At 40.3% G+C, this 72089-nt stretch overlaps 2 long non-coding RNA genes across 2 annotated transcripts; one reads left to right on the top strand and one right to left on the bottom strand.

Annotated features, from left to right (window-relative positions):
* Positions 1-42038: 42038 nt before the first annotated feature.
* LOC129752464 (uncharacterized) lies at positions 42039-42761 on the bottom strand. The gene is made up of 3 exons (XR_008738880.1): positions 42659-42761; positions 42505-42562; positions 42039-42383 (listed from the first exon to the last, which is right to left on the bottom strand). It is a non-coding gene; the product is annotated as an uncharacterized LOC129752464 (long non-coding RNA).
* An 11338-nt stretch (positions 42762-54099) lies between these two features.
* On the top strand, positions 54100-55265 carry LOC129752456 (uncharacterized). Its single transcript, XR_008738879.1, has 4 exons — positions 54100-54293; positions 54360-54638; positions 54800-55039; positions 55105-55265. It is a non-coding gene; the product is annotated as an uncharacterized LOC129752456 (long non-coding RNA).
* Positions 55266-72089: the final 16824 nt, after the last annotated feature.

Here is a 72089-nt window from a genome sequence, read left to right as displayed (position 1 = left end):
CTCCTTACAGAGGGCACGCACCTCAGCCTTGTCGCCAAGAGCTTCGGCTGCCTTAGCCGTAAGGGTCCCGCTGGAGTTTCCCGCACCACGCTTTAGTTCGAGGATCATCTCGCCGGTTCGTGTCCGACGGATCCTCCGAACTTTCTCGCCTAGATCGGCGAGATCTTCGTTCGTACGCATCTGTCGCAAGACATCTGCGTACGTGCCCTCAGGTGCTTTGACGACAATCGCCTCGCCCCTCTCCCTGACGCGACGTTTGCGTCGTTGGGGTTGGGGTTTGGTTTTTCCCGTCTCCGTACCTTTGGGCCTTCCCCTTTTGCGCGATACCGTCTGCCACCCGGTATTCGCGCTTGTCGGCTCATCTGCCTTTTCGGCAGGGCCTTCCGCCCGCTTGGAAGCGCTGGCCGCAGGATCCTGCTGGACAGACGGATCCTCCGCTCTTTTCTTAGGGTCACCGGGTCTGGGTTCCCCGGGAGACCCTCTCTTTAGTTTGCTGTTGCCAGCAAACGCAAGGCTGCCCTCTGTTTGAGCATAGGCATTGACCTTCTTCGGGCGGATGGTGTCCGCCCTCAGAGGGGTCACTGCCGGCCCTCGCTCTTTTGGTCTAACGGCCTCGGGCTCCGCAAGACGTTCCACCACAGCTTTGTTGGCTGCGATGAAAAGCTGCATCATCCTGGCTAGCTTCTCGCGTATTTCCTTGTGGATGTTGGACTTCCCCTTCACATATTCCACAAGGTCAGCGATGCCGGCCATGGCCGTGACCAACTCTACTGGAGCTCCCGGATCTTGGAGTTCCGGGGAGCTCAGTAGGTCCTCCAGCGCTTCCTGTACTTGTTCGTACGGGTCCGCTCGAACATCGCTCGGTGTTTCCACCGACGTTGCCGTCGGGTCCACCGGGTTGGCAGATTGCCTAACCGGCGAACGCCTAAGGCTACTCCCGCCGAACGGATTCGGGCTCTCGCCTTTGTCCCTTTTGTCTTTATTTAAGTATTTCTTCATCTTGAGTCCCACGAATAGCAAGGTAACAAGCGGTCCACTGCGCCAGTGACCTGCTTAGCGCAGCAAGGACTGGGATACTGTGGGGTGTGTCCCGGTGCCCCACAGGCAACCGTTAGAGACTGGCGTGACTTAACGACCCGCCAGCCTTCCAGGTACATCGGCACGGTTAAGCTTTACACCTTCACCAATGGAGTCGGTTTCCGATAGTAATTCCATTGCCGTGATCAAAATTCGATAGCGGGGGTCTTCATATGGGGGGGGGGGGGGGGGGGGGAGTGCAGTTCCTCTCGGCCGTACATCTGCATAAAGCAGACACGTTTCCACTCTGCACCACGGGGAGGTGGAATCACGTCGCAGAGCAGACTTGAAGGATGCGTTTTGGCAACTACCCTTGCACAGCGATTCAAGACCCTTGACAGCCTTCACAATCCCATCAAGAGGCCACTTTCAATTCAAGGTGGTTCCATTCGGCCTCTGTACGGCCAGTCAAGCTCTCTCACGTCTCATGACACACCTTTTTTCGGACATGGAACCATTCGTATTCCACTACTTAGATGACATCATAATATGTTCTAGAACGTTTGATCAGCACATCCAGTTACTTACCGAAGTAGCACAAAGGCTACAGAAAGCACAGCTGACAATATCGGCCGAAAAATCCAAGTTCTGTCGCCAAAAAATAAAGTACCTGGGGTTCATTTTGAATGAAAATGGATGGCACGTAGATGAAGAGAAAACCGAATGCATAGCCAAGTTCCCGATCCCGCAAAGCCGTAAGGAGGTCCAACGTTTCATGGGTCTTTGCAATTGGTACAGAAGATTTATTAGCAATTTTTCAAAACTGGCAGCACCCATTACAGAACTAACCAAGACCAAAAAGAAGTTTGTTTGGACAAGAGAAGCAGAAGACGCTTTTTGGAAATTGAAGTCGGCCTTAGTTTCAGCACCAGTCTTAGCAATGCCGGACTACACGCAGCCATTTGCTATAGCATGCGATGCAAGCGACGTAGCAATCGGAGCTGTTTTAACACAGGAGTTTAATGGTGAGGAGCACCCCATTGGCTACTTTTCTCAAAAGCTCTCAACATCAGAGAGAAAGTATTCAGTAACGGAAAGAGAATGCCTAGCAGTAATTCGAGCGATCGAACACTTTAGACGCGGAGCGAGTTAATCGGGTTTTGATAACGTGCATAAGGGCCCTGCTAGAAGAAGATCATCGCGAATGGGACAAACATCTGCCGGAAATTGTTGCAGCGATAAATAGCGCCAAACACGAGGTGACAGCAGTAAGTCCACATTACGCCAACTTTGGCAGAGATTTGCTGCTGCAAACAGACCTTTATAACCAAGAAGATCTAAACACGTCGGAAGATCCCAAAGTTGCTCAAAACACGCGGTTATCTAAAATCCATCGCATCCATGAATTCGTTAAGCAACGTTTAAAAAGAAACCACGAGAAGAACCAGCAGCGTTATAACCTTCGAACAAGAACAATCAACTTCAAGGTGGGTGATTTGGTTTGGAGAAGGACATTCTTCCAGTCATCAAAGATAGACCACATAAACCGGAAACTGTACCCAAAGTTCATACCAGCGATCATAAAAGAGATTCTTGGCACCAATATATACAGGGTTATGGACGTGACAAGTGGCAAGGAAGGACGTTATCACGCCAAAGATCTGAAAGCTGATTAGTATCATTAAAGCTATGTAAGCAATACGCCGACCACCAGCAGAAGGAAAACACGAAATTGAGATGGCTGACGGACCCACATGATTGTTGAAACCTCGCCTCCAATCCTATCGGATTAAACAATCAAGCTAGTGTCCAGATGTCCAATTACGGAACCGATACAGCGTTGAAGGGCGCTTGGGCTATTGGAATGCGGGAAATCCAAGTACAGCAGCTCCAAACACCACGTCGCTACAGCCGAAAAGGACTTTCAGGACACCACGCACACCCCACGGATCACAGTTTGCGCAGAAGTTGTGAGGAGTAGACATCATGTTCGTCGCTTCTACCATATCGACTCTCTGACGTATACTGCCAGCTATGACCACAGAGCCTCATCTGTCAACTAAAGCGTACACCGCTAGCGAAACACCGTTTGCCGATCGGGACAAATCGTGCCAACAACAAGCACAGCGAGCAGGAACAACTCCCAACCTCCTCGCTGGCCTTCTTCACAGCCCAAGCCTGCGAACTACCGCGTCAGCGCTCAAAACACCGTTAGCCGATCGGGAAAAATCGAGCCCTTGGAAAGCGCAGCGAGCAACAGCTTCAATTACCTCCTCGCGAGTACAACCACTTCAAGCTACGTCCACTATCAATGATGGTCAACAAGAACAGACCAATGGTCACCAAAACACGCACTGCGGAAACTAGAACCAACCATCCAAAAAGACACCGAACCGAATAAGAGCTACTCAGCGTCCCCGAAGATTGGGTGAGGCCAGCCCATCGCGGGAGCACGCGTCATTCGCTGCTCAACATCTCCACGAGTCTACGCAGCATTAGAACCCCGACAACGCAGGAGAAATCCGAGAGCTGAAAGGTGTTTACCGAAGACACGGAGACAGACTCCTCAGTAAAAGGAGGTCAAAGTTTGGACAACGCAAACCCACATCCGATCTAGTCCATCACGGCGACATCTCGCCGCTCATCGTTTGAGCGTCAACAAGTGCACAGTTGCACACTCAACGACCACTTGATTCGACAACAATGCCACCATGGGCCTCCCTAAAGGCTTGCCGTTAGTAGACCGAGAGAAACTTACCGTGCTCAAGCGCGCTAGCACGCCGTTACTGGATCGTGACAAACCAGACAAATCAGCACAGCCCACAGGCTCTCCCGTTTACCAGAGCGAGAGAAACTGGTCGTATTATGCCACGCGCTAAAACGCCGTTGCCAGATCGAGATAAACTGCGCAAAACAGCTATGAACATCCAGTGAAACTCCAATCCTGTTGACATCCTCCAAAACTATTGAAATCCGTTAGCCGATCGTGAACAATCGAGCCAAGCTGGTGAGCATACCGTACTAGTGTCTTCGTACCCATTCGTGTCATTTTAAACCTAATCTATGTCGTATTGTCAATATGTTACAGTGTAATCTGGGGATCGCCATGAAATCACCAATCAAAAGCAACGCGAATTGGGAGTGCGGTAAAACTCCTACACTGGGCTCATGGCGAGGTTGGTTGGTAATGCTTCCTTACTCAGCGCACTGTAACGATAAACATCCAAAACAAGTTCAATGTTAGTCATAAGTTGAACGTACAACCTGCTCGTTATTTATTATTCTTTTTGATTTGTTAGATCTAAGCCCTTTGTTTTTAACAGTTTTTTATCTTATTTTAATGTACCATTGTCACGTGATTTAGATTTAGAGATTAAGCGCACTTAGAGACCTGCTGTCTGCCAAACCTGGTTGGCGTATTGTGATGTTTTGCTGTGTAGTGTTGGAGTAACAATGTATTGAAGATCTGGCGGGCTATAGGCCTGCGTAATTACTGATTTGTGGTGCACGTTGTTTTCCGTGCGGAGGTCTGCTCCATCTTCGTCTCCATGTGCGTCTCTAGTCAGCTTCCTGTAATGCTAGAAGTTTTTTTTTTATAAATTTTTAGAAATTTTTCCATGACAATGGGGTTGTGTAACATATGTATATTTTGTTATTTGTTTCGATCGTTTTTTCTCAGAGCATGTGCAATATCGCCTAGCTCTTGAAACTAGGCCTTCGACTAGCTCAGGACTCCAGCCAATCTCAGGGTCGCTCGTCGTAGCTAGGAAACACTTACCAACCTGTTCGACCTTGATTCCTCCCACCCAGTCATAACCCGTATTTTGATCCTTGGTTGCTGCTACGCTGCTTGCCGCTGACACTTCGTTACTGGGACGTTCGCTGCCGTGGTACCACGTGTATTGTCATTGAAGTTGAAATCCGAAGTTTTCGCGCTGGTGATCGGCAACCTTGCCAACTAGCGACGTTGTGAAATATCATTACTGGGAACGCTTTTGTAAAGTAATAACCAGCGTGCCTATACAGCTACGGGTGGTTGCAAATTGAGCAACAGTAGGCAAGGAGTACCAAACGTTTCACATTGGTGGGGGGTGGAGACGGAGCGCTTTTTGACAGCGAATTGTTCGCCTACCATGCCTATGATTACGATTGCCTGTCACAAGATGGACGATTCCGTGTATTCACGCAGAGTAAACTTGAATTTTGGAACGAATTAAATCTGACTTTGTTTCAAAACATTCATTTTTTTGAATCCAGCTCCTGTTTTTTTTTTTGAATCAATGAATTATAGTTTTGATTGAAAATAATAATTTTTGAAAGAAAGAATAAATTTTTTGAATTGAATAACTTTGGACTTTGATTTCAAACAAATTCTTTGATTCAAAAGAAATTTGTTCAATTGCATATTTCTTTAGAAACAAAGTAAATTTGCTTTCAACCGAAGAAAAATGTTTTAAACTGAAAAGAATAATTTTTTGAAACAAAAACTTCAAACTTAGAAGATATTTTGCATTGACTTGCAAGAAGAACAGAAAACCGAAAAATCGAATAAAGTTCGGCCGCTCGTTTTAAAAATCAAACCAGTGAATCGGAGTAAGCTATAAATAAGGAGGATTCAGGGTGCCAAATTGTAAGTGTAAGTTGATAAATACTGAATATTTAAGTGAATTCAAGATTTTCTAAAACGCTTGTATAGTTACAGGACCACGGCCGACGGATTTCCAAGTCTCTCGAACATGGAGAAAGCTGCGCAAAGTAACACCTCCCCAAATCCCGCGGTCGTATTTTTTCGGCCCAATCTTCAACGGCAATCACCAGTCAGACCAGCCAGCAGCTGGAGTGGCTTTCGGAAGTTTATTAACCGGGCCACGGAGAATGCGAAACTTTGTCAACGATATCAAGGACCCTACTCGGTTATAGTGAACCAGTGTTTTATGTGTTGGTGAATAAAAAAGAATTTAAGAACTAAAATTGTATCTTTTTATTATTCAAACTCCTAATAGGAACTTCGAAACAACAGGGTAAAAATCTTCCAATTGGAATAAATGGAAAATGGTTCAATGAATAAACGCTTTTAAATCTATATCTAAATTACCTTTGAGCAAAGATAATAACTTTAAATCAAATGAAACTGGTTTTTGTATAAAAGCATTAATATTTTGAATCTAAGATTTTTCAAAAGAAAAAATCTTTGAAACAGAGGAAAATGCATTTGAACCAAAAGATTTTTTATTTAAACCAAAACCAAAGGAAAAAATCCTTTGTTTTTGCGGCACTTTCCTTTGAAATAAAAAATCTTTGATATAAGAACACACCCGAAGTTGTACACGTCCTGATAATAACTTGTCGCCAGTGAGTGTCGCCAGTAAATGTCGCCAGTGCTCATTGACGAAAACTCCGGTTTGGGGATTCAGCGACAATACTATTTCCGGAACCTAGCCGGATTCACCGACCTTCTGGTGCGTCCTTCGGGTAGTTAGCCAGCCTAGGGTGGCACTCGGGATGATCGCCTCGGGATGGGCGGATTTGCGTCGGGCCTGGATTTATTGCCAAGGCCTACAGTGAAAACCGTAGTTCTCACCAGATGAGTCCTGGCCGTATGTTGACGGACGGCCGTGTTCTGAGCCGTATGGTGACGGAGGGCTGTTCGACCTTCCTCGGGGACACGGGCACTTATTAACGAGAAACTTTAGCCTTTATCGGATAAAACAACAGGCACTGTGCCAAACTTTTTTAGTCACAACCAAGGTCCAAATTTGTGACCGACACTTGGTTGGCGGAAATGCGGGTTATAATACGCGCACTTTTTGTCGAACGACACTGACGGACTTCGCGTTCCCCAAGGGATAAGAGAGCTGCCCATTGGTGCGCCAGCCTTTTATAACCTCCTCCGGTACGGCCAATCAGTGATCTCGACGCTCCTGATTGGGCCACGTCATCTTCTTGGTGGTTCCGCATGTGGCGCAGATTTCATGTGTCGCGGTTGGTGTCTCGGCTAGATGGGTTGGCATAACAGTGGAGTCAACCTGTTCTGCTACACGGAAAATAAACTGCTATCCTTCTATTTTAAAAAACTAAACTCAACAGCCCAACTGATTATGACTTATTAATTTTAATTATATAACCCAATATATTTTATTGCGTAAAAATTTACATTTACCTACATTTTATATTTATCATGGCAAAACTTGCACCGAAATTCATAAAATGCAGGTTGTAACCGAGTAGGAGGTTACAATATCCACCTCTCCGGGAGAAAAAGGGGCATAAATTATTATGAACCCTTTTTCTGTTCATCAGTGATTACACAAGAACTCAAAAATAATTCGTTTGTTTCCAAAGCCATAGATATCTGGAATTGCGAAACGTAGTTTTCCGTTTATCCTGATTTTAAAGTTTGAAGCTCGTGATGTGGCTACATCTTTGCCCTCTTTTATTTACTTTTCAAATACGCTCATTACATTTCATTGATGCACTTAATTTTTTTTTTGTTTTTTTTTTTGTTTTTGTTTGCTTTAGGACAAATTTGAGTTAGACAAGACTTCAGTAATTCGGGGTCATATAAGTTCATCGTCATTTCTGACTCCATATCTATTTAGAGGGTCAAAACCAAGTTTAATACCTTTACTGACCATCAGCGGCACTGGGCCTCCGGTCTCCAGCGAACACGTCGGTCAAGTCAACTTCATTTGTCTAGAGCTAGGACAATTATTAGTCAGTGTGAACTAGCGGCAATTTAGAAGAGTGAAAACAGTTATAACCAGGATATACATGATGTGGAAGGCGGGTTGTTTACTCTCTCTCTAAAAATTACTCGAGTTACCCTTAAATCTACAAAGTTGTCCTTATCCTATCCTACGACTATTTGTTTTTCCTATTCTATCAATATTTACAAAAGAAGTTGCAGTATCGAATAAATTTTGCAACAAAATTCTTAGATTTCAATTTCGAAAAAAATATGAAAAAGTAACGAACTATGTACAGCTTAAAATAAATAAGCGAAAAAAATGTTAAATCTAAAAAATAAAAAATTAATTAAAAAAAATAAACAAAATGTAATAATTATATTAAAGCTCCAAATTCAATCCAGCTTTAAATAATAATAAAAATGAGACTATTTACAAAGATATGTACAAACAAATTTGGTGGTTTTTCGGATTCTTCTGACCCTACCTTGTGATCTGACCCTGTAACGAACATTTCGTGTCCGTGAGTGACGAAAAAGGGAGTGAATTTTGTCACCGTGTGAACGGAATTATTGATGATTGTTTCAATCTCTGCTAACCTGGTGTCCCAGAGTTTCTGGTCATCCTTGACATACGTCCTAATAGCCGCATTCACAGTGCGATTCACTCGCTCGACAGGATTTGCCTGCGAGTGGTACTTGGAATTCAACCAGTGTCTTATTTCAAAGCGATCAAGTAGAGTTTTAAATTCCTTCGATAAAAAGCATGAGCCATTATCTGTGATAATGACTTCGGGAGTAGAATTGCGGAAGAACCATTGGTTCTGAATGATCTCGCAAAGTGAGCTACTGTCAGTTCTACGCATGGGGCTTAACATAATCCACTTGCTAAAAAGATCCAACACTACCAATATATATTGGTAACCCTTTTTACTACGAGGGAGTGGTCCTATAAAATCTTTTTTTTTTTTTTTTTTTTTTTTTTTTTGTTTCGATTATAGTCGTTTTACCATCTTTATGGCATTCGCGACTTTATCAACGTTACAGTTGGCGGATCGTTATTGAGAAACTATCCGATACAACTGTGTTCGATGTTTACTCTTGGGCTCGAACTCGCGGACATCGGCTCAGGAGACAACAGACTTGCCAACTGAGCTATATCACAAGCCCAATCCTATAAAATCGATTGCTATAATCTGCCACGGATGCGTAGTTATCCTTTGCTCACCCATCAGCGGAACTACCGGTACACATGCTGCCTTGACCTCTTTACAAGTGGTGCAGCGACTGACATAGTCTTTGACTTCGATTGCTAATCGTGGCCAGAAAAACCGTTGTTTGATGCGTTCCATAGTTTTATCTACGCCTAAGTGCATCGCTTCGTCATGATTCTGACGAATAATTTGCTCACGATCATCGAGGAGGGAACAAGTTTCCACTCGAATCGGTGGTCGAAGGGTAAGTTAGGGGTAGATACGAATTTGAGTAGCTGACCGTTTTCTACGCGAAAGTCTACGTAGTCATCTGGTGACTCCGAAACCTTCTGCAACATTTCCGTGTACCACTGAGAAGTTTTTCGAGTAGACACTACTGCGACGCTTCTCGACAAAGCGTCGGCCACAACGTTCTCTTTTCCCTTTCGATGGCGTATGGTAACGTCGTATTGTTGTAGCGTCAAACACCAACGACTACAACGCGACGCAGTTTTTCACTTAGTGGTCATTATGTGTGAAAGAGCTGACGAGTCAGTTATTAAGGTGAAATGAATTCCCTCGATATAGCATCTAAATGCTTCTATTGCGAGAAGAGCAGCTAACTGTGAGATATAAGAGAACGAATCATGGTAAATGTTTAATAAAATCAACCAATGCAACTGGCACCACTATTTGCCAGCATTGTTAGATCTGTCATGGTTGATATCTCCCTCGCTTGAATCCTCTCCCTCCCTCCAAAGGCCATTCGCCAATCGTCAGAGGCCCAGTCAGTTCGTCAGTTCGTTCGTCCGTCGTGCCTCAGAACAGTCGTGCGCTTTTGCCGCACTGCGAGAAGTTGAAGAGTCGTCGATCGGGCAAAGGGAATCCGGACCTACGTGCCGGTTCTCCGGTAGACTCCGGAACGAGCCCCACATTTTGGCGACCGTGACAGGACAGGGAATTCACAGTTTTGATTCCCTTAATCCTTGGAGTGAAGAAAATGAAAATGAGTGTAGGACGCCAAAAGTGAATTTCTTCGAAATGGCGGTCGATGGAAAGAAAAAAACTACATGTGATGAGACAGTTCAGGTGATTCTTTTTTGATAAATTCACAGTTTTGTCTAAGTTCAGCGGATACTGACTTAGGCTTGGATCACCGGCGGATACCGGTATACAAATTTTCATAGTTCGGCGGATACCGAATATGAATTGGAGAAAAAACCGGCGGATACCGGTATATAAATTTCCATAGCTCGGCGGAAACCGACTATGGATCGAAAACCGGCGGATACCGGTATACAAATTATCATAGTTCGGCGGATACCGGCTATGGATTGGAGAAAAGAACCGGCGGATACCGGTGAATAAAACCAAACAGTTTTGCGGATACCGACTGCGAAAATATTTGGCGGATACCGGTTGATGAGCTTCGAAAGTTCGGCGAAAACCGACTTTTGGAAGGAACAAAAAAAGGCTGATACCTGAATGTTTGTTTCTATGGTTTGATGAATATACAATTTGAATAAAAAAATCTGGGATGCCGGTTGGGTCTAAAAAAAAATGCAATATGCTAGTTAGCGGATACTAACTACGAATTTGAAGCTTTCCGGCGGATACCGGATGATTCGTTCAACAGGTTGAGCTCGGTCGAAACCGACTAAGACTTAGGTTTACTCCGGGAGATGCCGGACGAAGGGATGAGTTCAAGTTTGACAATTACCGTTTTTGAGTTTGAATTTGATGTAGTTGTGGTTGTTGAAAATGCATAATATTTTGAAAATTGATGAAACGAGTTATAACCTAGAACATTTCAGCGAAAATCGGATTTCAGATGGAGTAGGAATTCACGATGATCTTTGTTTGTGTTAATTAGGTTGATTTGAATAAAAAGAAATGGAAAATATGGAGTTAAGTGGAAACTTATCATCCTCATTCTTCCGAAAAACACGAAAGCTCACGAGACAGATGATGAATGATGAATGAAAAAGATATTGGTCGTGATTTAATCTATTTGTTTGATAGAGCTGTTGGATTGGAAAGTTATTGGATTTGATAGATCACTGTCAAATGTAAATGTAAATACAAGAAGAAATCAGTTTCGATCCAGCATTTTGTTTTCGGAGCGAAGTTGAAAACGTTAGTTAACAAATGTTAGTACTGGCGAAATCGGAGGTTATAAAATGTATTTGAAAAAGTGAGTTTTCCTGTAGAGTTAGCTTCTATGCAAAATCACTCGGTACAAAAAAAATCCGTTTGGATTTATATTAATTTAATTTTACCAGTAGAATCTGGAACATGTGTGTAAATTTGAGCCAACCTGAAGATTGTAAAATGTGGCTCTGGGGTCTAAGATGCAAAAAAAAAAGAATTTGAAGTCTTAATTTTAGAGAAAAAAAAGAACTATAGCATGTCATACACACTGGAATGGTCTGGTATGGTGAAAAGTGATTTTCAATTACCTTTATTCATGTAATGAGGTGAGCAGAAGAGTTGGAAAACAAGAGAAATCAAATGAGAAGTTGCCTTATAGTCAATTTTTGTTTGTGTAAACCGCCTATTTCGACTACCGCTGAAAACTCAGGTGGAAATAAAGAAATGCACAATTTGCCTTGGACCTGATGGCGGATAAGTATGGTTGAAGCAATCCCATGGATCTACACGGAAAAAAATTGCATGGGGTTTTCAAATACAGAGTCATGATAATTTTACTATATCCATCATTTAGTATTTTCGACCATGATTTAGTATTTTCTACAAAAAATCTAGACGATACTACTACGACATTGTATTTTTACTATGCGATCTTTGACAGCTCATAGTAATTTCCTCGTGTCTAAATTACCATGAGCATGATATTTTGATTTCACACAATTCGTGTTCTTGAAATAACTATGCCCATGGTAATGTTGAAACATCGTCATTTGTGTTGTCGAAAATACTATGCCCTTTAAAATTCATAGTAATTTTACCTATGTGCTTAGTTTGAGTGTTTGTTTCAGCCGGTCACGATTTTCGGAATGCGGACAAAAATGTTTCGCGGGTACGTAAATGTGGTGATTACTGTTCCAACCAACCAGGTGACCGGCACACTGGGTGTGTCAAATAGAATCAGCAGTTTCGTCGGGTCGGTCCGTCGGTCGCAATCTCTCAGGTAAGCAATATAGTGTTTTTTTCGCCGATTGCACATTACTCAGATCCGTTTTTTCGATCTTTCTTTTGATTTTATTTTAAGCTGTTCCATCGATGCATCCCGAATTTCCCGGCCATGGAGACCTCCCTTCTACCCAGCCACGGAAAATTGTCGGAAGAATCGCAGTTTCCAGAAGATTAACCTTGCACCCTTTCTGGATCGTTGGCCTCAAGATGACTGCCAATACATCCAAATCGATTCCAGCGTAAGTAGAACATTTACTAAATTTGATCTGCTCATTAACTAATTTTTGTTTTTTAATTTTTTTCAGAGACTTTAACGACAGTTTTGAGAAGACCATTATTTTGTGTCTTGAATATAGAGTGAAGTTTTGTGATACTTGTAATTTTAAAAATTAAAATGTAATTAATTTAAAAATAAATTATTTCTAGATCTCGGAGAAATCACGAAGAGTTTTAATTCTATCGTACTTCAATATAGTTTTTACCATGGTGCATGGTAATTTGATTGTCAAATCAAGCAATATGTACTCATTTATATCATAACATATCATAGTTTTATCATGAAACATGTCCATTTTACTATGCACAATGAAAAATAAACCCATGATTTCATTGACAATTTTACTATGAACGTAGTCGAAATTACTATGCGCGGCCAAAATAAACACAAAGTAAAACTACTATGCGCATGGTAATATCAAGAAGAAAACATTATTGACTCAAAAATATGGTTGCGTGTTGTTCATTTAAACCACGGATTTAGTAATTTTACTATGGTTTTTTTTGTGTGTATATACATGGATTTTGTTCTGGTCAAATCATTTGGTAGTAGAAACTTCGGTCAGTTGAGGCTGCATACAGTTGTGTAAGGTGCTTATGGATGAACTTCGAAGCGATGGTTAAACAGAAAGTTACTGAAGCCGAGAAGTTGAAATCGATTAGAAAGATAAGACAATTTCAAACTTGAATGGATGAAAGTTGATGAGGAAATTCTCAATGAAAACTCTATAAACGAGTTGATTCCATGCTATGATAAATTGAAGTCTTTTGGTCTGTCTGAAGAACACTTGAATGTTAAAGCATTAGGTAATGAAACGAAAGCCATAATTGCCATAATTGCCAAACATTTTGAGAGTAACGGATTATGAGGCCGTTGGATATCGTAGAATAATTAAAAAAAATTGAACATTTTATACAAATTTTGGGCAGTAGCACCAACAAAATATTTGAAAAGGAAAAATAAACTAATATGACGTTAAATGGAGTTTTGGTCTGCATGGCTTAATTGGAATCTCAAATCTGAATGTGGTTTGCAACTGATGACTCAGGCCTGCATTTAAAATTACATCAAATCCGAGATTTAAAAGACTTTAGTTTGAAATTGAAATCTGACATTCCATTTAGAAACTTGAGTTTAATTTTCTAATATGAATTTATTTATTTATTTATTGTACATCAACAGATCACATATTGATCCTAATGATAAAATTAAAAATTAAAATTAAAGACACTACAAATACAATGGTCTACACAAAACTTAAAGCCTTAAGGATTTTTCTTCGGAATGCATCCCTTGAAACGTCAAAATCAAAATGTTCGGAGTAGCGGTTGAATGTCTTGATTACACCTATAAGTGCTGTGTTAGCCCCATAATTATTCAAACGAAGAGGGACGTAGAGCTGGAAATCACGATTTCTCAAACCACGTGGTCGTATGTTGAGTTGAAGACCTTCCAACAGTGCGGGACAATCAGTTCTGGATGTAAGCAAATCAGCCACGACAGAGGCTCGTGCGGCGGTCCTGCGGGCTTGCAGCGTGTCGATGTCGATTAAACGACAGCGGCTCTCGTAGCTGGGAAGTCGGAACGGGTCTTGCCAGCTCAGGTGACGAAGGGCGAATCTCATAAAGCGCCGTTGGATAGCCTCAATACGCTCAGAGCCGTTTTGGTAATAAGGGCACCAGATAGCAGAGGCGTATTCGAGGATCGAACGAACCAAACTGCAATAAAGACTCTTCAAGCAGTAAATATCTTTGAAGTCTTTCGCCATGCGAAACAATAGACCTAGGCTTCTAGAAGCTTTATCGACGATGTAATTGGTGTGAATCTTGAAATCCATCCGTCTGTCAAGAATGACACCAAGATCTTTCACGTGCTCAACTCGAGCAATAGCCTCGCCGCCGAGAAAATACGCTGCATTTGATGGAAGCCGCTTACGGGAAAAAGAAATTGCTGCGCATTTACTACGATTCAAAGGCAGACAATTGACATCGCACCAGGAGGCGAAGAGGTTGAACTGGTCCTGCAGGAACTTGGCATCGTCAGGGCCGGAGATGGGATGAAACAACTTCAGGTCGTCTGCGTAAGCTAATTTTGGTCCATCGAGGAGTAACAGCACGTCGTTGAAATAAATCAAGAACAGTATTGGTCCTAAATGGCTCCCTTGAGGCACTCCAGAGGTGGCGAAAAACTGGTTGGAGAAGGATTCTCCCGTTCGGACAGTAAGTTTCCGACCTACCAGGTAGCTGCGAAACCATTCCAGTAGAGACCCACAAAAACCAATACGATCGAGTTTGGCGATAGCAATTTCATGGTTCACTTTGTCGAAAGCGGCTGACAGGTCGGTGTAGATGACGTCTGTTTGGAATCCTGAAGCAAAACTGTCTTGCACCTTAGACGTAAACGCCAGCAGGTTTGTGGTCGTAGAGTGCTTAGGCATAAAGCCATGTTGATCATTAGAAAAATATGGTTTGCAGTACGAGAAGATAGGGTCTAAAACAACCAGCTCAAATAACTTGGCAATAGCGCATAAGGCAGAAATACCGCGGTAGTTGTTGACATTCCTCCTGTCGCCTTTCTTGTAGACCGGAAACATGTAGGCTTCTTTCCATATAGAGGGGAACGTAGACGTGTTGAGCGATGCTTGGAAGATTCGTTTTATAGGTGTTAGCATATGTGATATGCAGCGCTTCAAAAAAGTGGCTGGTATACCGTCCGGTCCTGCAGAATAGCTGTGTTTCAGCTTCACGGAAGCCTTCAAGATGGTATCTTCGTCGACTGCAAAATTATCAAATGAAGTGCTCAAATGAGGGACGTTGCTTGTTGCACTATTTAACTGCTCCGAGGATATTGAGCCAGAGTCGAAAATACTACGGAATTTCTGTGCAAAGAGATCACAGATTTCACGGTCCGAAGTCGCCGACGTATCATCCAGGAACATGTGTGATGGTAAGCCGGATTCCTTCCGTTGATCCTTGATGTACTGCCAGAATGATTTAGGTTTTGTTTGAAGGTCAAAATCTTCTATAAGAGAATTAAATCTAGATCCTGAATTTAATGATACTTAATTTAGACATTCAAGCTGTAAGAAAAAAAACATATTTGCCTAAAATTGTAATGGTGAACTTTATCTCAAATGCGAATAGGAAGTAATCATATACAAATTTCAAACTATCAGTGAAGCAAAATTGATTGCCAATTGGTTTTTGAAGCTGTTGTATGAAACTGAAGATGGAAAAAGTTCAAAAAAAAAAATTGATAATTTTGAAGCGTTTTCTTTAATTAGCTAAATTTTAATTTCGTAAACCGGATTGGAAAAAAGTCTTACTGGTCTGAATGAAATCAAACTCAAAGGCAATCTAATCGCGAATTCGTTTATGGACTGTTTTGCACGAGGTCACCAGTGGTGCACTTTTTACTATCAACATGTTCGTTTATGCACTTAGTTTTGCACCAGTAATGATTTGAAAGTGGTTAGTGGTGCACTGAATAAAAGAAAGAATGAGAGAATGAGAGAGATATGGGAAAGTCATAAGTCACAAGGAAAAAAAGCATACACTGAAAATCGAAAATACCCAAACTTGAGAACTGCCACCCGCCAAGCCGAAGTTCTAGATTGACAACTTAAGTTTGTGAAAAAATCACAGCTTGCCAATACGCCAAACTTGTCCTTCAAGCGGAGAACTGTTTTTTTGGGGGGTTTTGTTGTAAGCGCATCTGATTCTGTTACCTCCATCGTGGCAGATTTAGGTTTGGGGGGTAAGTTCAAAGCGAAGAACTGTTTTTTTGGGGGATAACTTTTATTCCCGCTTCGTTCGCAGAACGTCTCGCTTATATACGATGATGTAGCTGCCTCTCTCAACAAATCTTCGGTGGTCGAGCGGTTAGCATCCTGAGATGGTAACCGCAGAGCCATTGCAGGTATGGGTGTGATTCCCGTACCTGCAGTAATTTTTTTATTTTGATTCTCATTTTATTGCGGTACCAGATTTTGGGGGATGAGTTCTCCTTTAAGAGCTTAACTTTGGGTTATGCCTCCAATAGCCAAACCTGTAGGGAGGGAGTTTCATTCGGGTTGGCGGAGAAAGTTCTCAAGTTTGGGTATTTTCAAGGTTCAGTGTACACGTATTAGCTTTTGTAGAACTAGGTAAAACATACTGAAAGTCGGAATAAACATTTAAGATTTTTATTATTCATGCTAGTAATGTGACTTTTTTTTTCTCTTGCGTCATGAATCTATCTTGTAACATCGCTTGGCTTTAAGATACGTAGCTTTTCTGATTTTCATGTGATGGTATTTTTAACGGAAAGCATTTGGCATGAAGATAATTGTTTTGTTTGTTTTTTTTTTACGGAGAAGAGGGAAGATGTTAGATATAAGAGAACGAATCATGGTAAATGTTTAATAAAATCAACCAATGCAACTGGCACCACTATTTGCCAGCATTGTTAGATCTGTCATGGTTGATATCTCCCTCGCTTGAATCCTCTCCCTCCCTCCAAAGGCCATTCGCCAATCGTCAGAGGCCCAGTCAGTTCGTCAGTTCGTTCGTCCGTCGTGCCTCAGAACAGTCGTGCGCTTTTGCCGCACTGCGAGAAGTTGAAGAGTAGTCGATCGGGCAAAGGGAATCCGGACCTACGTGCCGGTTCTCCGGTAGACTCCGGAACGAGCCCCACACTAACGTCTCTTTCTCGCACGCGTGGTAGTTACGTTGAGGCGTAGTCAACTTATGGGAAAAGTAAGCCACGACGCGTTCTGTACCGTCGTGCTCTTGGGTGAGTATCCCTGCAACAGCGACGTCGCTGGCGTCGGTCTGTATACAAAATTCTCGAGAGAAGTCGGGGCTGACAAGGATTGGGGCGGAAATGAGTTTCTCTTTAATTGAGCTGAAAGCTTCTTCTGCGCTTTCGTTCCACGTTAGTGTTTTACTTTTGGTTTTTAGCAAATCTGTGAGGGATGAAGTAATACCCCTAAAATCGTCTATAACACGGCGATAATAATTACACATGCCAAGAAAACGGCGCAATTTGGTAAGTGTGGTTGGTCGTTCATATTCTACGATCGCTCTAACCTTTTCGGGGTTGGGACGTAGACCATGAGTCGACAATAGATAACCAAGAAAAGGCAATTCTTGCGCTCCGAATTTGGATTTTTGAATGTTAATGGCTTAATTTGCTGCTGATAATCTGCGCGCTACTTCTTTGAGTAGCCTCACGTGCTCGTCGAATGTCTCACTAACGATGACTATATCATCTAAGTAGACGAACACGTAAGGTTCTAACTCGCCGTGTCCTAGAATGGTGTCCATAAGATATGATAAAACCATGGGTGAATTTACTAAACCGTAAATAAGGCGTGTAAACCTAAACATTCCAAGACCCTGCACGCAAAACGCGGTATATCGTCGAGACTCGGGGTGTAGTGGTATTTGGAGGAAAGCTTCTGAGAGGTCGATGGTACTCAGAAACTGCGCTCGCGGCAACTGCCCTAATATTCGACCGGGATGCGGTAACGGATACGCGTCGCGAACTATGCGCTCGTTCAATTTTCGCGCGTCGAGACATAGGCGGACCTTACCGCTCGGCTTGATGACGGGGACAATATTTAGAGACCAATCTGAGTGACATCTCTCAATTATTCCGATTTGAAGTAACTGATTAACTTCGTCGTGCACTTTTTGCTGAACTTTCGGCGATAGGGGGTACGGATATTGTCGAATCGCGGGTTTATCTTTCCAAATTTCCTGAATCTCGATTTTATGCTCGAGTACGTGTGTATGCGTAATTTCGTCCGGTACTGCAATTTTGAAATGAGATTTGACCGATTCTAATTCGTTTAATTCAGTTTCCGATAATGTAGACGGTATTTCATTCAACGACGCGGAGTTGGATTCGATAGCAGCGCATTGGTTCACGGTTGGGATAATATTGAACTTTTTCCAAAAGTCCATTCCTAAAATACATTCTAGAAGTAAATCTTCCACAACGAGCGTGGGCAAAATTTTCATTTTCCCGTCGAACGAATACGGTATATAAACTTTTCCTAAAATAGTTAAAGGGGTTCCACCGGCGGTCTTTAATTGAATGGGAGTACTCAAAGGTTGGAGTTTAGGGTGATTCAATTTCTCGTAGATTTTTCTATTGATCAGGGACAAATTACTCCCTGAATCAAGTAAACCTTTGACCGGAAGGTCATAGAGTTTCACGTAACCGTAGGGACGATTATCTTCGGGTTCGGATAACGAGATTTCTGAAACGTTTTCATTTATATACATTTGATCGCGAGTGGGTTCCCAAAATTCGAATGGGGTGGTTAATATTTCGGATGAATTTACGCGCGCGTCGACGATCTGCGGTTTTAAATCGTCTGCAACCCGTTTTTTCGACAGAAAGGACAGTTTTGTGTGTCGAATCCTTTAAATCCGCAAACACGACAAATTAAACCGCGACTCGAACGACACTCTTCTAGAGACTGATTTTTGCTTCGACAATAAAGACATTCATCGGAATCTGGAGGTTGGTGTGCGGAAATAAGGTCGGCGAAAGATCGTGGTTTCTTAGAAGAACCTTCGCGCGGGTTTTCCGAACCAGGTACGGTCTTGGATTGTTTTAGATTACCAGAAATTTCGGTTTTAGGTTTAAAAGGGTTATTTCGATTTGGGTTGTTATTTACAGATCTATTCACAAAATTGTTGTCTTTTTGTTGCCGTTGATTCTGATTATTGTTACTAGGAATATTAATTTTGGGGTTCGATGTGGGTGAACTTTCCGAAATCGCATTGGTGAATTTTTCGGAACCTAACATTTTATTGTAAAGAGAGAAATTTGAAGCATCCATTTTTCTACCTGCTTCAACTAAATCTTCAATTGTATCGATAACTTGCCATAAATTTGCTTTTTATAATCCCCTCGCATATTATGTTTAATAACGTTCAATTTTTCTGGTTCACTCATTTGAAAAGTCATAGACCTAAAAAGTTTTTCCATATCAAAGAAATAATCTTGAAACGTTTCGTTTCGCTGTTGACGTCTTAGATACACCCTAGAACGGACAAAAGAATCCAGTTCGGGGTGGACAAATGCTCTTCGCAATTCATTCACTAAATGTGACCAATCTCTGAGCTGACCTTTTGAGCTTAATGACATGAACCAATTTAGTGCTGGGCCTGTAAAGAGGTGAAAAGCAGAGTCGAATAATTCAGGAATCCCCCCAATAATGCATAATTAGAATTAGAAGATCATCCAGCTACTATAACAGTATAAACCCCTAAACTAGTAACACATAAAAAAAATAACACTCCTAAATTAAAAGAATATAATTTAATTAAATAAGGCATACATATCCAAATTAATAAAGATAAAAATACAGAAAGATCCTCTCCGCAAGCGAAAGCTGCTGAACCAGCACCAAGAACTCATTCAAGTTGCTACCTTGATCGTTCCCTGAGTACTTGTTGATCTTCCATTTAGATACTGGGAGAGATTTGTGGCTATAAACTGGCCTCAGTGCCTGTGATTGCTCCTGAATATTATTCGGGTTCAGAGCAGCGGATGGAAAAACGATGGATACCCGGTGGGATGAACGGTCGAGGTTGTGGGGGCTAAAGATGAGATTTGTTTGTAAGCTGAGTGAGCAGGTGCAAACGGATCATTAGGAGGAAAAATGTTCTGAACAGATCTGCTAGGATAGATTTGACCATGCGGTAGACTATGTGCTGGTAATGCACCTGGATTACTAAAATGAGATATTGGATATGTCGGGTTCGAATACGTTGATGAGGGCCATGCTCCAGTTGAAGTTCGAGTACACGCACTACAACTTGCCGGGTAATTATATGGGAGAGTGGTCTGTCGTATAGGCAAATACTCTCTAGATGTGGGGATAGGCGAAATAGAACTAACAGTGGTCACCACTCGGGGAACTGATACTGAGTTCGAAACCGAGGTAGGTAGTTTCCTGCAGCAGCGCGGATGGGCTTAGCAATGAAGAACTCCAAAGCTTTCTTTCCGAGCAAGGAGTTACAAAAGTTTATCGGTTCCTGAGGAAATCCGAAAAACAAACCATCCCAACAAGCTCGATGGTACTAACGATTAAAGGATCAGTCCCTCCTCCGTTCATCTTTTTTGGTTTTTTGAGAGTGGCCACACGACCGTATTACCCTCGTCCGCTACTCTGCTATCGATGCGGAAAGTATGGTCATTCCAAGAACCGCTGCGCCAGTGATCCCATATGCATCGATTGTGGTTTTCCCAATCAACATGACCCATGCCCAAACCGCCCACTATGTATTAACTGCCGTGGTAATCATTCAGCCATAAACAAACAATGCCCAGTTTACAAACAGGAACAGTCCATCATTCGACTGAAAGTCGACCTGGGCCTAACCCAATCGGAAGCAACCAAAGAAGTTCAACTTCGAAACAACATCAACCTTAGAAACATCGAACAACAAACCGCTGAAACAGACAAAGACAAAAGGATCCACGACCTCGAACTCCTTGTTCTGAAACTCCAAAACGAACTGGAACAATTAAAATGCAGCAACAACAACTCAACACTCGTAGCATATTCTCCCATCTCAGTGGTCCCCGACGACTCCGAATCCGAATCCGAAAAAGAACACCACCCAACGATCCTGAACACCCACAACAACACTTCCACCCCTAAACGAAACCGAAACAACAGCTCCATGGAAAGCCCCCCCGAAATGACAACCAACAACAACAAAAAAACCAAACGACCCATAGCCATGCCCCCCAATATGCAAGGTAAATTTCCTCCGGCCACCCCTGATCCAAGTCCATCCATCCAAACTAAACAAAAACAACAACAACCAGCTCTTACCAAAAAACATAAGCCTCCATACCTTTTGAAATGGCTCACAAAACCCAAAATAGACATACCCAACAATCATCAGACCCCACTACCGCACCATCAATTGGTAAGAGTAACAGTAATCAACCCGCTCCAAAAAAGACTGTTAAACAAACACCCGTGGACTTATTTGTAGACTCCCCGAAATACAAATCATCATCAATAAATATTCCCCCACAATCATAGCCATTCAGGACATACTTAGCAACACAACAATAGCTCCCGATATTATCCGAGGATACCATCTTTACTCCACATCCAACCCAACCTCACGACAAGGCGCTGGACTAGCAGTGAAAAATAATATCCCCCACCATCTAATCAGAACCAACTCCGATCTCAATGCCGTCTGTGTCAGACTCAAGGCTCCGCTCGAAATCACCGCTGTCTCCCTTTACATACCACCACAAATGCCCTACAACGACTTCGTAGACCAAGTAGAAAATCTATTCACTCAAATACCACCGCCTCTAGTCATAATGTCAAATCCAAACGCACACTCCACCCTATGGGGAAGCTCCCACACCTCTAACAAAGGAACATTCCTTGAAAACTTCGCAGCCATTAATGACTTAACCATTCTAAATAACTGCGCCCCCACTCGCATCGATCCTGCTACGGGGGATATGTCAGCTTTAGACATCACCCTCGTTTCATGGGAGTTAGGACCGAAATTCGATTGGAATGTCCTAGAGGATTCACATGGAAGCGACCATTTCCCCATCCTCGTCAAACTACAACATCCTTCCCCCAAAGTAACCACCAGGCCCAGGTGGAAGTATAGTGACACTGAGTGGCACACATACCAACACATCATAGACAAACTTATCGTCCAGAATAAACCAACAACTATGACATCATTTCAACAAATAATCCTCGACGCAGCTAACAAGTCCATCCCCAGAACCAGTGGGATACCTGGAAAATGTTCCGTCCCTTGGTGGTCCGACGAAGTGCGTGATGCACTAAAAAACCGCCGAAAAAAGTTACGTGCCCTCAAAAAGATTCCGAACAATAGCCCACTCAAATTAACAGCTCTCGACGACTTCAAAGCAGCACGATCCCTGGCCCGACGAACAGTCAGGGGAAAGGTTCACTAAAGAAATCCACCCTAGCACTCCATCTTCAATCCTATGGTCCAAATTAAGAACACTTAACGGAGGATCCCGAAACAACGACTTCCACATTCTGCTCAATAGTCAATACATCAACGACCCATCAACGCTAGCTGACTCCTTCTGTGAACATTTTTCATTCGTCTCGGCCCCATCTACTACTACACTTCTACCCTTCCCTACTGATCCAAACTGCAACAATATTGACTGCAACAGCTGCTTCTCTCTGGACGAACTAGAGTTCGTCCTCCGAAAAGTAAACGGAAATTCTGCAGGCCCAGATGATATTGGTTACCCCTGCCTTAAAAATCTATCCATACTGGGCAAACTGACGTTTCTAGACATCATCAACAAAATCTGGTCAGAGGGATCCCTACCTGAGAGTTGGAAGATTGGACTTGTAATCCCCATTAGAAAACCCAAACAGAACACGAACCTTATGGACAACTTCCGCCCCATTACTCTTCTCGATTGTTCCGGGAAAATCGTTGAAAGAATCGTTAACCGCCGCCTTCACACATACATGGAAGAACAACAACTCCTTGACACCCGACAATACGCCTTTAGAGCCGGCAAATCTACAGACGACTACTTCGAAGATCTTGAATTGTTACTAGATACCTGCCTGAACCAGAAGCACCACATCGATTGCCTGTCACTCGATCTTTCGAAAGCCTTCGACCGTGTGGATCGAGTCGCCATCATAAATCAGCTTATCAAATGGAATATTCGAGGCCGTTTGTTGCAATACATAAAAAACTTTTTATCGGATCGATTCATCCACGTTCTCGTCAATGGCGTTCGCTCAAATACCAAACCAGTCCACGGCGGAGTCCCGCAGGGATCAGTCATCGCCCCCACCCTCTTCCTAATAGCCATCAACTCCCTTTTCCAGTCCATCCCTAAAAACATCTCTACCTTCATTTATGCCGACGACATCCTCCTCGTTTCTTCCTCACCTTTTGCCAAGATAGCCCGACGAAGGCTGCAAACTGCGGTCAACCTGGTCGAAGAATGGGCGCCCAACGTAGGCTTCCAGTTTTCCCCCAGCAAATCCAGTCTGCTCCATCTCGGCCCGAACCGAAGACGACTCAGAAAGCTACCTCCACTCATCATGCAAAAAAAAACCATACATCTCGCCCACTCTACCCGGTTACTGGGGGTTTGGCTCGACGACCAACTCAACTTCAAATGTCACCTGAACAACGTAAGAAAGAACACCAATAACAAAATCAACATCCTCCGAATACTTACCAACAAAACAAGTCTAGCACACCGAGACTCCCTTTTCCGTTTCCTGCATGGGTGGCTGATGCCATCCATACTGTATGGAATCGGTTTCGTTAGCAAGGCCTTTGGACAAATGCTCACTAAATTCGAACCATTGTATAATAAATGCGTGCGACTGATCAGCTCCGCTTTCCGCACAAGCCCAATACCTTCGCTAATGGCAGAATGTGGGCAAATGCCCTTTCGATTCCTCGTGGCTAAACATTTATCATCAAAGGCTCTTCGCTCACTAGCAAATGGACGAGTCAACAACTCCCCTACGGTGGAAAGAATCAATAGTTTCTTACAACAAACAACAGGCACCCCTCTACCTACCGTCTGTATAAGACAGGGGCCAAAAATTAAAAATTGGTATGAAACTACGCCAAAAGTCGATCTATCCCTCAAGAGGAATATCAAAGCTGGAGATCCAAGAACCACCATATTACCCAAATTTACTCAACTCGTACAAACAAAATACAGAAACAATCCACATATATACACCGATGGGTCCAAAAGCAACTGTGGAAAAGTTGGTTGTGGAATCTTCGATGGAGTCTCCAGTAGGAGCCTGGGCCTTCCGGAAGCTTGTACAGTCTTCAGTTCTGAAGCTTTTGCCCTGCTCGTAGCTACTGAGGGTTCGAAACCAAATTCCGTCATCTTCTCAGATTCGGCAAGTGTACTAACAGCTATAGCTGCTAACAACATTAAACACCCCTGGATCTATACCATAACGAAAAACGCCCTTCTCAAGAACATCACACTCTGCTGGATACCTGGGCATTCAGGCGTACCAGGTAACGAGGCCGCAGATCGCCTAGCTTCTGCCGGTACCGTCCTTCACCATCGATCAACTCTATTCCTCAATCCGACGCTATGCTCCACATGAAAAACATAATAAGCAATGCCTGGAGCATAGAATGGGCTGAAAACCTGGAAGCAAAACTTCGAGAAGTAAAAAATTCAACCGAGAAATGGAAAGACAGAGACTGCCCCAATGAAAGAAGAGTACTGACCAGACTCCGGATTGGTCATACACGGCTCACTCACCTGTACCTCATAACCAAAGAGGACCAACCTATATGTCCATCCTGCAACGTACCAATCACCATCAAACACATCCTCACCTCTTGCTCCATATACCACTCCCACAGAGTATCCTGTTCCTTGGCTACATCCCTTAGACAAATCCTCTCACCATGCCCTGAAGAAGAAGAAAAACTGATATCTTTCCTCAAAACATCTAAGCTGCTCCACCAACTTTAAACATGAAAAAGGAAAAATGAAGAATTACAGTATCTACACAAATCTTCAAAATATAAATAACGCCAGAAGAATACTTGAAACGCCCAACGTCGGGATGAATAAACCTACTTGGTTTAAAATCCCTGAGAAAAAAGGAAAAAAAAAAAAAAAGGTAGGTGGATGAAAGCTTTCGCTTGAGATACCAAAATACGGCATGCTTGCTGATGTTGATTGGGGTATGGGGACTCTGGGAACCAATTTCTGAGGATTATTCTCGACAGAACTCTTAAATTGTCTGAGAGCGTAAAGTTCTTGTCAAGAGTTAACATGGTTTCTCGAAGTTCTTGTTTGGGATTTTCAAAATACGCGCTAGTGTCACATCCTAATCTCGACAAACACTGGGTTATATCATTCTCGATCTCATCGTCTTCTTCTACTTTAGCTTGTTCTTGTTCGGTGTTTACGTTTAATGTGATATTATCAAGTGAAGTTGTTGGCGTAGCAAAAAGTGAAGTTAGCGTGATTTTTCCGGGTTGTAGTTTCGTGACGTCGTGATCTTTGTAAAAATACAAGTTTAGGAGATCTATTACTTCCGTAAACAATCTTTTCGCGTCGGTTCGAATATGTTCTTCGGGTACTGGAAGTAATCTGGAAAACCTAACGGCCAAATGGAGCAATGATGTTTGGTACCGAGCGAGTTGTGCTGGTTGGCAATTTTTTGCTAAACTGTCTTTTAACAAGGTAAGTTTTTCTGAACATATCTGAAAATCAATTAGTGGATCGTAGTTATATTTGATCGTTACAAGTTTGTTTTGTGATTTTTCTCGTTTCAGGGTTTCTCGTAAGATAGTTTTCTTTCGAGAGGTTTGGGCGTCTTCTTCTATTTGGATTTCCCTAACGTCAAGCTCGTAGTCGAGCTCTTCTTCGCTGAGGAAGTCAACACGAAGATCATAGAATCGTTGGTGAAGTGATTCCATCCTGGTGATAGCCTGTGTATTGCTAGTGGTGCTCATTGTGAGAGCGATATATGAGTGTTTTAAGAATGAAATGGGTTTGTTTTAATAAATATGAATGAAAGAGTTTACACCAAGAAAATAAATGAGCGTTTAAATTATTTAATTTTATCCGAAAATCAATCACTTCAAACAGTAAAACCAAAACAAAAGAAATTAACTTCGAATTAAGAAATCGAATTCAAATAAATATCACATCCGATTCTATTATCACTAATTCGCAGAACAAGCTATTAGCAGTGAAAGTTAGCGAATTATTCTCAAATTAATGGTTAATCACTGTAACGGAAGGAGATCAGTGAGTCTCCCCTAGCTACGAAGAAAATGTGAAGCTAGTTCTCGGCCAGGACTCATCTGGTGAGAACTACGGTTTTCACTGTAGGCCTTGGCAATAAATCCAGGCCCCACGTTGGGCGCCAATTGAAACTAGGCCTTCGACTAGCTCAGGACTCCAGCCAATCTCAGGGTCGGCTCGTCGTAGCTAGGAAACACTTACCAACCTGTTCGACCTTGATTCCTCCCACCCAGTTATAACCCTTATTTTGATCCTTGGTTGCTGCTACGCTGCTTGCCGCTGACACTTCGTTACTGGGACGTTCGCTGCCGTGGTGCCACGTGTACTATTTCCGGAACCTAGCCGGATTCACCGACCTCCTGGTGCGTCCTTCGGGTAGTTAGCCAGCCTAGGGTGGCACTCGGGATGGGCGGATTTGCGTCGGGCCTGGATTTATTGCCAAGGCCTACAGTGAAAACCGTAGTTCTCACCAGATGAGTCCTGGCCGTATGTTGACGGACGGCCGTGTTCTGAGCCGTATGGTGACGGACGGCTGTTCGACCTTCCTCGGGGACACGGGCACTTATTAACGAGAAACTTTAGCCTTTATCGGATAAAACAACAGGCACTGTGCCAAACTTTTTTAGTCACAACCAAGGTCCAAATTTGTGACCGACACTTGGTTGGCGGAAATGGCTCCAACTATGGCCTCTCGTGCGCTCCCCGACATGTTCAAATTATCGCTGCTGTGTCACAAGATTCCAAGTCGATTCTGCTTCGTGAGCTGAAAGCAAAACTAATCCGGACTGCGAATGGGGTAAGTTGATTTTCAATGTGATATTTTCAATATAAAATTTTCTTCCCATGGCTGTTTTAGATTGCACTGTTGGCCACATCGCTTTCCACACATTAACATGACCGGCAACATTTGTGTGTGTGCTGTCTCGGCAGGTGAACTTGGAACATTCCACCCAGAGCTACACCTGATACGAGCCGACCTAGATGAAGGCCATCCGTTCCAGATGTAATTCTTTTCTGCAAATTCGGCACCCTGTTGAGCAGCTCAAACAGCTGGGCCACTCTATGGAAAAGTTCAAAGAGAAAAAGCCGCTGGTAAGTTAGATATGCAAACTTAAATGCTCGGTAATAACTGATAGGCATATTTTTTAGTCACAGAGGCCTTGAGCCACGAGTAGCACTATCAGCGGATGCAGATAGTGGTTGGTTAAATATTCCAGGAACTGCTGAAGGCACATCGTGAAAAATAGAATCGACAAGCTGAAGACCTGGGTCGTTCCAACTATGACCCCTCGAGTGCTCCCCGGTTTGTGACATTATGGCTGCTGTGCCATACGAGGGCAACCCAATCCTACTTTCCAATCCGGACTGCTAGTGGGGTGAGTTATTTTTGAATTAGTTTTAAAAACATTATAAAACCAAGCACTCTTCCCATTACTGTTGTAGATTGCGGTGGTAACCGTTATGCGTAAGCCACATTGGTGCCCGCACATTAACATGACCGGCAACATTGGTGAGTACTGTCCCGGCGGGCCGGACAGTAGCTTCGAATATTCCACCCAGAGCTACACCGGATACGAGGCGCAAAAAAACTGATCCTGATTGAATGCCCAAGATGGCAGAAGGCGTTCAGGGATGGGACATTCCAAAAATTGCTTCATCACATCAGCAGCCAGGTGAAGCATTTCATCAGTTCAAAAGGCATTCAATAAGCGAGCTTAGACATTCAGCGCATAATAAGGAAGATTCCGATTGAAAATATCAACCAATTTGTGGCTCCCGATGGTGCCGAGGGCAAACTTGATTTTCTCTGCAGGTAAGCAGAAATTCCAAATAAATTCCGACAAAATCTAGCTGACATTTTCTGTTTTTATCTTATATCCCATACAGATAAAATCCCTTTTTCACACGCGGCAACTGGAGGAAGCAATCGGAAGTTTAAGGACCATCCCATGCATGAACCAATCAAACCTTGCTTTTCCAGATCGCTGATGATGGCGAACTGCAAGTGAAAATTTTATTTCAAAATTTTGTTAATATAGCAGATATTACATGTATATTCGAAATAATAGAAATAAAATTTGAAACTTTAAATTTTAATATTTATTAATTTTGATTTGAATCCTAAAATTTTTTACTGAAAGAAAAAAAATCTGGTTGGCAACACTGCAACAACCGTCAAAGAAAAATAATTAAACTGGCAACACTGTCCGGGGCCTGCACTCACACTAATGCACTTTGATTCGACAAATTAAAACATGCTTGTGTGCGGAAATGGTCATTCTGAAACGGGAAAATTCATTCCAAGTAGAAACGGTTGGGCCATATTGTACCCCGCTTAATAAAAATTCTACTAGGGCTACTAGAATTCTAGTAGCCATTCTAGTAGAATTTTTGCAGGCACCCAAGTCGAAAATGGCCCACCCGATTCTACTTGAAATGAATTTTCCCGTTTCAAAATGACTTTGTGACACATACAGGCACACATCTTTCATTGTATTAGCATGTGCATGAGTGTTGGTAAATGAGAAATATTCTGTAGCCATGTTTTTTTTTTCAGATACAAAATCAATTTTGAAGATTTTCGGATATTTGTTAAAAATGCTATTCATGTTTATGTAATTTTATTGTCATATTAAGAGAATAAATTTAAACTTAGTTTAATGCACTGGGCAAACTACAATTTATCTCGTTTGTCTTTATATTCATCCTAACGCATCCTGCCCTTTTGGTGAAAAGGACCGCTGAGTTCGAAGTCCTTATCCTAGCAACCGTAAAACACAAAGATGAGGCACTTCACTCATGTCTCGTTTTCTCTTCTGGGCAGCACGACCTATCCAGCGAAATTTGGCCCCTGATTTGAGTGGTTTCATCCGACGCAATTTCTCCTGACAATCACGGGAAAGAATTGTAGACACGTTCTCTCCATAATCGTCTTGAGCTTTCTGGGGCCACTTTTTAGGCAATTTATCGCTGACTGCATGAATAAGGTTTGATGATTCTGCCTCAATAATGTTGAAATGCTCCTGAAACATAGAAAACAACATTATGAAACCTTAAATTTTCAAATCAAACATAATTTTACCATTCCGAGTTCCTCGCTTCTTTCGCTGGACAGAGTAGGCAAACAAATGGCCGACGACGAGAAAAATTCTGCCTGCCGCCTGTATGCTCAGTTCAGGGCTGCCAGGTCTAAAAATTAACTCAAATGTTTAAAAATTATTAAATTTTTAAAATAATTCAATATTATTTAATTTTTTTTTTAATATTTTTATAAATGAAACATTTTTTTTACAGATGAAACAAATGCGCTGTGCACTAGATTGGTTTTCCCACTCCATATTTATCATTTGTGTAATCAGTGTGAAATCTGTCAGTATTATTTATGTCAACTGCTTTTTGGCCGTATGATATGCTCGTTATACACAAATGCAAATAACGTGTTAGATCAAGGGGGGTATATAGAAGGTGATACGATCTCTCAAATTTCAGCATCAGCCATGTTGATTGCTTCGTTGCGTTTGTTTACTTTTAATCCATAGAAAAGTTGAGACCTTAGCTTGCCTTCTCTTTTCAGCACACTGCTAATTTGTAAACAAAGATAACGAGCATCACCCCACTTCACCGCGCACTCTACGCCTACTTACTGTAGAAGTCAGAGAACCTAGTAATGTAATGACCTTGGTGTTAGATAAAATTAATACTTCAAGTATAAATATCAATATTTATACTTAATTAATAACCTTATATCTATTTAATTAATAAAAAAAATGATTCTGTTTAATAAATTGAATGAATCAATTGAGAATTTTGAAGCAATTTGATTGATTGATGTCAAACAATCAAGCCTTTTTTCGATCTTTAAACACAAAGTTGTTCAAGTATTTTAAATAGGCATAAATCAAGTAATCGAAATAGCCTAAAAATGATGAATAATGCGTGTAATTTAAAATTAGCTTTAATTTTTTGTGAAACTGAGTAATATTGAAATATATTATAAAGCTAAATGAATCAAAAGGTTTTTTGAAATAATTTTTATTATTCATGTTTTAAGTTTTTTCTAATCTACGAACATCTGAAGTTACTAGCAACCAAACGTTAACCATTTTTTTCGTACCTCTATAATTTATAACTCAAATGAAGAGCTTTAAATTTAAGAATTTTATCGAAATTAAAATATTGTTAGTAATACAAATTTCAATCCTATTGTGCTATCTTACGTGTTTGTCTTCATAGATGGATTTTCTTTCATAATTTGACTTGCATAAAAACATGTTTTTAAACCATTGAAAATGTAATCCAAATTCAATTTTTTTGTGAATTTGAAAAAAAAAATGATACTGGAGTCACTGCCGCAGCCATGATTTTTTTTTTAATTTGGCAGTACACTGAACCCAAAATCACACTTAAAAAACACTAGAAGATTCACTTAAAAGTGAAAACTCAGTGAATTTCTTCATTTCAAGTGGCTCATGTACATTTCACTTACCTCTCACTTGAATTTTAAGTGACCGAATCAATATACACTAGCTCATCACTTGAGTTTTAAGTGACCGGCATTGAATGTCTTCGATGCTCACTTGAAATCCACTTGACCGGTCACTTAAGCCAATATTCACTTGCCCATCACTTAAAATTCAAGTGATTTTTTACATAGCGAATGTCAACAATGTCAGTATTGATTATTTCATTGTTGTTTGGAAAAGAAACAACAGAGGTTTGTTTGAGTTGGTAGGTGCAGAATTAAAGTAATTTATATGTTATTAAACAATGATATTTTCCATAGGTCGACCGACAGAAACATCGTGTGAACCGGTTAACACGTCGCAGAGACCTTTTTGAAGCAATCAGGTTTCGGATACGTTTTCCGATGATGATTTATTTTGGAAATATTCAAGTGCAATTAAAGTAAGTATCATGCAAAACAATAAATACTAGTTAAATTTAATTTTTTTTATTACTATTTCAGAAAATATCAACCCGAATGTCTCGTCAAAGTGAGGAAGTCAATGATTTTTCGAAGCCGAAAAATCTTTTTGAACCCAAATAAGGAGAAAAAGTGACGTTTTTTACGTTGTATTTTTTTTAAATAAATAATTGTTTTGTAGAAACAAAGTTGATTAATGTTTGATATTCCGAAATTTCACCTAAAAACCTCTACAACGAAAGATATTAATGACCTGAGCAAACATTTTAAATTGACTTTGCCATTCACTTCAAATTCACTTGATCGCTCACTTAAGTGATTTCACTTGACGGTCACTTAAAATTCACATGAATTTACGTATGGCGCAAATTCACTCCAGATGTCACTTACCTTTAAAGTGAAAATTATTTTCGGTGTATGGCCGCCAGGAAGCCACTACACGCTAGAAACTATTAAACCATTTATGATGCAAAAATAACCATTTTTGACCTTTTCCCGGGAAATGTCATTTTATGAGTTCTCCTTGAGAAGTCATAAAATGACTTATAGGGGAGAAGTTCGAATATGGTTATTTTTCAACCGAATGGGATTCTGGAGGAGAAGTTGAAAAATGATTGTTTTTAAATCTTAATGCAAAATGAGGGAGAATGTTAACCTAGAAATATAGTGCAAACTGTGCAAACTGGAATGTTTTCGAAAAAAATAAATAAAATTTAAACATCTTTGTGTTTTTCACATCTTTTCATTTATTTATTATTTTTTTGGATGTTAGATTTAGAAGTTACGCTGGGCACGGAAAAGCAGGAAGATGTTTTGAAGACACGTTCAGATGCTGCTCGGTGCGATGATCGCTGTGCGGATATTTGCGCATCTCCCAAATGGCCACTGGGCCTGCTGGCTCAACATTGTCAGGAAGCGACTCTTGAAGAATCGTTGCCATAGCTGGGGGCAGGCCACCGGAAGCACTAGCAAGGCACAAGTGGCTTCATTTTCTGCCTTGAACAGTTCGTACCAAGGCAAGTCCCAGATGATAAACATCGCCTCATTCTTTGCGATATACTTGCCCCGGTGCCGGAACCCAGAACCAGCAGACCCTGATGGACCAGAACTTTGTTTTGTGATTCTCGGGCAGCGGCTTCCAGGCGGTCTTGTTCGTTTCCCGCTTGATGTGGACCTTTAGCTCTGTCATGATGCTGATTCCTTCCAACGAGAGCTTTTCGAAAAGTTTTATTTCCTCCTTCCGACGGATGTGGCCAAAATTTACCAAAAACTGGCAAATATAATTTTTACAGGCTGAAAAACCAATAATTATGTAAATGAAATATTGAAAAAAAAACGAATAAACGAAAAGTTACCAGTTCAATTTTTCCTGCTTCTGCTGAATGTACCGGGAGTTTCCTGAGACAGCTATATTGACCGCAATTCCAGCAGGGGCGGGCAGACCGACCAGCTCCAGCTCCATCCAAATAACAGAAACAGATTTACCACAGACATTGTTATCAAACATTCTACTCGTGCGGAAAAAATGAAATTTTTACTAAACGCGTTCGGTTTGCTCGCGTATAGATCCAAAATGGCGAAGAAAAGTTTTTCAACCATTTTGTGGTTAATACACGAGAACTATCAAAATGGTTGAAATTTCGCGAAGAAAAAATCTTAAAAAATAACCATATTGATAGTTTTGGAGCAAAAACCAGAAAACGGTTATTCTGTAACCATAAATGACTAAATAAAAATGAGCGTGTAGTACTTGCAGAGAACACATGAACAAGATGAACAATTAGAAGGATGGTTCATCTTATTTGTGTAGCATAAGCATGAACAACATGAAGTGTAGATGTCTGTGTGACAGATTTCAATTTTTCTCACAAATACTAAAAATTTCGGCCGTTGAATTGTCAGTTAGCTGCCATAAATACACGTTTAAAAAAAGTCAGGTAGAATAATAATTGACTGGGACTTGGCTGCCTGCAGAAATTCTACTAGAATTCTACTAGAACTGCTACTAGAATTCTAGTAGCCCTAGTAGAATTTTTATTAAGCGGGTAACAGTGGAGTCAACCTGTTCTGCTACACGGAAAATAAACTGCTATCCTTCTATTTTAAAAAACTAAACTCAACAGCCCAACTGATTATGACTTATTAATTTTAATTATATAACCCAATATATTTTATTGCGTAAAAATTTACATTTACCTACATTTTATATTTATCATGGCAAAACTTGCACCGAAATTCATAAAATGCAGGTTGTAACCGAGTAGGAGGTTACACTCTGTTATGACCAAAATAAGGCAAACAGATCCTAAAGCCTAGTCCACACTAGGCAACATGAACTGCGATTTTTGTTATGAGACGAACTTTGTTGTCTGTTGTTGTTGTTGGAAACCTGAGACGGTCTCAGTGTCTCCCGAAGAAAATAGGAGACGCTGAGACCGTCTCGAGACGAACCGTCTCCTAGTGTGGACTAGGCTTAACGAAAGTGTTGATAAACAGTGCGGAAAATACAACATCACTTTTACTCTGCCGGTCGCCATCGCGTTTTTTTCTTCCCGCGAGTTGTTCCGGTTGGTTCTGCCGTTTGCTGATATTGGCCCCGTTGAGAAGCTGCCACGGGACTCACCAATCAACGAACGCCAGTCGCACGCAGAACGCTGGAAGCGAACCCGGGAAAAGCCGACAGAAAAGTCGGGACAAGATCCGCTGGACGTGAGGGAGCCGACACCTCCCGCCGTCAGAGGCCAATTTGCCAGAGACGGATCTATTCGGAGAGCGGACATCCCTCAACAAAACGTTGCGACGTGAAACCACCCACTGAAATTCAACGGTTCGGACGCAGTCAACAAGAACCGATTGGGACAGCCAAGTTCGGCATCGACCAAGCCGCCCAGAAGTTGCTATTCTCAGGCCCCAGATTGGGGCTTTTCTGAGGAGCTGAGGCCAAGCGTCGAGAGAGCTGAACTGGACCATCGAGACTCGTCAGCGACAGCGCCGATTCCCGGATTGGAAGGCGATCGCCCTCTTCCAGTGGTGCTCAAATCCGCTTTGGTCATCTGATGACGTAGGAGGTCGCTGCAAAGAGTAAGAACGAGAGAATCCAAGTAAGTGGTAGCACTAATAAGCAGGAAAGGAGGAAGAAGAAGAAGCGGCTGTGTAAAAAGAGGCGGAAGAATAAGAAGAGGTCTGATCTGGCGGGAAAGAAGAGGAGCGAGACAGAGAAGAAGAGGAGCGAGGCAGAGAAGAAGAAGAAGAGCGAGGCAGAGAAGAAGAAGAAGAGCGAGGCAGATAAGAAGAAGAAAACGATGAAATTATTGTAGAACAAAGAAGAAGGAGATTTCAGCATGCGATAGAGGAGTAGGCATGCAATAAATTATGAGAATTTAGTTTATAAGCAACATATTTTAATTTGGTTTTGTTTTGTGGCGTAGTTTTATGAATGTTAGTGATTTGTGTTTCTTCCCCCACTGCTAGCCGGGAGTGAAGCAAAAGAACTTCAACAGATGGGATAACGAATTGGTTCACCGAGATCCTCGAGAAGTTTGAATACATATTTGACTTCTTGAAGGCACTCCGCCAGGGCAATATACTCAGCTTCAGTACTGGATAGGGCCACACATGTTTGCTTATGGCATCCCATTCAATAACGCCACCACCAAACTTAAACAGAAATCCCGAGTTTGATTTTCTGTCGCTGACGTCACCTGCCCAATCAGCGTCAACCGAACATTCCAAATTCCGCTCATCGTATCCCAAGCATAATTCGACGTTCAACGTACCCTTGAGGTAACGGAGAATACGTTTTGCTTCACACCAATCAGCCTCTGTCGGATTCCGCACACGCCGCCCCAGAATTGAAGTAGCGATGGAAATATCTGGACGGCTTGTCACGGCTGCATACAACAAAATTCCAACAAGTCGGCGGTACTGATAACCGGATTCTAGCGGCTTGCTTGACTCCTCCTTTTGTTGTAGAAAGCCAACATCCATGGGTACTTTTGCCCGCTGGTTTATACGGAATCGGCCATTCTCGCATCGAATTTGGATACCAAGGAAAAATTTCAAATCACCCATAACTGACAGTTTGAAATGTTTTCCCAGATTGTTGGCCACTGCTGCAAACTCGCCTTCGGTGTTGCAAATCACTATGACGTCATCAACGTAGATGAGTATAAACTCGTACTTGCCATCTACAAAGCGAACATATAAACAAGGATCCGCTTTAGATGGTACAAAACGCATACACTTAAGGACATGGTCGATTTCCTTGTTCCAGATTCTCGCCGCCTGTTTGAGACCGTAAAGGCTCCGTCGTAATCTGCAAACCATTTTGGGATTTTTGCTGCCGAATCCCGGAGGCTGCAGCATGTAAATCTCCTCCTTAAGCTGCCCGTATAGGTAAGCAGTTTTGATGTCTAGATGCTTTGCTAACATTCTCCTGCGGCTCGCTATAGATAAAACCAAACGAAATGTTATTTGACGCACAACGGGAGCAAAAACCAAATCATATTCGGTTCCATATTTTTGGCAAAACCATTGGGCGACCAGACGGGCTTTATATCGCACCAAATTCCCGTTTTCGTTAGTTTTACACTTGTAAATCCACTTGCAGCCGATAGCGCGGTGAGTTTTCGGCAACTCCGTCAACTCCCACGTCCCGTTTTCGTAATGAGATTGCATCTCATCATCCATCGCTACTATCCACTCGGCTCGCTGAAGACTAGACATAGCTTCCTGGTATGACTGCTGTTGATTTTCATTGGATGCTTGCTCACTTTCGATATCATTTTCCCAAATTTCACGCAACCAACCAGCTTCTTCACTATTCCAGAAATCTTCATCCGAGCTTTGTACACTTTCACTGTCCATTATCAGAGGAGAACCGCCCGTTCCCAAACTCACTTCAATTTCTTGGAAATCACTTTTTGTATCACTTATTGTTATTTCTGGACTACCATCATTTTCAATGAATCGAACATCACGACTGATGGTGATAGCTGCACTACGAGGATTCAGCAAACGATACGCTTTGTGTTCGTCTGAGTACCCCACAAACACTAATTTGGTAGCTTTTGCACTCATCTTCTTTCGTTTCGTCGGTGGCACCATGACATACGCACTACATCCAAAAATCCGGAGATGAGCTAAATCAGGCACACGGCCAAACCACCCAAGCAACCAAAAGTCGCGTTTTTACTTAAAGATGGAACTCCGAAGTTCACATTTGGCTGAAAAAATGTTTTACGGGAACTTCAGGTGACTCTTGTCGCGTAAAAGTTACTCAGGAACTTCCATCGCCCTTTGAAAGGTTAAACTATCGATAACAGAACTTCTAGGCGCTTTCAATGGAACTTCTTTCAAGAAGGTCGATAACGTTCGCGTAACATTCCAAAACGCACCATTATGATACTTGAAGGTGTTTTAAAGAACCTATATGGGAAATCTAAGCGACATGTCAAAAATGTTTTTCAAGAAGGTCGATAACGTTCGCGTAACATTCTAAAGCGCACCATTAAGATACTTGAAGGTGTTTTAAAGAACCTATATCGGAATTCTAAGCGACATGTCATAAATGTTTTTCAAGAAGGTCGATAACGTTCGCGTAACATTCTAAGGCGCACCATTAAGATACTTGAAGGTGTTTTAAAGAACCTATATCGGAATTCTAAGCGACATGTCATAAATGTTTTTCAAGAAGCTCGATAACGTTCGCGTAACATTCTAAGGCGCACCATTAAGATACTTGAAGGTGTTTTAAAGAACCTATATGGGAATTCTAAGCGACATGTCAAAAATGTCTGTCAATTTTATGTCATGGTATTTGTTTTGTTTATATCTGTACTGATATTTACAAATGGAATTCAAGATTTTTTCGAATTTTTCTTATAAATGTTAAATAAGATATTCGAATAAATTTTGATGATGCGATTTTTTGTTTTGATTCATATTGTGTACTGAAAGTCCTTTGAACGAAATAAGGTACCTTCTATTGACCAACCCACTCAATCATCTCAAATGACATTAAGTTTAAATACTAATCATTACAGTGGCAATTAGCTATTGATGGATTGGTCGAGAGGCTGGTGAGTTTCATTGCAACCTAGAGAGCAGCGGTTCAATTCTCTAGGCGTGTAAGCAGCTTTTGTAATCAAAACAATATAATAAAAATCAATGAGATTGTAACCATCTGTTACTTCATGTGTATGTGACTCCGCCACAAAATCCGAATATCCCTGTACCATTCAGTAAACCCTACAACAGTCGCCCATCATTGGCGCAGCTGTCATTCCTGCCCGTGAGTTCGCCACTCATTCACGAAACTCTCAGAGATTCTCCAGAGGCGCCGTGTTTATCGGAGAGCAGAGCGGGGAAGTGTGGCCACCCAGAAAAGCAACACACTCTTAAATTAATTTGTAAAGAATGTTGTTAGTGTGTTGGTTGGACAAAATATTCCACTTAGCGCATTGTTAGCGACCCGCTTCCTGTCCTTTCTGTTCGTGACCGCCTGAGGGAAAAGTAGTGCGCGAGTAGTGTTTGTCGAGTAAATTTTGTTATTTGTTTAAAAGTTAAAATAATTTACTTAAAGTCTACTTTTCACAGGGAACATAAAGTGCGACAAAATAAACACGGTGAAAAAAGTTAAAAATTGTGTAAAAAGCCGAAAAAACGGTAATAGTTAAAAGAAAACAAACAGTAAAAGAACAAACATGTGCTTTGTACAGTCAACATATTAAAATAATTTATTTGTTCTTTTTATCGCACTAAAAGCTATCGTAACAAACAAATATTGGTGTTAAAAATACACGGAAACAAACAAACATTGTAAAACACAGAAAAAGGTAAAATTATGTATTAAGTATTATGTATTGTTAAAAATATCAAAACCACGTGTGGGTACAAAACATGCTAAAACCAAATGACAAGTTGTTACAATGCTACAATATGCTAATACCCTTGGGAAGGTCCAAGCGGGCCTTTTTCTTTTCGGTGTTTTGCTGGTTCGTTGGAACCACAATCCCTCTATCCCCAGGCAATCAACAGTTCCGGACAGAAAGATTAAAAGCGTGCCTAGACTCCATCCGAACAAGGCGAGTTGGCACCTAACCTACAATTCGGCTGGTCAGCACCTACATAAACATTCTGCTGTCACACCCGATAATCATCCGCTAAGCAACGAGCACGAGAGGAATTGCTTCGAAACGAAGAATTCAGCATCGTGTCACCATTGTCATTGGACGTGGCGGTGTGTTTCCGCCGAGCAACGAGCTGAGCACGATTGGCATTGCCCCGAAGTCAGCAATCTTCAATCAAGTCATCACTGTCACTGGTCGTGGCGGTGTGGTTCCCGAACATCGGATTCCGTCAATGGTCGTGGCGGGAAACAAAAACGACCGAAGCACCATAGCACCGCTAAAACATACCGCAAGTACCCATATTGTAGCATGTCATGTTAGGGCTAACTAGAATAAAGCCATTTATGTTTATATTTACACCCAAATTAACCGTGTTAAGTGAGTTGTAGACCTCCGTAAATTATTTACTATTTTGAATTTTTCTGCGATTCTCGGACCTGAAAAGGTTACAAATCTTTGCCCTGGGGTGGTCATTGCAGTATCTGGTTGCGTAGTTCTTTGAAAATCAACGTCGTCTGACTCTGGGTGGTAGCATGAGAGGTACCCACCCGTTCCGCCACCTCTGATATGCATGGTCGCTGAGTTTGGAAGTTTCTGTTATGAGAAATTCGTCTCACAGGGAAAGTGTTTAGTGGTGAATTTCGCATACGACCCTGAGTCCCATAATCTCTCCACCCACCTCCCACTGAGTGTAGCTGTCAGGCATAGTTACATTCTGGCGCCCACATAAAAAAAAAATCATCACTTGTTTACATTTCCCATCCCCCGGAGAGGGGCGAAAATCAGTTCCCGATTGTATTTTCATCGTCCTCCAAACGATTTGTAAATAGTTTATGTACAGTTTATTTATTTAATTAATGTTTAAAATATTTATGATAGTGGTGAAAAGTTTATTTATTTATTTTGTGATTGAATGATAATTGTGTTTCAAATTTATAATTTCGTGATAGTATCATAAAGTTGAAAGTGGAAAATCTCTAATTCACATTTATTTTCATATATTTTTAGAAGCTAAATAAAGATAAAATGGATTCTGAAATCAAAAGTATTTACGCTAATTTTTTGGCTCACCATTTATCAATTAAAGAAATGGCTTACGAATTGACGATCAGAGCAGTCCCTTTTGCCGAAAAGGATTCAAGAGCAGCATTACTTCGTCGTCTGAAGGATCGTCTCAAGCTAGAGCAGAACGAAGCAAATCCGGACATTGAATATTCTCGTTGGGATAAAACTGTGGAAGAAGAAATACACATAATCGATTCAGAAGTGAAAAATATCGCGGATATTCTCGAGCACAGGGTTCACTTTGATGGTATTCGAGAAACCTTGAAAACCAGATTGGCGCACTACTTCGACAGGTGCACCAGAGCCCTGGAAGTCGCGGAGCTAGAGCCAGATTTGAAAGACCTGGATCAGTTACAGGCATTGATTCTCCGATATTTTCAGGCTCACTTTTCTCCCATTGGTACCTTACAGAAAGTTCAGTCGGAACTTTTGGTGAACATTGCAAGATCGTTGTCCAATCTAAGTTTGTCGCAGAATACAAAAGTAAGCCACCGGTACGCATAAATCCCTTTCCAGTATCTCCGAAACGACAGGTCCAAATCAATGACGAGTTGGACAGGATGCTGGAATGTGGGATCATAGAAAGATCGTACAGCGATTGGTCGTTAAGATTGGTGCCCGTCGACAAAGCAGACGGCACTGTAAGACTGTGTATCGATGCCCGAAAGCTCAATGAACTAACTGTCAGGGACTCATATCCACTCCCCCACGCCGACAGGATTCTCAGCAGACTCGGCCCGTCTAGATTCATTTCCACAATCGACTTATCGAAGGCTTTTCTCCAGGTCCCTCTACACCCCCGATCGAAGAAGTTCACTGCCTTCGCAGTGCTAGGTCGTGGATTCTTCCAATTCCGAAGAATGCCCTACGGACTTGTCAACAGTCCGGCAACACTGGCTCGGTTGATGGATCGCATACTGGGTGGGGGCGAGCTAGAACCGTTTGTGTTCGTTTACCTTGATGACATCATTGTGGTAAGCGACACATTCGGTGAACATCTAGCCCGCCTTCGCGAAGTTGCATCCAGGTTGAACATGGCTAATCTTTCAATAAATATTTCAAAATCCAAGTTTTGTGTGTCTGAGGTAGGCTATTTGGGGTACATTTTAAGTCCACAGGGATTGCGACCCAACCCGGAAAGGGTCGACTCAATAGTCAACTACGAGAGGCCTAAATCACTCCGTGCCGTGAGAAGGTTCTTAGGGATGTGCAACTACTACCGAAGATTCATTGAGAACTTCAGTGCAGTTGTACAGCCCCTAACGGACCTTCTCAAAGGCAAGCCCACATCGGTTAAGTGGAACGACCTAACTGAAGTAGCGTTTGTTAAAATAAAGGAGCTGTTGATCAGCACACCTATTTTAGCAAACCCTGACTTCAGCAGGCCTTTTTGTATACATTGCGACGCAAGCGACCTGGCCATAGCGGGGGTGCTTACCCAGTTTTATGATACCATTGAAAAACCCGTCGCTTACTTCTCTCAGAAGTTGGGAACTACCCAACAAAGGTATTGCGCGACCGAGAAAGAAGCACTTGCCGTTCTCAAATCCGTTGAGAAATTTCGATGCTACGTGGAAGGGTCGAAATTTACTGTGTACACTGATGCATCCGCTCTCACGTATATCCTACGAAGTAGCTGGCGAACATCTTCCAGATTGTGCAGGTGGAGTATCGAATTACAAAGATACGAATTTGAGATCAAACACCGACGTGGTTCCGACAATATCGTGCCGGACGCGTTGTCTCGAGCAGTTGAGGAACTGCACGTCTCTCCTGGTCAGCCAAATTGGTACCTGTCCATGGTCGCGAAAGTCAGTGAAGATCCTGAAAACTATAAAGATTATAGAATCGAAAACGGCGTACTAAAAAAACTTATGTCCTCCCATGAACCAACTACCGATTATCAATTTTCATGGAAAATTTGCGTGCCACCAGATGTGCAACAGCAAATCATTATCGAAAATCATGACGACTCTTTACATTTAGGATACGAGAAAACCCTCGCAAGAATCAAAAAACTATATTACTGGCCCAAAATGGCACAACATGTTCGGTCCTATATTAAAAAATGTACGATTTGTAAAGAATGTAAACCCTCCAATCAATCTCAACACCCCCCGATGGGCAGCCAAAGGATTGCCACGAAGCCATCCCAAATCATCGGTATTGACTTCATCCAATCACTCCCCAGGAGTAAGCTAGGGAATATTCACCTCCTCGTAATGATGGACATTTTTTCAAAATTCTGCCTCTTATTTCCGGTGAAGAAAATTTCCACTCCACTTGTCTGCAAATTGCTCGAAGAAAATTGGTTTAGACGGTACTCCACACCGGAATGCCTGATTTCCGATAATGCCTCGACTTTCCTGTCGAAAGATTTCAAAGCTTTCCTCGACAAGTTTCATGTTCGACACTGGACCAACTCCCGCTACCACAGCCAATCTAATCCGGTAGAAAGGCTGAATCGAACAATAAACGCCTGCATCAGGACTTACGTGAGGACTGATCAGACGCAGTGGGATTCGCGCATTTCCGAAATTGAACACGCGTTGAATAGTACGCCTCATAGTGCCACGGGATTTTCCCCTTACAAAACTATATTCGGGCACGAAATCGTTAATTCCGGTGAGGAACACCGGGTCGATAGGGATGTTGTTGAAATTTCGGATACGGATCGACACACTCAACATGTCCAAACGAATACATTTATTCAAAATCTTGTCGCTAAAAATATAAAGAAAAATTACAACAAAATGAAAAAAACTTACAATTTACGGTTTAAAACAGCTGCACCGATTTATGAAGTTGGCCAGCAAGTCTTTAAGCGAAATTTTCGCCAATCATCAGCCGTCGAGAGGTATAACGCCAAACTGGGCCCCTGTTACACTCCTTGCACGGTCCTTGCTCGACTCGGAACAAGCTCCTACGAGTTGGCCGATGCATCCGGGAAGTCCATCGGTGTCTTCTCGTCTGCCGACTTGAAACCAGGTACCTAAGAAAAAAAAAACGAAAAAAAAAACACCAAAAATTACCATCCTTATTAAACACGATACGTAAACTCACCTGTTGACTCGTTCTGCGTTGATTTCCTTCCATCTCGGCCGGTACTGCTTGTTGATGCGAAGAGCTGAAACGACACAGAAACTTGATTATTTTCTTCGAATTTTGCACAGCAACCATTTCGGATGTGTTGCGAAACTGTTCTGTCAGAGCAAAGAAAAAAAATCACCAAAACAACTGAAACCTACCTGACGATGTTTCCCAAAGTATTCCACGGTTTCCGGGTATTTTCCACTGCAGTTTTAGCTGAAACGAAAGAGAGATAGAAAAACGCAATCATTATACTAGAATCTGCCAAATTAGCGCTAATTGGAGACTTATACTGTGAAAATTAGGACTTACCTGGGAAAATCGAGCAGCCACTATCAGTTTAATTCCTTTGAAGGCTTTCAAATTTCTAATTTCACCACTTGTATGTTTTGATACTATTCTTCTTGTATTCCTCTTCATTGAGAGTTATTTTTCAATTGACGTTTCTCGTGAGTTACTGTCAATATTGGTTGCTCATAGCGAAATCCACTGAACCGAAATTACGAGCTGTTTCAATCACACGCTGATTCGAAAACATGCAAAATGTGATTATGAATGGTTCAATCGTTAGACTCTTTAGGTGTGTTCAACAGAACTCAATCGAAATCAATTGAAATGGATTGACAGTTGATCAGCTGTTTTTCCAATTGACTTCGATCGATTTCTATCAGGCTGCTGAATGAACAGCCAGACACTAATACTAACGCGCTGTGTTTATTGTCATTTTGTTATTCAGCTATACACTGTGAGGTTTCTGGATTGATTGTCTTATTTAAAAAAAAGCAAAATCGAAATGATCTTTAATTTTATTTTCCAAAACAAAAAAAAAAAAACTGAGTAAAAGTAAAAGAAAATAAAAAAACAACGATGCGTATAAAGTTTTTATTAAAAGCTAGCGTTTTATTTTTATTAAATATTTTATTTCTTATATCAATATACAACTAATATAAATTTATTCTCCGGTTAACTTAAAAAACAAAACTAATTTGCTAACATCGTTTTTTTTTTCACTCCCCGGGCGAGAGCGCCGTATGACGGTTAACATTTAGTCCGCTTAAATCGACATTTGCTTCGGTGCAGCAACTACACTGAAAGATGCTATTAAATACTGCATCTCCGACACAGCACCGCCGACACCACATCGCCCGACATCACTCTCACTGGCACAGCACCATCGAGTCAGAATACCAGGCAGAGTACGACTTTCACAGCAACACCGACCCAGCATGATTGGCACAGCACCACCGACACAGCAGCACCGACCAACACAGCACCACCGACACCGACTTAGCACGGCACAGCACCACCGACTCAGTACACGACAGGGGACACCACACCGAATGACATCACTTTCAAACTTAAAAATTAAAAAACAAACCGAATCAGCTGTTTTTTGACAGTAAAAAACTGCATTTGTGTTAGTGCGATAGAAACCGATAGAAACGAATCCTGCTCTCGAGCTTGATCGATTTCGATTGGTTTCGATCGAATCCGATTGGCTTCATTGAACGTCAATTGGATTAGTTTCGATCACAACATTGGCTGAGTGAACAACAATTTACCAATCGAAATCGATTGAAACCGATTTCAATTGGCTGTTGAACGGGCTTTTTGTTTTGCTTAATCAAAATAAAGTTTAGATACAAAACACGGGTTCATTCATCTCTCTTGGGACAAAATGAATGAATAATCATTCATTTTGAAAAGGGACGATGGGGTAATGTAACCATCTGTTACTTCATGTGTATGTGACTCCGCCACAAAATCCGAATATCCCTGTACCATTCAGTAAACCCTACAACAGTCGCCCATCATTGGCGCAGCTGTCATTCCTGCCCGTGAGTTCGCCACTCATTCACGAAACTCTCAGAGATTCTCCAGAGGCGCCGTGTTTATCGGAGAGCAGAGCGGGGAAGTGTGGCCACCCAGAAAAGCAACACACTCTTAAATTAATTTGTAAAGAATGTTGTTAGTGTGTTGGTTGGACAAAATATTCCACTTAGCGCATTGTTAGCGACCCGCTTCCTGTCCTTTCTGTTCGTGACCGCCTGAGGGAAAAGTAGTGCGCGAGTAGTGTTTGTCGAGTAAATTTTGTTATTTGTTTAAAAGTTAAAATAATTTACTTAAAGTCTACTTTTCACAGGGAACATAAAGTGCGACAAAATAAACACGGTGAAAAAAGTTAAAAATTGTGTAAAAAGCCGAAAAAACGGTAATAGTTAAAAGAAAACAAACAGTAAAAGAACAAACATGTGCTTTGTACAGTCAACATATTAAAATAATTTATTTGTTCTTTTTATCGCACTAAAAGCTATCGTAACAAACAAATATTGGTGTTAAAAATACACGGAAACAAACAAACATTGTAAAACACAGAAAAAGGTAAAATTATGTATTAAGTATTATGTATTGTTAAAAATATCAAAACCACGTGTGGGTACAAAACATGCTAAAACCAAATGACAAGTTGTTACAATGCTACAATATGCTAATACCCTTGGGAAGGTCCAAGCGGGCCTTTTTCTTTTCGGTGTTTTGCTGGTTCGTTGGAACCACAATCCCTCTATCCCCAGGCAATCAACAGTTCCGGACAGAAAGATTAAAAGCGTGCCTAGACTCCATCCGAACAAGGCGAGTTGGCACCTAACCTACAATTCGGCTGGTCAGCACCTACATAAACATTCTGCTGTCACACCCGATAATCATCCGCTAAGCAACGAGCACGAGAGGAATTGCTTCGAAACGAAGAATTCAGCATCGTGTCACCATTGTCATTGGACGTGGCGGTGTGTTTCCGCCGAGCAACGAGCTGAGCACGATTGGCATTGCCCCGAAGTCAGCAATCTTCAATCAAGTCACCACTGTCACTGGTCGTGGCGGTGTGGTTCCCGAACATCGGATTCCGTCAATGGTCGTGGCGGGAAACAAAAACGACCGAAGCACCATAGCACCGCTAAAACATACCGCAAGTACCCATATTGTAGCATGTCATGTTAGGGCTAACTAGAATAAAGCCATTTATGTTTATATTTACACCCAAATTAACCGTGTTAAGTGAGTTGTAGACCTCCGTAAATTATTTACTATTTTGAATTTTTCTGCGATTCTCGGACCTGAAAAGGTTACAAATCTTTGCCCTGGGGTGGTCATTGCAGTATCTGGTTGCGTAGTTCTTTGAAAATCAACGTCGTCTGACTCTGGGTGGTAGCATGAGAGGTACCCACCCGTTCCGCCACCTCTGATATGCATGGTCGCTGAGTTTGGAAGTTTCTGTTATGAGAAATTCGTCTCACAGGGAAAGTGTTTAGTGGTGAATTTCGCATACGACCCTGAGTCCCATAATCTCTCCACCCACCTCCCACTGAGTGTAGCTGTCAGGCATAGTTACAAGATAGACCATGATAGACCGGCAACCTAGCAATCTGACATGTGGTTGTCAGAGCAATCTGTCACTCGGATTTTTTTTTCGGCGCGTAGAAGTTTCTTGACATTCTCTTAGAAGCTGAATAGCGTTCTCTACAGCCACCTAAACGAACTTGAAAGTAGCTTTAAGAACTTAAATTTTGGGCTGATTAGCATTCTCTTCAGACACAAACGAGAGCTGATTAAGCTTCTATGGAACCTTTTTAAGGGAATTCTGGTTGCTTGGGCAGAGCTCAAATGGTGTGCGTGCAGTGGCTGATGTTGGCAAACGGTTTTGCACATAGCAGGCAGTGTTGATCGCTTCTGCCCAAAACTTTTTCGCTAACCCAGACTCTTCCAACATGCATCGTGCCATCTCACACAACGAACGGTTTTTTCGTTCGGACACTCCGTTCTGTTGTGGATAGTATACTGCGGTGAATTGAGGACGAATTCCTTCTGCCAAGTAAAACTGTCGCAGGCACTTTCCGGAATATTCTCCACCTTGGTCCGACCGAATTGCTCGCGGCTTCCGGTCAAACTGATTCTCGGTCATCCTCACATATTCCTGGATTTTCTGAGCCACCTCCGATTTTCGCTTCAAAAAGTAAACAAAGCATAATCGGCTAAAATCGTCGATCAACGTTACATAGTAGCGGCATCCTCCCGGGGAAACTGGGTCAATTGGGCCACATACGTCACTGGGGACAACATCCAGGACAGCACTAGAGGATTTTTCAGCAATCCGATGAAATGACGGCCTGGTCATTTTACCCTTTATGCAACTTTCGCATGTTAAAACTTTTCCACAATTAACAACATCGAATCCAGTTGCTAATTTCTTCTGCTGGATTTCATTTAACACATTCACATCTCTATGCCCCAGACGGCTATGCCAAATATGTTGGCAGTTCTTCTGATGGGCTTTTTCATTCACTTTATTCACTCGATCTTGGCAAATCCTGAGCCAATACATATTGTCAATTTTATCACCGACCGCGATAATCGAGTTCGCGTAAATCATTTTACAACCAGTATTTTTTTTTTTTAACAATTCTTTATTTGAAACGGCTCATACCTTTAGAGCACCTGTATCCGTGGTCTAAACAGCCGGTTTAGACCCAAATTCCGACCCGAGCTTCCGCATTGGTGATCCATTATACCAGTTTCAACTCAACTTTTTTTAGAGCTGGTATAAGGATTGATCCAAAACTGATGAGATTTGGATCCAATTTGACGCAGTTCTAAACCGTTTGACAGTTAGGCCGATGACATAGTGAATACGATGCGATGCGAAGCGGTGAATGCGATTCAATGCGGTGAACCACATTTGATGAAAATGTATGTGAATCGCTTAAACCTGACATACTGAACGCGGCGAAGGAGATGTCAATTTGTTCCGCCGCTCGAGTTCGCATAGGCTGCGTCCGTAAATTTTCCGCCAATTCGCATCGCATCGCACTCACTATGTCATCGGCCTTAATGGAACACGAGTGCAGTTGCCAGTTTTTTCATTGGATCGGATCTTATTTTTTTTGGTTCAATTCTTGTATAAATTAGATCCAAGAATAGACCACTAAGGCCGATGACATAGTGAGTGCGATGCGATGCGAATTGGCGGAAAATTTACGGACGCAGCCTACGCGAACTCGAGCGGCGGAACAAATTGACATCTGCTTCGCCGCGTTGAGTATGTCAGGTTTAAGCGATTCACATACATTTTCATCAAATGTGGTTCACCGCATTGAACCGCATTCACCGCATCGCATCGCATCGTATTCACTATGTCATCGGCCTAATACAGATGCCCTTAGGGTACGAACACAGTGAGCGCGAAGCGAACTGCGAAGCGGAATATTCATTCACCGGATGAATTTCGCAAGTTCGTTTTTGAAGGCCGGCCACAGTGCACGCGAATTGCGAAGCGGTTCAACACTGAAAAAAATCTTCTATGTCTTGCAAAAACTATTCACACGTGAAAAAATCTTTGCAAATTTATTTGCAGAATCAAAACTGTGAGCGGGGATTACGAGCGCGCGCAAAAAAAAAAAACAGTCCACGTTAATTCCGCAAAACCAAGATGGAGGCTTCAGCCTAACATCAAAATGCTTTAAATGACTGAAAATCGTATAAAACACCCATAATGAGGGTATTAGGTGAAAGGAATCAATTTGTAGAAGTCGAATTTTGCAGTCTGACGCTATGAAACGCCATCTTAAAATCCAATTCGGCGGCTTCCGCTCAACTTTAAAATATTTCAAATGACAGAAAATTGCATGAAAAAAAAATCTACACGCAGAAAAAAGATTTTTTATTTCAAAGGAAAGTGCAGCAAAAACAAAGGATTTTTTCCTTTGATTTTGGGATAAATAAAAATTCCATTGGTTCAAGGACATTTTCCTTTGTTTCAAAGAATTTCTCTTTTGAAAAATCTTTGAGTCAAAATCTTAATGCTTTGAAACAAAAAACAGTTTCATTTGATGCAAAGTCTTTTTCGTTTGCTACAATGTAATTTAGATTTAGATTTAAAAGGATTGGTTCATTGAACTATTTCCTTTTATTCCAATTGGAAGAAATATTTTCTGTTGTTCAGAAGTTCCAATTAGGAATTTTGAACAATAAAAAGAAACAATTTACATCTTGAATTCATATTTATTACAAACTTAACACAAACACTGCTTCACTATAATGGAATTAACCGGTCCTAAATTTTGGCCTGAGGGCATTCTTCTTGGACCGCTCAATAAACTTCCGGAAGCAACTCCGGTCATCCAACTGGTGATTGCCGCTGAAAATCGGCCCGAAGATAATCAGACCGCTGGATTTTGGGCGGAATCAGCCGTGGTCCTGTAACAATGCAAAAGTTTATATAAAATCTTAAATATTCACTTTTTGACTAATGGATTAACACGCACTTACCATGGTATGCATTCCTCATCCTGAATCCTCCTAAATAGCTATCTCTGATTCACTAGTTTTGATTTTTAACACGACCGGCCAAACTTTATTCGAAATTCGGTACTTGCTCAATCCAAATTATCTTCTAAGTTTGAAGTTTTAACTTAATGAAATTATTCCTTTCTGTTGAAAACATTTTTCTTTGGTTGAAAGAAAATTTACTTTGTTTCAAAAGACATATGCAATTGAAAAAATGTCTTTTGAATCAAAGAATTGGTTTAAAATCAAATTCCAAAATTATTCAGTTCAAAAAATTAATTCTTTCTTTCAAAAATTATTCATTTGAATCAGAACGAGAATTCATTGATTCAAAGAAAACAGGAGTTTGATTAAAAAAACTGAGTGTTTTGAATCAAAGTCAGTTTTGTTTTGTTTCAAAATCCAAGTTTTCTCTGCGTGTACCAAAACTATGACAAAAATATAACAAAATTATGAGAGAAATTATACAATATTATGACAACATAAATTACGAAACGCTGACAAAACTTTGAGAAAAATATGGCAAAGGTGATAAAAATATTACAAAAATATTAGAAAAATATACCAAAACTTTGATAAATGTGACATTAAAATGGTAAAGCCATGACCAAAATATTAAAAAAAAAAATCTGAAAAAATTTATAGAAATTAACTAAACTAAAAAACAAAAAATAACAAAACACGAAATAAAAATTTTGACAAATATTTGATAACATTATGGAAAATATGACAAATGAAATATAAAAATATGACAAATATAATAACTAATTAAAATTTACAAATATGACAAAATGTTGCTATAAAATAACATAAATCTGCAATTTGTCGTATTTTTTTCATGGTTCTGTCAGATTTTTGTTCATTTGATTGTAAGTTTTTTTATAGTTGTCTTTTTTCGTTCGATTATAGTCGTTTTACCATCTTCTCTTCATACTGAAAGTCTTACCCGGTACAACTGTGTTCAATGATTACTCTTGTATTTGAACTCGCCAATTGCGCTACACATATCACAAGCCCATAGATTTGTCTTTGTCATATTTTGTCATTTTTTCGTCATATTTGCGATATATTTGTAACACATTCTTCATTATATTTTAGGATTTTTGACATTTTTTGTTAAACTTTTGTAATTCTAATTTCGTATTTGTCATCAATTTGTAATTTTTTTTACATATATTTAAAAGTATTTTGTTGTATTTTTATCTCATTCTTCATAATTTTGTCAGTTTTTTGTCATTATTTTGTCAAATTTTGGTCATATTTTTTTCAGGACTTTGTCATATTCTAGCCTGTTTGTCTTATTTTTTCATTTTAATGTCAAATTTTTGCCATATTTTTACCACCTTTGAAATATTTTTTTTTAATAGTTTTATATATGTGTCAGTTTTGTGATTTTATTGTAAATTTTTTTTATTACTTTGTCATTTTTGTAAATTAGTAGTCAAATAGTTATCCTTATCCTAAGTTCTGTCAGGTTATTTTATTGTCAAATTTTGATTATAATTTTGTCATATTTTTTTCACATTTGTCATAGTTTTGCCATTTATGTGAAATTTTTCTCATATTTTTGTCTAATTTTGTAATATTTGTCATATTTTTGGCATAATTTTTTCAGCACATTTTTCGTGTTTTATTCAAAATTTTGTCATTTGTTATTATTTTGTTTGTCATACTTTTGTCATGGTTCTTTCAAATTTTTGTCATTTGTCAAATTTCAGTAATAGTTATTCATATTTTTGCCACAGTTTTGTTATATTTTTGTCAATATTACTTTATTTTTATAACACTTGTCATATTTTTGTTTATTTCTTTCAGTGCTTTTTTGCAGTTTTCTTAAAATTTTTGTTAAATTTTTGTCATTTATTTTTCATCTTCTTTTAGATCCCTTTTACTAATTTCTTATATTGTGGATGGTTCATGCGATTTTCAGTTATTTACTGCATTTTGAATTTAGCGGAAACCGCCATCTTTTATTTCAAGATGGCGTCGGACAGCCAAATTCGACTTCTACTTATTGAGCACTTTCATCCAATACCCTTATTGTGGGAGTTTCATGTGCTTTTCAGTCACTGCCAGCATTTTAAAGTTGAGAGGAAGGGGCCATATTGGATTTCAAGATGACGTCGGACAACGAATTCCAACTTCTATCCGTTCAATCTCTTCACCCTATACACCTATAACGAACGTTTATTGCCAGTTAGAATTAGTTTCAATTAAAAAAGACTGAAACCGCGTTTGTTAAAAAATCCGCGTTAAAAAACCGTGCATTTTTCATAACCAACACAGAAACGGCAATGAAAATTAAATAAATAAACTTTATAAAAAGATTTTTTAATAAATAATCATTTGCGATGAAAAATATTCGAAAGAATATTTTCAGTGTATGTCCGGATGAACAGAATGAATTCACGCGATCGAGCCGGGTCTTCGCACGAAAATTCGCTTGCACTGTGGCCGGTCGATGCTTTTTCAACGTGTTTCAATGAGAAGCGGTTTTTCGCGCGAATTAGAAATTCGCTTCGCACTTCGCTTCGCGCTCACTGTGAATTCGACCAAAAATTATTATATTATTTTTGATTCGACCTTAAAGCCGACCTTACGATTCCTTTTGCTGGCGTAAATTGAGGACAAGATATATAACGGGATAAATATTATTAATCAGTAGGTAAGTAAAAAATCTTACTAACAACCCAAGAAACCAAAAGTCGCATACTTACTTAAACATGCAATTTCCAAGTTCACTTTTGGCTGAGAAAAGGTTTTTTGGGACTTTTACGGACCTATGTTGCATACAAGTTACCTAGAAACTTTCAGAGCCTTCTGAAGGGTAAAAAAGTCGATAACGGAACTTCTAAGCGATTCATATGCGACTTGTCCTCACATACGCATTTCAAAGGAATCGTGCGTCTGCAACGAACTTTCTAATGAACCAACAAGTTCACAACTGTAACCTTTAGGTAATTTTCAGGTGAATTGTCAAATATTTTTGACAACAGCTGTCAATTTTTAAGGGTTGTTTACATCTGTTTACATCACAATCCATAAAATTGAGAAATTTAAATAAATTTTCTGTTCGTGTTAGCCACGGAAGACCCGCAGTTTCTCAAAATGTTTACCATCCAGAGGAGGAAAATAACTATCTTTCAACAGCATCATCGATCGACTGGTCCTGGGTCGGAAAGCCCGTTATGGATGGAGCCGGAAGAAGCTGTAATTTTGGCCAAGACCGGTGCCCTGAAGACATTCCGGCATAGCTTTATGTGGTCCGATCTGCTCGACTAATAACTTTTTGCCGTTAATTATAAAGAATAAATATGTGTAAATTTAATAGGCAGTAAGAAAAGGTACGATTAAATAAATGAATAAAACTTATGATTCCAAGATTTTGTGTTTATTATTTGATCAATTGAAAGTTCTTCAATAGGAAAAAATAATACTTAAACTTCAGCTGTTATCATTTGCCAAAGGTTCTCTAAAAAACGCAACAAAAAGATCGATAGTTTAAATACAGTTTAGAACAGTGTTTTGACATGAGCTGGTATGGTCGTGAGGCAGATGATTTAACTTCCAACCTAGAGAGCAGTGGATCGAATCCTGAGGCGGTGAGCAGCTATTTTTGGATTCCAAGGTGAGTAAACATTTAATTAAGTAAACATGAAAGTCAATGAGATACACCATGATAGACCGGTAATCTAGCAATCTGTCATATGGTTGTCAGAGCAATCTGTCAACCGGATTTTTTTTCAGCGCGTGAAAGTTTTTTGACATTCTCTTAGAAGCTGAATAGCATTCTCTACAGCCACCTAAACGAACTTCAAAGTAGCTTTAAGAACTTAAATTTTGAGCTGATTAGCATTCTCTTCAGACAGAAACGAGAGCTGATTAAGCTTCTATGGAACCTTTTTAAGGGACTTCTGGTTGCTTGGGAATAATACTTTAAAAGAAATTGCTGATTTATTCTTGCTTCGCTGCTTCTCGTTCAATGAAGCAGGCAGGCAAGAAGTTCTAAACGTAAATTAGATATTTTTTCACTTTTCAATTGCTTGAATTTTTAGTTGATATAGTATCACTGATATTTTTGATTGGATTTATAATTTTATTCACGGTTTTCTGTAGGGAATCATCACTGTGAAAGAGATGGCACGTAAACGACAGCAAACAGTAAAGAGACCTATGGAAAGCATTTTGTGATCCGATTGCCGGGCCATTTCGGTATGAAATGATACGGGGAGGAGATGTCGGTATCGTTGGTGATTCTCCTTCCAAAACTGGGGCCGGGGGCACGAAAGAGTTCTGCTGGTTTGAAAAGAACCTACGTAAGTTATATTTTCGTATTTAATCATCATGACTTCTAACTTTGTTTCTTCTACTTCGTTTTAGGTTATTGTAGGATGAACTCTACATGGACAAGCGAAATGAAAGTGCATTGATGTGGCCACCATGGAAACCGGTTTATAAATGCCTCCCCGTGAACCTAGTTATGAAAATCTTTGAAAAAGTGTTTATAAGATGAGTGATTCAATATGTTTAGTTATCCTAGAGGTTTGTGTTATGTGTTGTTACACAAATGTAAACAAATGGCAATAAAAAATACAAATCGGAAGATAAAATAAAAATGCTGGTTTAAAAAAAAATCATTTCTTGTTGGAATAGAAACCCCTATTTCTCATTGGAATAGAAAAAGACCTACAAAAACATTTGTAAAATTACATCACATTTGATGTAACCAAAACGAATCGTGGCGGACAGAATTTTCAATGCAAGTTTAATATTACAGGTTTTTTTTCAAATTACAGAGGTGTAATGTGTAATGTTCAACTCGCACTGAAAATTCCGTCATATATGATGCTTCTTTTTATTTACATTTTATGTAAATTATGTGATTTTACAGAAATTTTTGGTAGTGTGTAGTACATCTCTAATTGGAACATTAGGTGGTTTTCCTCGGGCCCTAAGGGCATCCGCACACACAAAACTTTCGAGGCTCAACTTAGCAAAAAATCACCATTACTTCCAGTTAGCAAAAAAAAATTTTTACTGCAGAGTTAGCACTTCCCCATCCAATCGTGAACTTAGCTCAATCTGAGTAAAAAATACCCATTTACTACTAATTTCAGCATTCAATGTAGTATGGATTCAAACCCCGGCGAGTTTGCCGTTGCGGTCTCTGATTTGTTTTTATTTTCGCGCGGTTAAAAATAAAAATAAACTTTGTGCTTTTTTCCTCGTTTTTGGTTGGTAAGTAAATTTAGTGAAATTTGAAGAAAATCTAATTTGTTTTAATTTTCAGGTTTTGGTTCAATATTCAAACTCAATTGGTCACTTCGATTCCGGATCCCTGCTGGCGGAAAAACCTTCAGTCGGTTTTTAGTTTCATCGATCTCCTCTGCTACCTAACCGGTAGCGGGAACGATCCTAAGTTTCCCATGTTCGAAGTAGATTTCCTGGTTCCATTTGTGAACCAGCTGATCGTCGTCGGTTTTAATAAGAGGTTGACGCCTGTTGGGTTCTATCGGCGGTTTGCTCGCCGGGAAAAGTTCTTTATCTTAACTTTCCGAACCGGTTAGATGATGCCACTTCCTTGGCAATCGTTGGCAAAGTAAATTTGGTAAGTAAATTTAATGACTAATTTTAAGCTTGAAAAAATCTTTTGTTTTTTTTTATTCTCACTTAGGATGCAGATTTTGTTTATTCAAACTAAAGTGACCGCAACAAGTTGGTTGGATGCGGCCTTTTTAAAATAGCTGGCCAACAACAAATAGGAAGCATCCGTAGGATACGGCTTCCGAGGACTTATGTATCTACTTCTTGCAATCCGGGGACGACATTCCGCTTCCTTGGGGCGCTTGTTTAATACTGATAAATCCCTTCGTGCACGAGAACTCGGCACAACTTTTAAGATAGTGCTTGTTTTTGTGCCTCCCCGAAGAAGAAAAAAAGAAAACTGTATTTGGTAAGTTCTTCAAAATTCAATTTAATCGCAAATTTTAATTCCAGGGCCTTTTGTAAACAATCGAAAAGTATTTTGCGTATGTTTCTCAGTTACCTGATTTGTGATTTCTAGCCATCTGATTTAATTTTGAATTTGAAAGAATATTCATTTCTTAATTTTAGGCTTCACCAAACCTTTATCGTCCGGAAAACCTATTAAAGTTTCGCGGATCTCTGCTTATTGGGTCAGGAGGAAGAAAATGGTTGGACTATACAAAGTCTGCAAATAGAACAACTGCATTGGCAGGCACTCATAAACACCAATTTCATTTACCGAAGAGATGCGGAAGGAAAAAATGGATTTGGTCGATAAGATGGAAGAAACCTCAGAAGTTATCGATCAATAAATAACAACCGTACTAGGTAAGGCAAGAAACCTTTTATAGTTTCTTATCCACATGACCATTTAATACTTCCTTTATTTGCAGGTAGCTGCAAATATTGACTCCCAAATCGAATAGAAGGATAGGGGTCCGTCCAAAACCAAACAAACGGACCTTAATCACCATACGCCAAAAGTCTCTTATAGGACGTGGCTGATTTTGGTATTTACTCCATATGAGAAGATGAGCTGTCGTTATAGACAAAGATTGGCAACTGCTTCATTTTTTAATTCTTGTGGATGGATTCCGGTGACGGAATTGATAAAGCTCGGTGAGTACATTTTTATTAGGCATCTGTTTATTCTGTGGATTTTTGGATGATTTAAATAGATTTGTATTCCAGATCAGAATCTGAATCTGAAGATCGCATTACAATAATTCAGAAAAGCGACACATATTGGCTTTTGAACATGATGGAATCGATGGGAAATAGGTGAAAGCTTAATTATTAACAGGTCTTTTAATTAATACTTTAATACTTTTTAGAAATGTTTTTATTTATCTATTTATTTATTCCCTCATTATTGATTCCCTCTGTATGATAAAATTGCCGAGGTGAAAATCGGGGGAATTTAAATTAAAACATTTTCAAGAAGTTCTATCTGATCACTGAGACCAGTTCGAAATTATATTTCCCATCGATTACACCGTGTTACAAAACCAAAGTATATGTTGTGTTTGAGAGTTATTGGCGAAATAAGATTTTTTATTTTTAAACTGATAACGATTTCCACTGATTCTTGAATTTGATTATGAAATGTAGATCTGAATCTAAATATTAAATCGTAATCTTTTTTCACATTTGTAATTCAAACCTGAAATTAACATCTGATTTTCAATCGGATTTTTAAACACTAATTAAAAATCTAAGTCGTGGTATGTTAGATAATTCTGTTTCTTATTCTGATTACACACAAAACTTTCAAGGCCGAAAATTAGCAAAATTTTGCTCAAATTTGACCAGCTAAAATCTTAGCAATCAATTTAGCAATTTTTTCGAACTAAAATTTTAGCAAACGAGAGAAAAATTTAGCCGCCGCAATTTTTGCTCCCTTTTCTAGCAAAAACTGGAGAAAAAGATCGCCGGACCTGAAATTTCAAAATTTATGGGCTTTTCTCTGGAGATTTAGGGGGAATGTTTGATTATTAAATACAACACTCAAATTTCATTCACTTTTAATTTATTGTTCACATTTTTCCAAAAAAATTTAACACTTTGTAGAACAGAAGTTCCGATCCTGGGGACGCACTTTCCGGCGAGCAAAATGCAATGCCATTCTTACCAACGAATGCACTAAGTTGTGTCACAGAGAACAGACGTACAAGCTAGCCCACGAAACTTGTGTAAAATTTCCAGCGGCATTAGTTTAATTATTAGTTCATATATACGATTACGCCTTTTCGAAAACTGTACACTTGAGAATTTGATTTGTAACTTTTGAACGGCGCAATAGGTGCCACTGTTTAAAGTCAATTTTCAACATACTTTTTGGATGTCTGCATTTGAAATTTTACACACTTTTTTGAAGATTTTTTGTTCGAGCTTGTACGTCTGTTCTCTGTGGTTGTGTGTCGGATGGAGCTCGTTGAATTTTCAATCTCGGCCCTTTCCATTTCCAGACCGTTGAGGATTTCTTTTTGAAGTTGTAACCTGGTAGAAAAATAATAAACAGTTTTGAAATTAAAAAGTTGGAAAATCTGTATAATTTATAATTGACCCTACCTGTACGCTTCCGGCGTCGATTAGGCTAGTATATCGTAGTTGACTTAATTAGCCACCTTTAAAACCACCAGAATCGAACTTTCGGAACCGCGCTCAATCGTGTCAGTTTGTTTTTTTCCTCCCAACACGCGGCGGCTGCTGTTGTACACAAAGCGCCTAAACAACCTTCGTTTTACTAAAATCAAGCAAGATAAACTTTAAAACTACTAAAATCAAGTAAATTTAGCTTTTTGCTAAATCGACGGTAAAAAAATATTTTTGCTAACGGAAAGTAACAGTGAAATTTTGCTAAGTGGAGCCCCGAAAGTTTTGTGTGTACTGAGCAGAGATGAAATAAGTTAATTTACAATAAAATGCACATTATTAAATCATTTATTTTTTAATTTTTTTTTTTCAGTATTCATCTGTTACGCAACTCCACTCTACAAGATCGGAGCAAACTTTTCTTTGGATAGAAATGTTTTGGTCATTTTAAGCAGATATGCGGTCAAATACACTCTTTATTTGTTTATATCTACAATCAAATAAAACTACAATTCAAGTACAATTTTACCATTTTCCCTCTTTTAATGACAATGAAACAAACCCAAGCAACATTTTAAACTCCTTTTGGTTTTATAGGAAAATATGGAGGTTTTATAATGAAATTGCATAAGTCTTGATAGCCGTGAAGCGTATTTCGATAAGACCATAACTAGAACGATCTTCAAGATATCTACACAACAATTATAAAACCTATTAAGAAAACCTCAATCCATTTTAATATTTTTTTTATTCTCCGTGTTTATAGCGGTTTTGAAAGTCGCTATAAAGCAATTTCAAAACTTCGCTATAAAACCCTGTCAAAATGCCATGAAACGTCAAATGTCAACGCTGATCGGATTGAAAACAAACAAACCAGCGAGAAGAATTTGTAGGAATAATTATTTGCAAGCAAAATGAAAATTACTTTTCTCTCACCCGCCGGCAGCAATAAAGAAGGTAACATTATCATCATTTGGTCGTCTAATTGCAGTTTTGTTATATTTATTTTGATTTCTGTAGGCACGAAACAACAGGACATTCAGATTAAGGTAAGAAAGTGTCGGCTGCCTTACCCTGAGTACTGTAATTTGGCGATTATGTTCCGGTCAAAACCTACCCTATTCGGATGTTAACCCAGTGTTCCTTTATTACGGTTCCGGAGGAGGATTTTTTCGAAAAACAATCCATTGAAATCGCCAATAAAATACAGTGTTGGGTGCCTTGGGACGAAAGATGATTTCATGTTCGACTGTTTGTGAACTCAGTGTTAAGTGTTGAATTAGTGAATTGATTCGAAAATTATGAAAATAAATGAATGAAAAGTTAAACGAAAACATATTTATTTTTTTATTTATTTATTTAATGGAATCAAAGGAAAATATGCTTTTCTGCGTGTTATCATATCAGCTGTTCTTCAGAGCTGATGGATTAAAAACATACAAATGGATATATAAAAAAAAGCTAATACCTATGTGTGCCGGTTGAACGCCATTTTATTTAAAAAAAAATTGGGACTTCAAATATTTGTATTTTTAGGATATTTTAAAAATTAAGCATTATTTTCCGTAAATTGTGTAACTTGACGATACTATCACATTATATTTTCTCGGATACTGACAGATAGCTCTTATAAAAAAGATTTTAGTACAGACCTGGACGATTTGGCTTTGAAATGTTTGTATTAAACTTATTTGATTCGTAAAATTACGGAGGGGCGTATTTTTTTGGACTCTTTTTCGCAAAATTAATCGACAAAATTTCATGCGCACCAATTTTAGGCAATCAATATTGCGAAAACCGAACATTTTAATACGTCTTATTGACTATATTATTTACAAGCCCATGTTTTGTTGACCAGGTAGCGCGATGATATTTTTTTAACGTTTGAATATTGTGATGACAAATGCAACTTCAAAACCTAAACGAAAAAAACTATAGATTGGCAAAAGATTCTTTTTTGTTTATCTTGAATCACCCCTCGGCAAAGATCTGTCAAGTTCATCTGGTTTTATAAACTACTTGTAATTTTCTCTCCAGAACCTCCTGTAGGTGGGCCTTTTTGCTCTTATAGGTGTTTTAATGCTGTTTTAATGGGGTTTATAAAACTAAACGTTGTTTTATAGCGAAGTTTGCTAGTGCCCTTGCAGATTCTTATAGAACTTAAATTGTTACTTGGGAAAGGGTAACTCAAATTTTAAATTTTACTAAAATTCTAGCAATTTTAATAGAATTTTTCTTTGCTTAGATTTTAGCAAACTATAATTTTTTTACTAAAAAAATAGTAAAAATTTAGTCCGGACACTTTCGATTATTTTGCTGAAATTCTAGTAATTTTTTTTTGCTAAATTGATTGCTAAGTTTTTAGCTGGTCAAATTTGAGCAAAATTTTGCTAATTTTCGGCCTCGAAAATTTTGTGTGCAGCAATCGCGAGCAAAGTGAAAATGCTCACGAGTTTGATCACTTTTATACCGCACCGGGGGTTGGTATATGGGTGAGCAAAATAGGGCCGTTGCCGTCGGGACCGATAAAATCACCAAATTTGCTCACAAGAAAGGGGCGAGAGCAAACAGGCACTGAAAAAATTTTACCGTTTAATGCTGAGTTAAACAAACGACGTTCAGCGTGTAGAGTTTGTTTACATTCCATTTTGCGCATCGGGTCGAACTGGTCCACTGAACACCGGCCGTGGTGGAACCGGCAGACTCGTTTACGGGAAGAGCAGAAATTTTTCCAATCAAGGTGCATCTCCCAGGGTTAACAACAACGGAACTCCGAACCAGAATCATGGCCTTCAATAACTTCAAATCAATCTTCGAAGTAACAGCAACATCAACCACAATCAGTTCAAAAAACAAAGAAATTTTCATTCGTGATTTCATCCGAAGCTCCATGGTTCGCCGATTCGACCCGAAGGATTGCTAAATGTATGTATGTATGTTGGTAATCCACCATGGGTGCACGGATTCACCGCAGTTTCTGCCAAAGTATGGGTTCACATGCATTCCTTAGATTATTAGGTTCGACAAATCTCCAATGCAGCGCGCCACCATACCCGGACCCCATGGCTTCGTATGAACTGTTATGTGGTGAATGTATTGCGTGTGTTGATGTAGGTATATTTTGGAAGAACGAATCAATCAGGTGGGCTAGTTTACTTACAGGTATTCCGGCATCCGTGTATATACCTGGCCAGCTGGCAACTGATTGAACATTCCAATTATATAGTCAGTTAAATAATGAAACACATCTTACCTGTCGGCCCACTTATGGGATTCGAACCCAAAAGTTTTTCTTGCCGATACCGGGAATCGAACCCAGTACGCCTGGCGTACCAATACCAGACTCGCGCCAGCCTATCCACTAGACCACATCGGCGCTCTTCGACCCGAAGGATTGCTAAAAGGAAAAAAGTCTCCGTTCTCGAATTTCAATATTCGCTGGTGGCCTATTCTGATAAACATTGTTCCGGTCGTGTAGCTGTGATTTTATTGGTCTGTGTGCTCTACGCATAGCGAACCAGAATACATACAAAAATAGGAAAAATGAAAATCAGCGCTTCTAAAATATCAGGTAAATATGATAAAATAAAATTGGTTCAGCACATGCCAACTATATTTTTGTATTTTGAAGGTTCGTCTGCAAAATGCTTTCGGGGATACAATTTGATATCGTTTGTTGGCATTGGAAACGTCTTCCGGAAAGTCGAACAACTTAACCCAGTTGAGAGGACTAGGTCAGCTTCAAATTGGCCTTCTAATCAGTGAGCAGCTAATCGATTGAGACAGTGGCTCAAAAACATAATAGGATGGCGTACTGGATGATGATGTATGTGTCGAACAACAGTGCAAACATGTTAAATTTGAAATATTTGTTAAGTGTTGTTTTCTACTATTGAACTGTAATAAATAATGTATCATAAAGTGTTTCGAATATTAATGAAACGTGAAAAGAACTTGATTTTCATCATATAGGTTTATAAATAGTTTATTTCGAAGGTTTTCAATCTGTCCATATTTGTTTTTTTTCTGGAAAACTTCCAATCTGTACATTTTCTAGAAAATCATTATGATCGGAGTTAGAAAGCTTCAGCAAACTGTTCAAAATGAATATTCTTCGTTTTAGGATTTTCCTGTTTTAAGCATCTCGTCCATTACGATTTTCGTGGCGGTTTCGGTGACGTATTAGTCGCTTCCTGATGAGGTGCATCAAATCGAGGATGCATCAGATAGGCTTGAACCGGGGCAATGACGAAAACGGCCCTTCATCTCGCTCCAGGCCGGACGGGTCCAACTCACAGAAACCGAAGCCTCTGACCAGCGGTGGAATACTTTCTACTTGATGATAGAACTCCACAGCACCTGGAATATTTCGCGCAGATTCTGCTGACTTTGATTCCGGCTGCTGCTGCCCGGAAGTTTCGGCTGTATCCGCCACCGGACCCGGTTGCTGGTCGGTCGAAGCTGCTTGGCTGCTGATGCTGAGATGTCGACTATGACTTAACTTTTCGAAAAAGCACCAATCGAAATTTAATCGAAAAAACTCACGGCTAAGAAAATTTACTCGGTCCGTATAATATTATTTGATCAAGATGTTCTGCAAAAAGTTTTCTCAGTGCAATGCTAAATTTGAAATAAATATGCTAACGCCTGGTGCGCGAAAGGGTGTGTATACCAAAACCGGTCCGCTGAAATGAGCAAAACCGGGCCGCGTATACTCCCGTATTGGTGCGTTTGCTCTAAGGGAGTCTATGAAATTCGTTCTGGCGACAAGATGGACCTCACACGACAAAACAATATGCTCGATGTCATGGTAACCTTGGCCGCAACTACACAAATTGCTGCCAGCAATGTCAAAACGATAGAGTACCGCGTCTAAGGAACTATGATTGGACATGAGACGAGAAAATTTACGAATAAAATCCCGACTCAGGTCCAACCTATTAAACCAGGGTTTAAGGCTTACCTTTGGGATAATCGAGTGGAGCCACCGACCCTTGTCATCCTCGTCCCATTTGCGCTGCCAGTTGACAAGAGAGTTCCCTCGTACCAAGAAGTAGAATTCGTTGAAGACGATTTTACGTGGATACGTGTCGCCTTCCGTCGCCCCCACCTTTGCCAGAGAGTCTGCCTTCTCATTGCCCACTATCGAGCAATGCGAGGGAACCCAAACAAAGGTGATGGAAAAGCGGCGTCTTGTTAAAGCACTCAAAATATCCCGTATCTTCTCTAGGAAGAACGGCGAGTGCTTTCCCGGTCGTATTGAGCGTATTGCGTCAACTGAGTTTTGGCTATCCGTTACAATGTAGTAGTGCCCAACAGGCCGTGAGGCGATGCTGTCCAAGGCCCAGTGAATAGCAGCTAACTCTGCTATATATACAGAGCATGGTGACTGGAGGTTATAAGAGGCGCTAGTTGTTTCGTTGAAAACTCCAAATCCCGTTGATTCCTCAATTAGAGACCCATCGGTAAAGTACATTTTGTCAGCATCGCCGTGTCTATATTTAGCTTCGAAAATTCTTGGAATCAGAAGTGGGCGATGCGAATCCGGGATTCCACGAATTTCCTGCTGCATAGACAAATCAAACTGGACAGAAGAATTATCGTAGTCTGGGATGAAAACACGAGTTGAAGAGTACGAAGAAGGGTTTACCTGCATTGACATGAGGACATGGTATATAGACATAAATCTGGTATGAAGATTTTGCTCTAGTAACCTTTCATGACCTCACACCTGATGAGGAACCGAAGTGATAGTAGATTGTATCGATCTTTCAAAGGAAGTATTCCTGCCAAAACTTCAAGACTCATGTTGTGCGTTGTGGACATACAGCCCAAAGCGATGCGGAGACAACGGTATTGGATACGCTCGAGTTTGATGAGGTGAGTTTTGGCAGCCGACTGGAAACAGAAGCTACCATATTCCATCACTGAAAGAATAGTTGTTCGATACAATTTTAAAAGATCTTCTTGATGGGCTCCCCACCAGGTGCCAGTGATTGATCGGAGAAAATTGATTCTCTGTTGGCATTTTCCTTTCAGATACTCAATGTGTGCTCTCCAGGTACATTTGGAATCAAACCAAACCCCAAGATTTTGATTTTGATTTGATTTTGATGTTTTATTTATTCATAAGTTTGCTATTTACATTATTTCTTTAATACTCCACTGGTCAAGCCGCTTAAGGAGTACCTAAATTACATACTACTTATACCTAAACTAATCTTAATATTCTATCAAACTTAAATAACAAAAATGACTATATTACAGATGTCTCTTTTTTTATTAAAAGTAAACTTGAAATTATAATATAAAGATGTTATAAGATTTTAGAAGTGTTGATAAGAAATGAGGTTGCAAAAGATGTTCTTTAATAAGCTTTTTCAGTTGAACGTTATTATTAAAATATCCACATTTGTTTTCAAAATAATTGAAAAATTTAACGCCACTAAAGGCAAGAGAACGTTCACCAATAGAAGAAATAACGGTGGGGCGATCGAGCATGTTTCTATTTCTTGTAAGATACTGGTGGTTAGAACGGTTAAATGTTATATTGCAATGAGTAGTTCTATTAAGACTTTGAAAAATGAAGCTGCAAATACTTAAAACACCTCGATTGAGTGATCGTTCTGCCAAGAAGTTGGAGCTGTGGTTGAGCTGGTCTATGTTTTTTAAAGAAAACTACCAACTCCGTTTTCTCTGGAGAGAACTCGATTCCAAGCCCCAAAGCCCAGGAAGACAATCTGTTTAAAGTATCTTGTAAAGGTCTGTGCAGATGTGACTCATTATCACCTGTTACAGATACTACGCCATCATCTGCAAGTTGTCTTAAAGTGCAGCCTTCAGAGAGACAGCTGTCGATGTCACTTACGTAAAAGTTGTACAAAAGTGGACTCAAACATGAACCCTGCGGGAGGCCCATGTAAGAGGTTCTTCTAACTGCAATATCTCCGTGAGCAAAGTTCAGATGTTTCTCACAAAGCAAGCTGTATAAGATGTTGTTCAATAGACGAGGCAGACCCCGGGAGTGCAACTTGTCTGACAAAACCTCTATTGATACTGCATCAAAAGCTCCCTTTATGTCTAGAAACACCGAAGCCATTTGCTCACGTTTTGCGTACGCCATTTGTATCTCTGAAGACAGCAAAGCAAGACAATCGTTTGTCCCTTTGCCCCTTCGAAACCCAAATTGAGTAAGTATCTGAAAGGAGACCATTTGCTTCTACCCATTTATCCAAACGAAACAAAATCATTTTCTCCATCAATTTGCGTATACAAGACAACATTGCTATTGGACGGTACGAATTCGCATCGGACGCTGGTTTTCCGGGCTTTTTGATAGCGATAACTCTCACTTGTCTCCACTCTTGAAGAACAATGTTGTTCTCCAAAAATTTTTGGGGGTCCAAATTATCGGATATCGATTAACACACGCGTGTTCACTGTTTGATGTCAGCTTTATTAATATTCGTTTTCTATGTACAACTTGTAACCGTTTGGTACAATCTAACTATTTGTGACTTCGCCACAAAATCCTACCACTCCTGTACTCCGTTGAGAGTAATACCACAGTAGATCCAATTCCTCTTTCCTAAACGCCTAAATGCAGGCACTTTTCTCTGAGGGATATCCATGGGCGTCGGGTTTAGGCAGGGTACATGCCGGGGAAGTGTGATCACCCGGAGAGCGAACACACCCGCGTAAAAATTACATTCTCCTTCGTATGTGTGTCGGTCAAATGTAACGTAGATTTTTGCACATACGGGGCTAGTTCTTTCTGCCTGTGACCGTTTCAGAGAACGGAAGTGCGCGTCGTTTTAAGTTCGTTCGAATTGTGAAAATTGTGGTGTAAATGTTTTAAAAGTATTTTTCATATTTACAGATATAAAGTAGCCAAGTAAAAGTGGCTTACATCGGTTAAAAAAAACTAGTTAAAATCTTATAAACTAAATGTTAAAAGTAGTACGGTTAGTAGAAGTTATGTTTGTTAAAAATTGTAAAACTTATTTAATGCATATATTAAATACACAGAAAAAAAATCTGAATCCTAAACAGCACTGAAATAGAAAACCTTTATTATTACATGACGTGGAACGCGATTTATTAATGTAAATTTACAGAATAAAAAAAGTTGAATCCTTAACAGCACTGAATTCTAATGACACGAACATAACTTGACACGGAACACGATTATTTGATGTAAATCTACATCACATATGATGTAAATAAAAAGAAGCATCACATATGACGGAATTTTCAATTCGAATTCAATATTACACGTCTCAAATATTTTACATGTCTTTCATATTTTACAGGTCTGTTGAAGTTTATAGACGTGTAATATTCAACTTGCACTGAAAATTCCATTATATGTGATGCTTTTTTTTCGTTACATCATATGTGATGTAATATTACAACATTTTCGGGTCACACAAAATTCTTAACAGCACTGAATTAGAAATTTCTTAAAATTACACGACATGGAATTTTATAGGACATTGAATTTGAATTTAATTAATATTACAATACACTGAACGCGATGATGTCATGTAAAAATACAAACTGTCGAAAACAGGCAGACACAAATGTCAACAAAGTGTTGCGTCAAGTCGTGCCCAACAATATTTTATTGAAGAAGGTTTTCCGCGATTAAGTTAATCAATCTTGCTGGTTCCTGGAGATCTTCGAGAGGCAGGAATAGGAAAAGGACCATACAGAAAAATGTAAACAAACTGTTAGGTCAAGTCGTGCACCAAAGTATTTTGTCTAAGCCTTTTCCTCGCGCGTGAGTAAGCTTTTCGGTTTTGATGGTTCCCGGAGATCTTTGAGCAGCAGGGATGCGGTTCTGGAAGTTGCTGCATGATACCCAAATTTGGATCCGGTACTTAGGGGAAGAAAATAATTGTGTGAATGTGGCTCCTAATTAAATAAAATTGTGAGATGAAAAAATTTTGCCGCTTGATAAAATAAATTATATTTATAATAAAAAGATTTTATTTTCATTAACAGCTGAGAAAATTCCATTATTTAATCATAATAACAATAAATAAAACAAAACAAATTCCAATTGGAATGTTTTTCTTTTAAGATTCAGTGGTTTTATAATTTACATCTTTTTTATTTTACACGTTGCAAAATTTTACATCATTTTTCATTTTACATGTTGCAGAATTTTACTGGCGTGTAATTTCCAACAAGCACTGAAAATTCCGTCATATATGATGCTTCTTTTTATTTACATCACATGTGATGTGATTTTACAGATTTTTTTCGTTGTGTGTAGATTAAAAAAGTGGTTAAAAACACAAAAAAACCACATTCAGTGTGAAACCGAAGTCGACGGAACACAACATTAAAAAGGTAAATTGTAAAACGAGAAACAAACAAACATAGAAATTGTAAACCACGTGTAAACTAAAAGACGTCACAGATATATGCTATAACCCATTTGGCAGGTCCAAGAGGGCCTTTTTTGTATTTCTATCCAATTGCTTAGCAGCACGGCGCAGCAGAAAATCTAAACGGGCAGAAAGGAGCGGTCGGAACGCCAAAATCCGACTGGTAAACCAATCAGCACGTCCCCTCGTGGTGAATAACCAAACTACGGTGGTGACATCCTGCAGAGGATCGTGGGCTCTTCCGGGACGCCGGTAAAGAGCCTGTGATACCCTGGGCGGTGCTGAAACTATCAGCCGTCCAACCCATAAAAATTCGACCAACATCAACCGTACGCAAAAGGGTTCATCGGAAGACGAAACTTCAATCGACCGGCTAAATGTGCGAAAAAACCGCAAGTATACCCATGTGACGTTAGGTAGAAGAAACACAATCAGGGAAACCAAAATTATAAATAAATCCCCACAAATTATGTAAAACCCAACATATGAGGATTTCTGTTTTATGGGATAATTTTTGATTCCTTTACACCATTTGCTCGGTAACATTATTGGCTGAAAGCCCCTCAGAAACTTCACTCGTAAACGGTCCAGGTTGGGATTGGCTAGCTCCGCTTTATCTTGGTTCCATTAAAGATTTTGACCCGGTTGATGGCATGCGAAGTACCACCCGGTACGTCCCTGTCTAGCTTGGTTCCTTCTGGATATCCCTTCTGTGAGTTCCCCGGAGGAAAGTGTCTTGGGTTGAAAAGCATACGATCCTGAGTTCCATCATAATTTCTTTTCCCATGTTCCCCACCCACTGAGTGTAGCAGCTGTCAAGTTACAAACTATTGACTATTTATACTGTGTGGTGTGTATGTGTGTGTGTGAGATATCGAATGTGTCGTGTATGCTATTGTACATGCAGGTGATTGTATGTTATTGCTATTGTTGTTCTCTATTGTCTGCTGTCGCTGTCGACTGCCGTCTGCTGTTGTTGTTGTTGGTAGCCGGCTATTGTCTGTCGCCGGTAATTGCTGCTACCTGCTATTGCGTGTCGCAATGGTCGCGTCGCTGATTGGCTAGCGCAAGCGTCGTGCGTTCTGGATGTGGAATGTTCTCGATGAGTGGAATGTTCTGGAAGGTTCGATGTGATGACGCAAGAAGGGAACGGCGGTAAAGTACGCCACAGTACTCCCCCCTTAGGCTGATGTCATGCTGAAGCAACTAGCAACGCGACCTACAACGCAACGTTCACACGACTAACCACACAGAAAAAAAATCTGAATCCTTAACAACACTGAAATTGGAAATCTTTAATGTTACGTGACATAGAACGCGATTTATTAATGTAAATTTACAGACTAAAACAAGATTGAATCCTTAACAGCACTGAATTCTAATGGCATAAATATTACTTGACACGGAACGCGATTATTTGATGGAAATTTACATCACATATGATGTAAATAAAAAGAAGCATCACATATGATGGAATTTTCAGTGCGAATTGAATATTACACGTCTTTGATATTTTACATGTCTTTCAAATTCCACACGCCTGTAGATGTTTACAGGCGTGTAATATTCATATGTCATATGTGATGTTTTTTTTTATTTACATCATATGTGATGTAATTTTACAACTTTTTTCTGGTCACACAAAATTCTTAACAGCACTGAGATAGAAATTTCTTAAAATTACACGACATGGAATGTTATAGGACATTAAATTAATATTCAATGAATATTTTAAAACACTGAACGCGTTAATGTCATGTAAAAATACAGACTGTCAAAAACAGGCACACACAAATGTCAACAAAGTGTTAAGTCAAGTCGTGCACCATATATAATATTTTATAATATTTTATTGAAGCAGTTTTCCCGCAAGTGAGTTTATCGATCTTGCTGGTTGCTGGAGATCTTTGATGCGGATCTGGAAGTGGCTCCACGTTATTAAATTTAGGACCCGGTACATCGGGGAAGAAAAGAAAAGTATGGATGTAACTCCTAAAGACAAACAAAATTTGTGAGATAAAAAATTTTGCCGTTTAATAAAATGAATTACATTAATTATAGAAAGATTTTATTTTTTATTAGGAAATGAGAAAATTCCATTATTGAATCATATTAACGATAAACTAAATAAAACAAATTCCAATTGGAAAGTTTTTATTCCAGTATTCAGTGATTTTATAATTTACATCATTTTGATTTTACACGTTGCAAAATTTTACATCACTTTTATTTTACACGTTGCAAAATTTTACTGGCGTGTAATTTCCAACTAGCACTGAAAATTTCGTCATATATGATGCTTCTTTTTATTTACATCACATGTGATGTGATTTTACAGATTTTTTTCGTTGTGTGCAGCTCTCATTTGATCTCCATGGAAATCGCGCAGACCTGTCATACTGGTCGCTTTGTATAGCGCGACCAATCTGATGCCAATGTGTTTTGTAGCGCGACTAGTAGGAAATCCAATAGGAATATTGTTTTTTCTCGATTTGAAGCATTGATTCCGGGTTTTAAGCACAATAGTACGAAGATCTGTCCGAACTTGTGATAATAAACTAAAAAATATCTTAATCGGCGAGAAAATTTTCATGAATTCTTAGTTCCGGCAAAAAAACAAGGAATTTTGTCGGTTAAAATTTTGGCATTCTTGCAATCCGGGTCGTGATTTGATGAGTTTTTGATAGCTCCCGAAAGAAAGGAGACGATTCAAAGCATTATCAGATGTAGAGAAGTGAGGATTTGTAGGGAATTTCAAAGTCACAGGTCGCGCCAGCATGACATACCAGTGCAATGCAACGCAATCTTATTGGAACGTTGCGTTGCGGTGCGTTGCTAGTTGCTTCAGCATGACATCAGCCTTAATGGTTCCAGAATTTGGATGGTATTTTGACCTGGCGTCCTGAACGGGTTCGAATTGCAGGGGTGCTGTCATCGGTGACATCCAAAGGCTGGGTTGAGTTGGTTGAAGAAGTTGGCTCGTCGGGTACGATGAATGCGGCTTTCAGGCGATCAATTGAAATCGGCGAACGCTTGCCGTTGATGTCGATGATGAATACCTTTTTCTTCCGGCAAAGTACTCGGTATGGGCCATCAAAAGGTTGACTCAGTGGAGGTTTAATGGCACATACCTTGACGAAGACGTGGCTGCAGGTTTGCAGATCCTTTTGGATGAAGGTGGCAGTCTTAGCGTGGTTGGTCGTGGGCGTTGGTCGCAGCTTATTCATGGCTTTTTTCAGGTCAGCCACGAATTCTGATGACGGTTGTTTCAGTTGGTTATCGACGAAGAAGTCACCTGGCAAACGCAATGAAGTGCCATAGGTGAGATCAGCCATCGTCGCTTGAAGGTCTTCCTTGAGGGCGGTTCTCATTCCGAGGAGCACGAGTGGTAGCGACTCTGTCCACTTAGCGTTTTGGTGGCACATAATCGCTGCTTTAAGTTGGCGATGAGTCCTCTCGATTTGCCCATTTGCCTGGGGATGGTATGGCGTTGTGCGAAGATGCGTTATTCCAAGTAAAGTGTTCAGCTCACGGAAGAGCTCCGACTCGAATTGACGACCAAGATCAGTCGTCACGTTGACTGGTACTCCGAACCTTGAGATCCAGCCGTTAACGAATGCTCGAGCGACGGTGATGGCAGTCATATTTGGGATTGGTATGACTTCTGGCCAACGGGTGAATTTGTCTATCATCGTGAGGCAATAGGCATTTCCTTCCGATGGAGGCAGAGGTCCGATGAGGTCCATATGAATGCGTGCAAAACGATCCGATGGGGTTTGAATTTGCACAACTGGCGTTTTGTTGTACCGGTGTACCTTAGATTTCTGGCAGGGCAGGCAATGTGTGACAAAAATTTTGCAATCTCGACGAATCGATGGTCAAACATATCGATCACTGACAAGTCGTGTCGTTGATCGTATGCCTGGATGCGAATTATTGTGAAGCTTCCTGATGATGGCTTGCCGAGATTCCTTCGGAACAAACGGTCTGATGGCTTCGGTGGAAATGTCACAGTAGATCGGTTGTGAGCATAAAGGCGACTTGAGCTTCTTCAGCAGTAAGCTGGTATTTGCTGGAGGGGATCGCAAATACTGCTGTAGCTCGGGATCGGTTTCCTGCTGGGTGGCCATTTGCTCGAAGTCTATTGTTTGGGCATGCGGCATGAGCATATCGGCAACCTTGTTCGATTCGCCGGGAACGTGCCGAATATCCGTCGTATACTCGCTGATGAAACCTAGATGACGAGTTTGGGTTGGCGTCGCTTTTTCGGGACGTTGCTGAAAGGCGTGAGTGAGTGGCTTGTGGTCGGTGTAGATGCAGAACTCACGTCCGATGAGGGTGTCCTTGAAGTACTTGACCGCTTCGTACATTGCGTAGAGCTCACGATCGTATGTACTTGCCTTTCTTTGGGCTTCCTTTAGTTTGCGGGAAAAGAATGCAAGTGGCTGGCATCCTTTTTCGGTGATTTGGTGCAGAACAGCGCCAATTGCTGTTCCTGAAGCGTCGACGTCTAATGCTAATTTCGCTTGGGCCGATGGGTGAGCGAGTTGAGTAGCATTAGCTAGAGCTGTTTTGCACTGTTGGAAAGCTGCGAGGGTGATCTCGTTCCATTGCAGAGGTGTTTGGTCGTTTCGGATGTTACCGGTAATCATTTGCTGGAGCAACTGTTGCTGGACGGCAGCGCCGGGCAGGAAACGACGATAGAAATTTATTGTTCCTAAAAATCGCTTCATCTGCCGGGCAGTCGTAGCCCAGACAGGAAAAATCGCCCGAAATCGGCCCGATTTTTGTCCGTACATCTGCTCGATCGGTCCGAAATCGTATAAGAAATCGGGCCGAATTTAGTAGAAAATCGTGCGAAAATGAAACACTTTTTCGGGCGACGATAAGTTTTTTCAACCAGTTCGAGCAGATCAAATGTCAAAACAAGCGGACCGTTTTCCAACCAAATCTGAACGGTTTTCGAACCGTTTCTGGGCCGATTGCCATCGTCCCTCCGAAATAAAGGACCGATTTCGGGCCGAAACCGAACGGTTTTTCGAACCGTTTCTGGGCCGATTGCCATAGCGTCCATCCGAAAAAACGGCCCGATTTCCGACCGAAACCCAATGATTTTTCGAACCGTTTCCGGGCCGATTGCCAAGCGTCCACCCGAAAAAAAAGAATCGATTTCGGACCGAAACCGAACGGTTTTTTGAGCCGTTTCTGGACCGATTAGCATGGTTGCCATTCATTTAGGTTTTTCGGTTTGTTTACAAAAAGCTAGAGACTTTAATTTCATTTGTTTTTTATTTTTCCGTTTTTTTCTTCTAATTTATTTTTTGTTACCTCTTCTGCTACAAGACATTGCGATGTCTGGCGCAAGCTTCTTCTTGTTAGGCAATTCGTCCATTTTCAGGTATTGATTAAATCCTTGGGATGACAACTACATCATGCGAAATCCATCTTCGGGGTACAATGTTGTGAAGAGATGGCTTGAAGGTTGTTCGAGTTTTCCAAACTTGACGCGAATTCGCCATCATCAGAAGGCAACATGAAAAGAAATACAAAAAGACAAGAGAAAAAAGGAAAAGCAAAATAGGATGTTAGTTCATATCATCTATCAATATATAATAAGAAGCCAGCTCCAACTTATAATAAATCTAACTTAAATAACGTGATTGATATCGTCTACACACAACGAAAAAAATCTGTAAAATCACATCACATGTGATGTAAATAAAAAGAAGCATCATATATGACGGAATTTTCAGTGCTTGTTGGAAATTACACGCCAGTAAAATTCTGCAACGTGTAAAATGAAAAATGATGTAAAATTTTGCAACGTGTAAAATAAAAAAGATGTAAATTATAAAACCACTGAATATTAAAAGAAAATCATTCCAATT

Source organism: Uranotaenia lowii, chromosome 1 (assembly GCF_029784155.1).
Source record: "Uranotaenia lowii strain MFRU-FL chromosome 1, ASM2978415v1, whole genome shotgun sequence".
In the NCBI taxonomy this organism is placed as follows: domain Eukaryota; kingdom Metazoa; phylum Arthropoda; class Insecta; order Diptera; family Culicidae; genus Uranotaenia; species Uranotaenia lowii.
Note: the sequence above shows the minus strand (reverse complement) of the source record. Positions and strands in the feature narration are given on the sequence as shown.